The sequence below is a fragment of the Notamacropus eugenii genome, chromosome 4 (assembly GCF_028372415.1).
Source record: "Notamacropus eugenii isolate mMacEug1 chromosome 4, mMacEug1.pri_v2, whole genome shotgun sequence".
Lineage (NCBI taxonomy): Eukaryota > Metazoa > Chordata > Mammalia > Diprotodontia > Macropodidae > Notamacropus > Notamacropus eugenii.
Window position 1 is genome coordinate 186179334 of NC_092875.1, and position 72089 is coordinate 186251422.

General features: G+C 39.2%; 1 protein-coding gene across 1 annotated transcript; it reads left to right on the forward strand.

Annotated features, from left to right (window-relative positions):
• Positions 1–14066: 14066 nt before the first annotated feature.
• CD83 (CD83 molecule) lies at positions 14067–41958 on the forward strand. Its single transcript, XM_072603888.1, has 5 exons — positions 14067–14342; positions 14533–14651; positions 36747–36978; positions 38747–38853; positions 40438–41958. The coding sequence occupies exons 1-5, from the start codon at positions 14309–14311 to the stop codon at positions 40576–40578; spliced, it is 633 nt and encodes a 210-aa protein (XP_072459989.1). The 5' UTR covers positions 14067–14308; the 3' UTR covers positions 40579–41958.
• The last annotated feature ends 30131 nt before the right edge of the window (positions 41959–72089 follow it).

Consider the following 72089-nt stretch of genomic DNA (forward strand, 5'->3'; position numbering starts at 1 on the left):
AATTTCCTAGGAAAAAATCTCCAGGGCCAGATGAATTTGCAAGTGAATTCTATCAAACATTTAAAGAATAGCTAATTCCTATACTATATACACTATTTCAGAAAATTGGGTAAGAAGGAGTCCTACCAAATTCTTTTTATGATAGAAATATGTTTCTGATACCTAAACCAGGAAAAACTAAAAGAGAGAAAGAAAATTATGGACTAATTTCTCTAATGAATATAGATGCAAAAATTTTAAATAAGATATTAGCAAGAAGAATACAGCAGGGGGCAGGGCCAAGATGGCAGACTAGAAAGACATACTTACACAGGGTCCTCCCCACAACCCATAAAATACCTGCAGAGAGGGCCTCTCAACAAATTTTGGAGCAGCAGAAGTGGAGAACAACAGAGTGGAAGAGATTTCCAGCCTGCAGTGACCTGAAAGGCCCACAGAAACATCGGTTGTGCTGGACACAGAGCCAAGCTGGGAGCCCAGCCCAGCCTTGGCCAAGAGGAGCAGCCCGACAAGACTCTGGGAGGAGGACACTTCAGGGTGGAATCTCTAGTCTCAGTAGCGGGTCCTCAGATCCCTCAGTGCACAAGCACCAAAGGTCAGTGACAGGGTTTTATCAGTAGGCCAGGAAGGGAGAAGTGCCTTCCCATAGCTCTGGCAGCAGGCAGCAGCCACAGAGCCTCCACAGCAGCCCATACAGAAGCTTCGTTGTTGCAGCGTAAAAACCCCTAGGGGCATTGAAGAGCTGAGTCTTTCCTCAGCCCTGCGCAGAGGCCCTGCCTGAGCTGGTCTTTGTCTCAAACTGAATGGTGGCCCTGACCATCCAGCTTATGTGAAAATCAGCCCCCAGTGATGTCTTGGGAACTGGGGGCCAAGTGGCTGTGGAGAGGTATCTGCTAAGATTCTGGGCACAAAAATCCCTCTCTGCATCCAGACCAGTACATGCTTGACTGTGCCACCTTGGAGGAACTGAGATCTCATAGATTCTCAGAGTATACCCTACTCTTGATAAAGGACCCAAAAGTCAAGTAACTGGTTGGGAAAATGCCCAAAAAAGGGGAAAAAAAATAAGACTATAGAAGGTTACTTTTTTGGGGAACAGATATCTCCTCCCATCCTTTCAGAGCAGGAAGAACAATGCTTACCATCAGGGAAAGACATAGAAGTCAAGGCTTCTGTATTCCAAACATCCAAAATAAATATTCAATGGGCTCAGGCCATAGAAGAGCTCAAAAAGGATTTTGAAAATCAAGTTAGAGAGGTAGAGGAAAAAACTGGGAAGAGAAATGAGAGAGATGCAAGAAAAGCATGAAAAGCAGGTCAACACCTTGCTAAAGGAGACCCAAAAAAATGCTGAAGAAAATAACACCTTGAAAAATAGGCTAACTCAATTGGCAAAAGAGGGTCAAAAAGCCAATGAGGAGAAGAATGCTTTCAAAAGCAGAATTAGCTAAATGGAAAAGGAGGTCCTAAAGCTCACTGAAGAAAACAGTTCTTTCAAAATTAGAATGGAACAGATGGAGACTAATGACTTTATGAGAAACCAAGAAATCACAAAACAAAACCAAAAGAATGAAAAAATTGAAGATGATGTGAAATATCTCATTGGAAAAACAACTGATCTGGAAAATAAATCCAGGAGAGACAATTTAAAAATTATGGGACTACCTGAAAGCCATGATCAAAAAAAGAGCCTAGACATCATCTTTCATGAAATTATCAAGGAAAACTGCCCTGATATTCTAGAACCAGAGGGCAAAATAAATATTGAAAGAATCAACAGTTCACCTCCTGAAAGAGATCCAAAAAAAGAAACTCCTGGAAACATTGTGGCTAAATTCCAGATTTCCCAGATCAAGGAGAAAATATTGCAAGCAGCTAGAAAGAAACAATTCAAGTATTGTGGAAATACAATCAGGATAACACAAGATCTAGCAGCTTCCACATTAAGGGATAGAAAGGCTTGGAATATGATATTCCAGAAGTCAAAGGAACTAGGACTAAAACCAAGCATCACTTACCCAGCAAAACTGAGTATGATACTTCAAGGAAAAAATGGTCTTTCAATGAATAGAGGACTTTCAAGCATTCTTGATGAAAAGACCAGAGTTGAAAAGAAAATTTGACTTTCAAACACAAGAATGAAGAGAAGCATGAAAAGGTAAACAACAAAGAGAAATCATAAGGGACTTACTAAAGTTGAACTGTTTACATTCCTACATGGAAAGGCAATATTTGTAACTCTTGAAACTTTTCAGTATCTGGGTAGTTGGTGGGATTACACACACATACACACACACACACACACACACAGAGCACAGAGTGAGTCGAATAGGATGGGATCATATCTTTAAAAAAATGAAATTAAGCAGTGAGAAAGAAATACATTGGGAGGAGAGAGGGAGAAATGGAATGGGGCAAATTATGCCTCATAAAAGAGGCAAGCAAAAGACTTTTTAGTGGAAGGAAAAAGAGGGGAGGTAAGAGAAAAACATGAAGTTTACTCTCATCACATTCGACTAAAGGAAGGAATAAGATGCACACTCATTTTGGTATGAAAACCTATCTTACAATACAGGAAAGTGGGGGAGAAGGGGATAAGCGGGGTGGGGGGATGATGGAGGGAAGGGCAATGGGAGGAGGGAGCAATTTGAAGTCAACACTCTTGGGGAGGGACAGGATCAAAAAGAGAGAATAGAAGCAATGGGGGGCAGGATAGGATGCAGGGAAATATAGTTAGTCTTACACAACACAACTATTATGGAAGTCATTTGCAAAACTACACAGATATGGCCTATATTGAATTGCTTCCTTCCCAAAAGGAATGGGTGGGGAAGAAGGGATGAAGAGAAGTTGGAACTCAAAGTTTTAGGAACAACTGTCGAGTATTGTTCTTACTAGTAGGAAATAAGAAATACAGGTAATAGGGTATAGAAAGTTATCTGGCCCTACAGGACAAAAGGGAATGGGGACAAGGGAAGGGAGGGATGGTAGAAAAGAGGGCTGATTGGTGATAGGGGCTATTAGAATGCTTGGCATTTTGGGGTGGGGGGAGGGGAGAAATGGGGGGAAAATTTGGAACGCAAAATTTTGTGAAAATGAATGTTAAAAGTTAAATAAATTAATTTAAAAAATAAAATAAAAAAATAAAAATAGAAGAGAAAAAGGAACATCTTTGCAAAGAAAACAACAACCCTCCAATAAAAGTCTCATTTCCAGGATAAATAAAGTACTGATTAAAATGTAAAAAAAAAAAAAAAAAAAAGAAGAATACAGCAACTTATCACAAGAATAACACATTATGATCAGATAGGATTTATACCAGGAATGCAGGACTGGTTCAATATTAGGAAAACTATCAGCATTATTGATCATATCAACAACAAAACTAACAGAAACCACATGATTATCTTAATAGATGCAGAAAAAGCTTTTGACAAAATACAACACCCATTCCTATTGAAAACACTGGAGAGCATAGGAATAAATGGAACCTTCCATAAAATAACAAGCAGTATCTACCTATGCATTTCCAATAAGATCAGGGGTGAAACAAGGATATCCATTATCATCACTGTTATTCAATACAATATTAGAAATGCTAGTTGTTGCAATAAGAGAAGAAAAAAAATTGAAGGAATTAGAATAGGCAAAGAAGAAACTAAGTTATCACTCTTTGCAGATGATATGATGATATACTTAGAGAATTCCAGAGAATCAAGTAAAAAACTGCTTGAAATAAACAACTTTGGCAAATTTGCGGGTTACAAAATAAACCCACATAAGTCATCTCAACTTCTATATATTACTAACAAAGCCCAACAGCAAAGAGAAATCCCATTTAAAGCTATGGTAGACACTATAAAAAATCTGGGAGTCTACCTGCCAAAACAAACCGAGGGACTATATGAACACAATTGCAAATCACTTTTCACAGAAATAAAGTCAGATCTAAGTAACTGGAAAAACATCAGTTACTCGTGGTTAGGCTGAGCTAATATAATAAAAATGACAATCCTACCTAAATGAATTTCCTTATTCAGTGCCATATCAATCAAACTACCAGACAATTATTTTCTTGAGCTAGAAAAAATAATATCAAAATTCATGTGGAAGAACAAAATGTCCAGAATATCAAGGGAACTAATGAAAAGAAATGGTAGGGAAAGTGGCCTAGCCCTACCAGATCTCAAATTGTATTATAAACAACAATCATCAAAACCACTTGGTACTGGTCAAGGAACAGAGGGGTAGACCAGTGCAATAGGTTAGGGACTCAAGATACAGTAGTCAATGAATATAGCAGTCTACTATTTGTTAAACCCAAGGACCCCAGCTTGTGGGATAAGAACTCACAGCTTGACAAAAATTGCTGGGAAACTGGATAACCTTGTGGTAGAAACTGGGCAAAGACCAATGCCTGACACCATACACAAGAATAAAGTCCAAATGGAAACATGATCTAGATATAAAGATTGATACTACAAAGAAATTTGGGGAGCAAAGAATAGTGTATTTGTCAGATTTATGGAGAATGGAGACATTTTTGACCAAACAACAGGTAGAGAACATTATGAAGTGCAAAACGGATAATTTTGATTACATTAAGTTGAAAAGTTTTTGCACAAACAAACCCAATGCAAGCAAGATTAGGAGGGAAACAGAAAAACTTGGAAATAATTTTTGCAACTAATGTCTGTGATAAAGGTCTCATTTGTAAACTACACTCTTTATGGTAGCCAAAAACTGGAAATCAAGGGGACGTCCATCAATTGGGGAATGGTTAAACAAATTGTGGTATATGAATGTAAAAAAATACTATTGTGCTATAAGAAATGATGAACAGGAAGACTTTAAAGAGGCCTGGAAAGACTTATGTGAACTGATGCTGTGTAAAAGGAGCAGAACCAGTAGAACTTTGTACAGAGCAACAACCACAGTGAGGATTATTTCTAGTAGACTTAGAACTTCATTGCAATGTAAGGACCTAAAAAATTCCCAATGAACTCTTAAGGCAAAACATCTTCCACATCCACAGAAAGAACTATGAAATTGGATTGCAGAATGAAGCAGACCATTTTCTTTTGTATTATGTTTTGTTTTGTTTTATGGTTTCTCCCATTCATTTTAATTCTTTTATGCAACAATGACTAAGGTGAAAATGTATTTAATAGGAATCTATATGTAGAACCTATATAAGATTGTACGCCATCTCAGGGAGGGAGTGGGGAGGGATGGGAGAAGAAGGGGGAGGGAAGGGGAAAAATCTAAATATATGGAAGTGATTGTAGAACACCAAACAGAAATAAAACAATTTGATAAAAAACAATATGAAACATGTACAAAAATAGAAATTAAAAAGGATGAGAAATATGAAATAAATTATTGATAATATTTTTATTGTTACCAAAGAAACATTATGTTCCTTTACAAAAAGGCATATTTATCTCATCCTATTTAGTCTTGATCTTCTTGCCAGCCACATAAAGCTTTGATTTTAGCCCTTCAGCTGCAAAATCTTTCTGGCTAAGGGCAACCAGTACTTGACTTGTGAACTCAGACTCTTGAACTCATGAGGTTTTCTGTCAAGACTAGAAATAGTCATTTTTCAGGATTGCTGTTCAGTGACTTGTGCTCAGGGAAACAAACATAAGGCAGAAGAGGCAACCTATGCCTTGGGGTCCCAATCTTAGGGTCATCTAGACAAATATGCAGTCTGCTATGAGCTTTTTTAGCCATGATAGTTACTGTGAGGAGGGGAAGGGACAGGAATCCCCTCCGCTGGATAGGATAGTCTGGCACCACAAAGGAAAGCTGATATGCTCAAAAGAAGAAAAGTGACAGCCTTTTGTTCTTTCTTTTTAAACTGAGTGGGAAGCTGTTCCTAGCTCAGACAACAATCATCTTTAATGCAGCCTCAAAGTCCTGGGCACCAGTAGGGGATTGTTATGTCATCTCAGAGCACAAGTGGCTGAGTCAGATCATGAATCTCTACCCACTGAGTCAAAGTGAGCATGCTCAGCTGTATGGAAGGCTCCCCTTATCACCCCTCTTATGTATATCTAGCACTTCATGTACATTATCTCATTTGGCTCCCACAATAACTCTGTGAGATTGGCACTGCAGGTATTATCAATTGTATAAAGGCAGGATAACATAATATAATAGTCTTCTAACTTTTTAGTTGCATATCTCTATTGATAAGACATTTTTGAGTATGAAAATTCCTGATATGTAAATTTATAAATTATCTACATATACTACTGTATTAATATATTGTATACATTAGAAAACGTAAAACTAGAAATTAAAAAGGATGAGATAAAGATGAACTATGTGGGCAGCTAGATAGCACAGTGGATAGAGTTCATCAGGAAAACTCATATCGAGTTCAAATCTTGCCTCGGACACTTACTAGCTGTGTGACTCTGGACAAGTCACTTAACTCAGTTTGCCTCAATTTCCTCATCTGTAAAATGAACTGGAGAAGGAAATGGTAAATCGCTCTAGTATCTTTGCCAAGAAAACCGAAAATGGGATCACGAAATGTCAGACACAAATAAAAAATGACTGAACAAAAGATGAAATATATTGTTACTAAATAATTTTATTATCTAATGCTACAAAAATCTTTTGCCATTATTAATAAAAATGATATTTTAGTGAGATCAATGTGAATTGTGGTTCATTATTTTTAAAAATCTAGGCTTAACAGTTAGCAATACAACAATTCAAAAGCCTGGTTTTAAGTTCAGTTTACTTTGATACCTCTTTTTGCTGTCAGATCAAAAAGCTACCTTGAAGAGATTTGGTTAGGTCGAAATGGAATGTGGCCATCAATGGCTATCTCACCAAACCATGATATTCACTTTTTCATCTCATTCTCCTCATGTAAGGTCCTTGAGGGGAAGGAGTATTGGGTTGGTTTTTGCTGTTGTGCATTTTTTATACCCTTAGTGCTTAGCACAGTGCCTGACTTGCAGCAACCACTCAATAAATTCTTGATGATAACTGACAACTAAGCAAAGATTTTTCTTGAAACTTCGGCTATGAAATTTCCAGCTTCCCTGATATCAATCACTTGTTCTTACCAATAGGAAGGTGTTGCAGTTTTAACTTTTCAGTAACTGGATTCAAAATCCCCTGAAGATCTTCATTTAGAGGATTTTAAAAACAAGAATATTTAAAAACAATTCTGAAAGTTCTATTTGCAAATGTATAAGGTATGCAGATATGAGAGATTATATAGGTGACACGCTTAACATAGCTTTTGGCAATGCAACTTATTTTTAAGTGTTTTGTTAAGTTTTGATCGCTTCATGCTATTTTTAGCTAATTTGTTGTTCAGTCATGACCAACTCTTTTGACTCCATTTGGGGTTTTCTTGGCAAAGACACGGGAGTGTTTTGCTATTTCCTTCTCCAGTTAATTTTACAGATAAGGAAATTAAGGCAAACAGGGGTAAGTGACTTGCCCAAGGTCACACAACTAGTCAGTGTCTGAGGCTAGTCGGGAAGATTATACATATACACACATATACATGTATATGTATGTATACAAATGTATATGTTTATGTATGTATATGTACACACACATACTATATACATAGCATATATGCACCATATATTATATCTATGTATACATCTGTGTGTGTGTGTGTGTGTGTGTGTGTATATTTAGCTAATAGATACTGCATATGTAAAGAACAGGGCTTACTGCTAATGATAGTGAATATAAATCCATATTTCAAATAATGTTCTAGATGATTTACAATTTGTTGCCTAAACTTGTCAGATTTGATTAGGTTGTCATTGTTTATAACCTTGAAATGTGGCTGATGAAGAGCTTATGCTGGGAGTAGGAAAAGAGTCGGCTCAGCTATTTTTGCTGTTATTTATTTGCTTGTGTTTTTGTATTGATCTTATTTTCAGCCCACAGTTTCTCTTAGGTCTCTTGTCTCTTTTGTGAGGTTACTCTAGTTAGAATTAGAATCCACTTAGCTAGGCATATATGAACTTCAGTATGTCACAACACACTGAGTAAATAAACAAGTTGTTCTTTTTTGGGTTGGAGCTTCCTTTCTTCTCTCAGGACACACTCCTTACCCTTGATGACATGTGACTCTCTAACACACAGATCAAGTGAGGGCATCAGTGTCATCTCATACATTAAATGTTCCTAAAGCTTAAATTCTTTCTTTTTTGGATGTTCAATGTGTGTAGAAATTCTAATATTGTCTTTCAATACCCCAATGGATCTTGTACAGCCTGCTTTAGAGACCCAGGCATAAGGAAAAGCCCTATCCTTGAATTTTGTGTTCAAATTTCAGCTCTTACTATATACAGAGTACATGACCCTGGGCAAGTAACTTGACCTTTCAGTGTTCTAGATGTTGCTATAAGACTATCAGTTGCAGATTGTCCAAAGTTCTTTCTACTATTTTAGGCTGTTTTCATTTTCATATTTACATGTAAAAAGGTGATTCTAATAGGCATAATGCTTTAATCCAAAGGAATAGATTTTTACAGAGGAATCCTATTCCTTTGGCAATTTCAGACAGTCTGGCAGACCAGCGGGGAAAAGATTGGGGTAGGTTAGGTGTCAGGGAAGAGTTAACTTCTTATCTGATTACTGGGTTACTGTCTGCCTCTACTATCTACTGTGTACTTAATAAACTCTATACCACTCTCTCTCTCTCCCTCCTTCTCCTTCCCTCCTTTTTCTCCCTCCCTCTCTCTTTCTCTCATTTTTTTCTCCATGCATAAAACAAGGATAGCCTGGCTTAGCAAATAAAAGGCTGTTTCTAGAGGTGAAAAGACCTGGGTTCTAAGCCATGTTACATTCTAACTGCGTACCTCTAGGTAAGTCACCCAACTTCTCAAGGCCTCAGATTAAAAGTTATAGACTTATACTCTGAGGACTGATCTTCACTGATGGAGGAAGTTTCCATATTGGGAATTCTCTCCAGGGCTAGAATAACAGGTTCATGCCCTCACCTTCATCCCAAATGGGGACAATTACACTTACCTCTTTCTTTTTTTCACGTGTGAATAGGAACAATGTAAGATACTTTGATTTTTCTCAGAAGAGAAACAAATAGCACATGATATACAGGAATTTGTTTTTGTTACGATGGTTTATTAAGTTTATATAGTTGGAAAGTACAGGGTGACTCAGAGATGGGACAAAGGGAAAAACCAAACAGGGAAGTTTTTTACCAACAAATGTAGTTTACACACTCTCAATACGAAAAGTTCTAGCTTCCTTTTCTGAATCTTGTGGTTTTCAAAATGTCATGGGTGAGTGCCCAGAAAGCTGATGACCTTACTGTTTGACCTGTAGGGGGTTGGTTAATGGTGGAGTCCTTGTGTGGGGAGACGTGTTGGAAATAGGGTAACAACAGAAGCCACACTGATAAATCAAAATGAGCTTAACATGAAGAGTTTTGTAGGAACGGCCCTTCTGGATGACTGAAAGTAGAGAGGGAAACTTTGGAAAGTGTTTATTTACTTCTTGCTCAAGAATCCAAAGCAGCTAAGTGACACAGTGGATAGAGCACTGGTCCTGGAGTTGGCAGTTTAAATCCAGCCTAAAACAGTTACTAAGCTGTGTGACCCTGGGCAAGTCACAGCTCCAATTGCCTTCCCTCCTCCAAAAAAAAAAATTAGAACAGCCAAGGTGCTGGCCCTCAGGGCAATGGTGCCAGAACCTTTGAAAACTGAGGTCCAGAAGGTCATTCCTTTGCCCTAGATGAACCCAGTTGGACAAGGGAATCATAGATTTAAAGCTGCAAGGAACCAACTAAACTTAGTGTACAGATGAGGAAATGTAGCATCAGAAAAATTAAATGTATTATCTAAAGTCACAGAGATAGTGAGGGGCAGGACAAGGATTTAAGCCCAGACCCTCTCCTCTGACTTCCAATCCAAGCTTATTTCCAATGTACCATCCTACAGTAGAGAGTCTGGGCATCAAGATAAGCAGTTTTGGCAAAGTACCTTTGCTGCTGCTGGTTCCCCTTTTACAAGGCTCTCACCACGCTTCAGTTCACAGAGTCATTGACCAACCTGAGAAATGGTGGGTGGGGGAAGGCAGGGGTAGTATCCCTGGGTTCTATACTAGTCATCTCAGAAACAATAATAATAAAAAAGCTTGAGTTGTCATGATTTATGACTTACAAAGTTCATAACAATCCTTTGAAGTCAGTAACTGTTATCCCCATTTTACAGATGAAGAAACTGAGCCTCTAACAGGTTAAGTGACTTGCCCAGGGTCATACAAGGAGAGAGCATACAAGACAGGTGTCATAGTGGATAATGTGATGGGCCTGGAGTCAGGAAGACTCATCTTCCTGAGTTCAAATCTGGTGTGAGACACTAGCTGTGTGAACCTGGGCAAGTCACTTAATCCTATTTGCCTCAGTTTCCTCATTTGTAAAATGAATTGGAGCAGGAAATGGCAAACCACTCTATTATCTTTGCCAAGAAAACCCCCAAAAGTCAGACATGACAATGACAAAAATATGAAGTAGGGTTCCTTCCAAACAGGCTCTTGACACCAAATCAAGCACTTTATATTCTCAACTCACATGAGTAGTGTCCAGATGAGTTGTCATCATTTAATTCAAAAGTTTGTGTGGAATATCTAGCACTTCTTAGATATTATAAAATATGTTTTAATCTGAGCACAAAAGTTCCTAAGAGAATTTTACCGCAGCGTAATCCATTGCTGAACAATTCCTTCATCATTTCCCATGCTAGAGGCTGAGGGTTTAAAGATGAAACAAAAATGAAGCAATCCCTGCCCTCAGGGATATGATAACACATAAATAAATAAATGAAGGAATGAAGGAGTGAACAAAATAATGGCATGGTAAATGGGGGGGAGGGAGGAGGTAACTAACTAACTGTATATAAAATGAATGCAAGTTTAATTTTTGGCGGGGAGGGGAAACATGAAATTGTGGAGATCAGGAAAAGCTTTGTAACGTAGGTTTCATTTCAGTACTATTTTGAAGGAAACAATGAATTCCAAGAGGCAGAAAGGGAAGAGAACAAGCTTTTATTAAGCACTTACTATGTTCCAGGCAGTGCTTTAGCTGCCAGGAACTTTATAAGTCCTATTTCATTATATATTATATTCATTTCACAACAACCCTGGGAAGTAGACTCTATCATAATCACCATTTCACATGTGAGTAATCAGAAATTAAGTGACTAGTCCAGGGTCAAAGAGCTAGTAAGTAGGCCAGACCAGACTGGAACTCAGGTCTTCCTAACTCTAGGCCTAGCACTTTGTCTTATATATCACCTAACTGACTCTAGTGCATGAGAGCAAGACAGTGCAAATGCACACAAGCTGAAGGCAGAGTGTGGTGCATCAGGAACAAGCTAGGTAGTCATTGGAGCTTATTGAAGTGATACGTTTCCACTTATGCTTCAAGAGAATCCCTTTGGTAGTTGTATGAAGGATTGATTACAGAAGGGAAAGATTTGGGGAAACAAACATTGCTTTCCAATGTTCCTTTATTCCTTTGTTCCAAAATTCCTGTAAAGCTTATGACCAGGCTTTAAAATGTTCAATTTTGCCAATACATCAGTAGTCTCTACTTGCATGTTGAATGAACATTCATTTTATTTGCATTTTATATATATATGTTTAGTTAGTTATCTCCCCCCCACAATTTGCCATGTCATTATTTCGTTTATTTATTTACTCATTCATTCATTTATGTTATCATTCTATAAGGTCCTTGAGGGCAGAAATTGTTTCATTTTTGTTTCATCTTTAAACCCTCAGCCTCTAGCACAGTGCCTGGCACATTGGAAAGCTCTAATACTGAGGAGAGGGCACAGTGTTTTGCCTTGTAAGAGAAGCAAACCTTAACACAAATACCTGGCACAGAAACCTCCAAAAAATAGATATCATCCCAATGACTTGTGATTATATACCATCACAAGTATATCCTTAGATAAAGAAGGAGCAGGAAAACAGAGGTGACAGCTTGTGGCTTCAGAGAGACAAATAAACATAACTTTCCTTTATAATCATTTCCCTCCTTTTTCTTTCTGGAGAAAATAAGATAAATCCATCTAAATTCATCCTCATGAGTTCACTGGTAAATGCCAGAGGGCTTTTTCTCAATCAGGGCTTCCCCAAATTCAATCAGCCTTAGTAACATTACACTCAATCAACCTTAGTAACATTATACTTAAAAAAATTCAGACTGACATTCACATTTTTGTCCTTCAGTTGTTTTTGCAGTCATGTCTGACTTTTCATGACACCATTTGGGGTTTTCTTGGCAAAATACTGGAGTGGTTTGCCATTCCCTTCTCCAGTTCATTTTAGAGATGAGGAAACTGATGCAGAGTTAAGTGACTTGCCCAGGGTCACACAGCTAGTAAGTGCTGAGGCTAGATTTGAATTCAGGAAGATGACTCCAGGTCCAGCCCTTTATGCACTGCACCACCTAGCTGCCCCCAACATTTATGTAGGATGTGACTTTAAATATATCTTTTAACCCCACCTCCACTCAAGTTCTACTCCTTTGCTCCATTGTGGGATATTGGTGATTTGTGAGTTCTTAGAGGCTACGCTGAGGTGCAAAGGCTGTAGCCAAAGTGGAAAGGTTTTGACTATGGACCTGATAATGAGCTGCATGGATGTTGTCAGAAGACCAGTAAGGCTAAGTTCAGAGGGACCCATCACCAGCCTGGCCACAGAGTGATGAATTGGGGAACAACCGTAACTCCACTGTGTCCCTGATGTACACTACCAGGGGGAATCAGTGTGGATTCATCCAGAACACATGCTGATAAAATCACTGATCCTGTGGACCAAAATACACCTAACAATGGACCAGATCTATAGTTTCATTTGCTGTTGGGGATTCTAGGTGAAAAGCTCTTATCAATGCAGATCAGCAACTGTTCAGCAATTTAGAGACTTCAGAAAGTTGCCAGAGTCAGTGAGAGGTTAAGTGACTTGCCCAGGGTCACAGTCAGCCTAAGTCAGAAGTATGACTTTCTATACTTCCTCCAGATTCTGAGTACAGATCTCTACCTACCATGACTTGCTACCTTTCACCTATTCACATGATGTGCCATTTAAAAATGAAGTATGTATATCTGTGGTTCCTATGCTCAAGAATTATAGCAGATAGCAGCAAGGGGCAGTTGTTTGAGGACTCTTGAAAGCTTAGTTACAGAAGGCATACATAGACATAGTTAACGTATGCCGAAGGTATACTCTTTTTTACTAGATAAAGGAAGCAGGGTAGGTGAGGAACGGGAGAAAACGGATTTCTTTTGGTGGCATTAAGGACTCAGATCAGGATATCTGGAAAATTAAAATGTTCCTTAAAGTAAGGATTAAAGACTCCCACGGGCTAAGGAGGAGTCGGTAAAAAAAGGATCCCAGATGCATCATTGCGGCATAGGGGCTGTGACCCTAGGTTCTAGAAGTCAAGCCACCTGAAGGCAAGCATATTGCCAGGTCCTGTCAAGCTGGAAAGGCTGGACAAGTCCTTGATGAACTGACTCAGTCTATCGCCTCGGAATCAGCCCAAGTTCATTAGGCATCATCCCTAAAGGCTGGTCACCTAGTGATGATTCCTTCCTCCTAGCCAATGCATGTCGTGAAGGGGAGAAGCGGTTACGATGGGCTCCTCTTGAAGTAGTCTCCACCCTGCTGAAATCCTGGATCCTTTGAGCAGAAAAATGAAAAAGGAGTTTTTCCCCCTGGAGTAGTTCAGGTGGCAGTGCTAATGGTTGGTGGATTCTTCAGGAAATCAGAGAAGGAAGGGGTTCCTGCCCTTACTTTCCGAAGCTCCCCTCCACCCCAATGCGCCTTGGTCTCTAGAGCCCAGGCGGCAGGCAGAGAACCCGGCAGGAAAGGGGTGCCTTGAGGCTCACAGAACAAATAGATGGTACTGCTTCTAGACAGGGAAGCAACCTAGTCGAAAGGGAAGAGAAAGTGAAAGGCGGGGGAGAGGGAAAGGACAGCTGGGGGTGGAGCTGTCCACGCAGTTGAGGAGAGGGCGGAGGTGGGGGATGCCCCGGAGTGGCGCAATATCTTGGGGGAGGGGAGAGACTAATCCCCTTCATTTCTATGCAGGGGAGATTCCCTAAAGCTCAGGGGGACGAGAGCGTGACGACAGAGCGGGGAAGCCCCAGCGCTGGCTAGAGAAGGCTGAGGCCGCGGGCGCAGCAGCCAGATTGTGAGATTTGGCGTCCTGGGAGGCAGAGCTTCGAACACACACTCCACCGCGTCTCTGCGCTCAGCCCTGGCCAGCCCCACTCCCCAAGCCATGTGCGTCCTCCAGCTCCTCATCCTGAGCAGCGGTAAGTGCATGAAGCCGACCCCGAGCTCCTGTCCCTAGGGTTCTTGGGGGTGAGAGTGGGGAAGGGGTGGGGAGGGGCGCCACCACATGTAATCCTCCTCTCTCCACCTTTCCTCACTGCTCCCCATCCATCTTTCCTTCATCCATCTACGCTGGCTCACCACGCATTCGTGTCGGGCTCTCTCCTGCAGCCTGGTGTTTGGCGTCGGCCACTCAGGTGGTGGAGGTGATTAGTTCAGAGGATGCTCTCCTGACCTGTACAGCCCCCTGGAGCCCTCAGACCCCATACACGATGATCTTCTGGGATAAGGTAAGGAAAACTGGAGAAGGGGCAATACCTCCCGTTTGGCGGCGTTGGGTCAATGGGCGGGGACAGGGAGAACTTAGCTTCTGAGGTGTTTCATGCCTTTTAGAGAGCGATCTAGTGAGAGCAAAGGGGACAGAGGTAATCCTGTAGCTTCTCGCTAGCTCATCGAACACACCCCTCAATCTCCAAGGCTCACGGTCAATCCTCCAGGCTCAGATAAAAGGAGAGGGACCCTTCCACACACCACCCGAGGATTGACTCTTCAGTACTGTTGTCCCCAAACTGTAAAAGCCCATGGTTGAGCGCTAATCTGCAATCAGAATCCTTTCTTTCTCTTCTTTCCCCCTACTTCTAACCTGGATTAACTTGAGAAGTATTTATGACTCTTCTCAAAACCAAAAGGTCCCTAAGGTCAGAAACAATGGTCCATTTAGAACTTGAAAATATGGAATAATTTCATATTCCTATAATATTATGCCCCGGACATATGTATGTATATATGTACACATGGGTGTGTGTATACATATGCACATACATATAAGTATGTATATGTGTGTATGTGAAAAATGAACAGAAACGAACTTGAAAACTGTTTTTCAATTCACTCAAACTCAACTTTCAGTTATTCACTTTATGGATTACCCATTTTCTCCAGCCATTCTCCATCAAGGCTGACAACCAGACCGAAACAGTTAAATTGAATCTTTGAGCATATGTCCTCTATCTATGGGTGTACAGGTGTATTTGAAAAAGCCCAATTTTCCCTATCTGAAAAAGGAGGAGTTTGATTAGATGTTCCTCCAGGTCTGACCCAACTCTAACATTTTCTAAGAGGCTGTCTGATTATATTCCCCAAATGAAATACAAATTAATTTTTGGCATTAGGTATCAGCAGCAGTTCAATTCTAAAAGAAACATTATGCCCGAGTCTCTCTTTTTATGACCGTCACTGCTGTGGGAACTTAAGAGGAATTAGTCATCTGCAAAACTGCAAAATGTTTGCCACCCACATTACAGTGATTGCTATAAGAGAACTTAGTGTCTGTGCCTTTTATTCATCACTTATTATAAACAAATATACATACATATATGTATATATATACACATACATAGATTTATATTATATATACACACATACATATATATCCGTATATTGCTAGTTCTCTATTTAAAGCATTTTATAATTTTTGATGCCTTCAATTTAAAATCATGTTAATTTCTGAGTATATCCTTTCCTCCCCCCATTAAGCCATCCCTTGTGATAAAGATTTCAAAGAGAAAGAAACTAGATAGCACATCTTCCGTTCTGGTGGTGTATACAATATTATACATCCATAGAGGGGTCCCCATTTCTGCAATGAAAGGAGGAAGGTGCTAACTCTCTTTTTATGTGTATAAGACTTGTTTCCCTAACTAAACTGCGTTTCCTAAGGGCAGGGGACTGTATCTGATATTTCTTTAGCATCCTCCAATTGAAGGGGTGGTGTATGTCTTCTGCCAATGTCTGGTTTTTAATTGATGTAAGCATAAAGTGGAGAGGGTGCTAGACCGTCAAATAAAGTTCTAGATAAGATTGACAGAAGGGAGGCCTTAAATCACCTGCTTCAGCTACACCTAAAAAACAAACTCCTGTTTGTGACAGCCAAGAGATACCCAAGATGAAGTCATCTAGATTTTTCCAAAGACTTCTGAAGGTCACGATGAACTTACTACTTTATGAGGCATTTCAGTCCATTTTTGGACAACTCTAATAGAGAGGAGTGGGGTGAAGGTACATAATGCCTTCTATGTGCCATGCACTGAGCTAAGCACTTTACAAATGTTATCTCATTTGATCCTCACAACAACTATGGGAGGTAGATGCTGTTTTTATCCCTATTTTATGATTGAGGAAACTGAGGCAGAGATTAAGTGATTCGTCAAGGTCACATGACTAAGTGTCTGAGGCAAGATTTGAACTCAAATCTTCCTGATTCCAGGCCCAGAGCTCTTATCCACTGCTTACCAGCCTCAACCTTATATTCAATTCAGTGGAATTCAACAACCATTCATTAGGTGCCTGCTCGGTACCAGTCCCTTGGAGATACAATGACCAAAATGAAAACAATCCCTGCCCTCAATGCACTTAAGTTTTATTGAAAGGAAACACAAATAAGTAAATATAAGATAAAGTCCAAAAAAATGGGGGGTGAGAAAGGGCAGGAATAGAGAATCTAATTGACAATTTGGAGGATCAATCAAATTAATCTTCCTGTAACTTCCACCCATAGTTTCAAGTTTTGTCCATCAGATGTTTCTCAAGTCTTTTTTATGTGCTATCCTTTCACATGTTTGAAGACAGCTACCAAATGTAATAGAAAGGGCATTGCACTAGGAGTGACAGGGCCCAGATTAAAATCTCAACTTTTTCATTTACCCATTTGCACAGGTGATATTTCCAATGCCCACACTGCACTCCCTCCATATGTTACCTGCTGAAACATTTTCTTTTTTTGACCTAGATCAGGTATCACTCCCTTCATGAAGACTTCCCCCATTCCCTCCATTAGAAAGTGGTCTCTGTCCTCTCAGATTTATTTTAGAAATGGAACAAGCATTTATTAAACGCCTACTATGTGCCAGGAACTGTGCTAAGTACGTTACAAATATCTCATTTTATCTTCACAACAGCTCTGGGAGGTAGGTGCCCCATTATCCATTAACCTCATTTTCCATCTGAGGAAACTGAAGCAGACAGAGAGAGGTTAAGTGATTTAATCAGGGTCACACAATTAGTAAGTATCTGAGACTGGATTTGAACTCTAGGTCCATTGCTGTACCCACCGTGCCACCTCACTAACCCTTTTTCCTGGATCTTGATTTGTCCTTAAGACATTCTTTCTTCCTTTGTAATTATTTATGCATATTACTTACCCCTGTCCCCAAATTAGATTATAAACCTCATAAACCCATGGGCAATGTTGCTTTTCATTTTCCAATCTCAGGTTATTTACATATATATATATGTATGTATGTATATAAGTAAATACACACACACACACACACACACACACACACACACACACACACATTGAATTGAGTGTTTCCGAGGCTAAACATTCTGAGTTCTCTCAGCCAGTATTCAAATGGCAAGGCTGTATATCCCTTCACAATTCTAGCTCTCTACTTCTGGCTGTGTTCCAGATTGACCAGTATCAGTCCAGCCTCCATTCAGTCACTAATCTAATTTTCCTTAAGTTTAGTTCTGCTCTTGTCATTCCTCTGTTCAGTAACCCCCAGATGTTCCCTGTGCCCTTTAAAATTCTCTGGCATTCAAAGCCCTATTACCTTTCCAGTCTTCTTACACCTTACTCCCTCCCTTAACATGTTCTCTTCAATCCAATGACAGTAGCCTCCTGGGTGTGCCCAAACAAGGCACTCCATCTCTCAGCTCTGGACATTTTCTCTGGCTGTCCCTTGCCTTGAATGTTCTCCCTCCTCTGCTTTGACTATGGACCTCCCTGGCTTCCATGAGTCCCAACTAAAATTCCATCTTTTACAGGAAGCTTTGCCCAAACCCTCTTAGTTCTAGGGCTTTCCTTCTGTTATTTCCTATTAATCCTGTATATGGCTTACCTTGTATATATTTGGTTCTGTATCATCACCCCCATTAAATTATGAGCTTCCTGGGGCAGGGAGTCTCTTTTTTCCTTTTTGTATCGCTAGTAGCGATTTAGCATTTAGCATGGTGCCTGACACATCAAAAGTATTTAATAAATGTGGTGCCTAGGACTGAGTACAGTATTCCAAATTTTGTCTAATAATAAATTTCACTTATATAGTGCTTTCAGGTTTGCAAAAAATGTTACGTATGGTATCTTATGTGTTCTTCACAGTACTCCAGGAGGTAGATACGATACTATCTATCATCCCCATTTTGTCAGATGAAGAGATTAAATGAGTCAATATATATACACATACATGTATATACATACATATATACACACACAATATATACATATGTGTGTGTGTATATATATATATACACATATATATATATATATAGCTGGTATCTGAGGAAGGATTAAAATTCAGATCATCTTGACTTCAAATCCTTAACTCTGTCCACTAAACTTCTTAGCTGCCATGACTAGGGAAAAGCATCGCAGTAAGGTCACCTCTCATTATAAAAATAGAAGTAGTTATTTCTCATTTAGTCATTAGTCATAGAAAGTATGGCAAATATGGTTTTTATTTTCCATGATCCCTCAGTTAGCTTTATTCTTGATACCTCTGTATTTTTGCCTTAATTACTTAAGGGAGGAACACCCCCCACGCCCTCACTCCGTGGAAATAAAACAGCAACAGCCTAATAGCTCTGAGGTAGACAGACATGGAATTAAACAGTCATTAAAAGAGGGGTAGATGTGAAGAGAACCTACCACCCCCTCCAAAGGGTAATCAACAAGCAATAGACAAATCCCCAAGGGTGTAATTAAAAAATACTTCATGAACTAAGTGGATGAATTTTTAGACTGTAGAGTTCCAGCTGCTGTTAAGTCCAATCTTTCTGTGTTAGGTCCTTTGGAATGATGTGGTAAACCTTAGTCATTAACCTTTGCCTCTTATGGGCCTTTAACTGATGCTCTAACCGTACAGCTGTGGATGGTTGTATTTATAGACATATTCCTTGCATTATTTACTCTGCAGGAAATCTTAGGACTTCCATCTTTCCCCATTTTCAACCACCACTGAACATTCTACTCTTTCTCTGTTGTTTGTGGAACCAGCCATTTAAAATCAGACTTGAGTTTTATTAAAACAACAACAACCTATTGGGTGTTGGGATGCAAAGGAGTTATCACTATGGCAATAAACCAATCAGAGATAGCTAAAGTGATATTTATTAGACTTGTCAATACTTCTAACAGGTTTGGGCACATCCTGCAGATGTTTGTGATTTTCCAGCCCAATAATTATATGTTTGTATTGATTGTATTTGTGCTACAGAGAAGAAAGCAGTATTTGGGGAGAGGAGGAGGGAGAAGGAAGGAGGGAAGGCCTGTGGTGAAATATGTTACTTTATAGAAGATTAAAACACCTTGTAATTTTTTCCACCACTTTCTTGTAAATTGTACAAATAAAGCAGAAAGAAAGACACAAAAAGAAGAATTTTAAGAAGGTATCTGTTTCAGTTTAGTTATCCCAGTTTATTTTATCTTTCAAAGCATGCTTTTAAAAAAAATCATTTTTTTCTTTCTATGGCACTGAGGTGGGTTCTGGAGCAAGTGGGTTAGGCAGATGCCATCTCTGAAGCTGGTTTCCATTGTTAAGCATACTGGGCAAATTCCTGTAGAAGCTCTCTGTATCATTATTACCACTCTAATTACTCATAATTACAAATTCCATCGAGCTGGGTTTTGTGCAACACACAATCCCTGTCCAAATGGCATTGATTTTACCTGGGATAAAAATCAAGCCTGTACAAGTTATGCTTTTATCAAATAATTTTGCCAAAGAGCTTAAAATTCTCTGTAGACCATGCCCAGTTAGTTTTTACAGAATCCATGTGAGTCTAGGAGGGATGCCATTTTATTCTATTGATGGGAGATACACATATATTATTGGAGATATAAAAAAGTGAAGTTTCAACATATTTCCAATGTAATGAGTCAGTAGTGAAATTGCTCTCAGGCTGACAAGCTCTGACTCCATTGTTTCTCCCACTGGACTAGGTTTCTCCCAGATGAGAATCAGCCAAGGTCTCTTGTATTTCCTTCTGTCTCCTCAATTCTTCTCAGGCTTTATGTGCCTCTGCTACTATCCTCTGTTCCTTCTCAGCATTAATAAGAATGAATGAGCAAAATGAAAGAGATAAGAGAAAAACTCAGAAGTGCCTGTCCTCATATAGTGGTCAGTAGTCAGTAGAACTCACTGTGCTGAGTATTGGGGATACAAAGAAAGGCAAAAGATTGTCCATGCCCTCAAGGAGTTCACAATCTAACAGCAAGACAACACAAAACATTTTAACTCAAAAATTGACAGAGAATAAGCAGTAGTTGTCAACATAGGCATACATATCATTTACAAATAGACTTCTGACTCCTCACCAACTGGAGTCCCATCTCACTTAGTTGGATTGGGTTACCAGAGCTCTAGGGCAGGTAGGTGACACAGTGGAGAGAGCACCAGTCCTGGAGTCAGGAAGACTCATTTTCATGAGTTCAATTCTAGCCTCAGACATTTACTAGCTATGTGACTCTGGGCAAGTCACTTAACCTTGTTTTCCTCAGTTTCCTTATCTGTAAAATGAGCTGGAGAAGGAAATGGCAAACCAGTCCAGTGTTTTTGCCAATAAAACCCCAAAGGTGGTCACGAAGAGTTGGATGTGACTGATAAACTAGTGAACAACAACAAACCTGACAAAAGGGAACAGAAAGGAAGAAAAATTTTTGTAGCATTATTATAGAAATATCTCATTTGATCCTTACAACAACACTGCAAGGTAGGTGCTATTATTATCCCCATTTTATAATTGGGGAAACTGAGGCTAAAAATGATTAAGTGATTCCCTCAGGGGAGTAGATGTCTGAATGAGGTCTTCCTGACTCCAGGCCCAGCCCTCTATCCATTGAGTTACCAGCCAACTAGATTTAAGATGGAAGGGGGGAGGGCATGACAACAATATTTAAACATTTGAGAAGTTGTCAAATAGAAGAGAAATGGAGGCTCTGGAGTGCAGAATTAGGAACAATGGATGAAAGATTAAGAGAAGCTTGGTATAAGGAAGGAAATAAAATTCCTAACAATTACAGCTGTTTACAATTAGGATGGAAGTAAAGGGTTGAGTGACTCCTCTAAGAGTAAGTAGTCTATGGAGGGTATCCTTGTCCAGGTTTAGGTTGGATTAAGTGGGTTCTAAAGTCCCTCCTAATCCTGAGATCCTGCAAGTTAAAAGACCTTTGCCTCTGTAAGAGGAGCCCTCATGTCGGTGACCTTGGGCAAGTCTATGGATCTCAACCTCCTAGGCTGGAAAAACAAGATAAGAGTTACAGGTTAGTTGTAATAATCAAATGAGACAATATGTGTAGAGCACAGACATTGCCATTTAGTGTCGGCTTTTCTTATTATAGGAATAGCTATAATTGATGTTAGCCACAAATAGCAAAGTAATCTGTTAAAGTAAGCAGCTGGTGCTGCAGTGATTGAGAGCTAAGAAATCTGTCTTGTCTACTGAGAAGCTGTCAGGATGAGGTAAAATGAAAGAGGATCTAGGAACACTCTTTTGGTCAGGGACAGAGTTGAGTAGGGATGCGTCACAGAAAAAGTGACCTTTTTTGGATGAATTATAAGAGAAGAGAAAAAGGGGAAACAATTAGGCATGCAAAATCAGACTTGACATTTTTATTACTGCAGTAGCAAACTGGGTCAGCCCAATGGTCCATCCAATCTAGCGTTCTGTCCCTGACAGTTGCATCAAAGAATATTTTGTGTGTGAAATTCTGATCACTACCAATATCAAATGCCTACTATTTGCCAAGGGGCAAAGACAGATTTGAACCTCCTTAGTCTGTTATGGACCTCTCAGTCATGAAATGATCTAAACATTTCTGGATCCTAGTCATATTTTCTGGCTATGTTATCTCTTGAAGTGACAAGCCATAGAAGTTAGAAGAGGCAGAGGAGGGCAGCATGCACTGAGAGAGATGAGAGGTTGGGCAGATGTGATCTGCAGATCCACCAAGAGGTGCATTTAGCCTAGAGCCAGCAGCTGATACCTGTTAGGCCTTGCTAGAATCTGGGTAGCTAGAACCACTTGGGCCAAATTGTGAGGTTGGAAAAATTATTCTTTAGGTTCTTCCCACATTATCTCATTAATTACTCTTTCCTACCACCACCAGGTACTCAGTCTCCCCTACACCTTGTCCCCTCAAGTCAAAACTTGTCTTTATTAAATGCCTACCATGTGTCAGGCACTGTTTGAATGATTGGGGATACAAAGAAAAGCAAACCAGACCCCTGTCTCAAGGAACTCAGAGTCTAGGGGAGACGACATGTAAGCAACTATATCTGAATAAGAGATATGTGGGACAAATTGAAATAATAGCAAAAGAAGGTACTAAGATTAAGAAGAACTGGAAAAGGCTTTGGAAGAAAGTAGGACTTTCAATGACACTTGAAAGAAGCCAGGAGGTAGAGGATGAGGAGAGAGACTTCTGGGCATGGGAGGTAGTCAGGAAAAATGCTTGGAGTCAAGAAATGGAGGGTCTTTGTCTAGTTACAGTGAGGAGATCAGTGTCACTGGATTGAAAACTATGTGGATAGGAGTAAGGTGTACTGGAAAGGTAGGGAGAATTCACATCATAAAAGGCTTTAAAAGACAATCTATCAAAAAAAACCCTTCAAACAAATAAGCAAACAAAGCATTTAAAGCACTTTGCCATGACAACCTTGTAAGGCTAGTAGTACAAATATATTATACTCATTTTATAGATGAAGAAACTGGGGTTCAGAAGTGTTAAGGGTCCTAGTATTCAGCTTGTTAAGGGTCAGAGACCTGTCTGATGTCAAAACTAGTGCTATTTCTGCTATGCCATGTTGCTCCTTGGAGGGAGGGAGGAGTGAAGGGTCCTAGCTTTAAGACCATTTATCAACTTTTATTTGCCCGTTGGTACTCTTAGCACTGTTCATACATAGGCAGCTAAGTGGTGTTCTAAGCTTGGAGTCAAGCAATCAATCAATAAACAGGGAAGTACCTACTATGTGCCAAGCACTGTGTTAAATGCTGGGAGTTGAGTTTAAATCCAGTCTCAGGTATTTAATTAGCTGTGTGACCTTGGGCTAACCTCTGTTTGCCTTAGTTTTTTCATCTGAAAAAATGAGGAGAATGATAGTACCTACCTTTCAGAGTTGTTGTAAGGAACAGTGAATTAATATTTGTAGAGTATGTAGTACAGTGCCTGGCACATAACAGGTGCTATATAAATTCTAACTATCATCATCATCGTCATCATTACTCTAAGTATGAGATCCTTGTCATACTTGATCAGCAAGTGGACATTTCCTGGAGAAGTCAAATCTTAGCAATAACTGTTAAATAGTCTGAGTGTTCCACTCATCTTCTTCTGGTGTCAGGGGAGAGCAAGGAAGGCTCCCAGCCTAATGGGGAGACTCCCTGTGATAAGCTTATGGCAATCCTGAATAGGGCAGCCAGGTGGAGCAGTGCTACTAGACTCAGGTAGACCTGAATTCAAATCTGACCTCAGACACTTACAAGCTGTGTGACCCTGGGCAAGTCATTTAATCTGTTTGCCTCAGTTTCCTCATCTGTAAAATGAGCTGGAGAAGGAAATGGCAAACCATTTCAATATCTTTGCCAAGAAAACCCTAAATGAGGTCATGAAGAGTCAGACACAAATGAAATGACTGAACAGCAAGGATAAGAGTCGCCCAGGATGGGCGGCATAAGACAGATCGTAATCCACATTGTTGGAGAGAAGAGCAAGACTGAGGAGCTCAAAAATCTATTATTTGGATGTTATTACATAGGAAATAATATAGAGAGAAATATTAGACTATAAGGCTGAAATACCCTTAGAGAACATCTATGTCTAACTTCTCCCTTCATTTGGAAAATTATGCTGAGAATATTGAAGTAACTTGCCCAAGGTCACATAGCTAGTAATTAGTGGAACCGAGATTCATATCCTGACCTTCTGACTCTTGTGTCACTATCTTACACTGGGACCATATCATGAAAGACGTTGAGTTCCAGCTTAGGAAGTTTGGTCTTTATTCTCTAAGAAATGAGAAATTATTGAATAATTCTGAGTAGGCAATCAAGGTTAAATGACTCGCCCAGGGTCACACAGCTGGTAAGTATCTGAGACTGTATTTGAACTCAGGTCTTTCTGATTTCAGGGCCTAGTGCTCTATCCGCTGTGCCACCTAGCTGTCCCTACCATTCTTGGTTGGTTGTAGACTTTCCCTTTGAGGTCCTCCAGTGACATTACCCAGTGGATGGGTCCCTTCATTGGGAAAGGACTCACAGGATGGAGACCACATTGTTAGAAATAGAAGTGACACCTCTGAACGTCATTGTTGTTACTGTTTGTAGCAGTCCATGCCTCTTAAGGAGTAGGAGGAAGGAAGAAAACAGTTGACAGTTATAGAACAGAAACAGTTTTTTCCATGACAAAAGAGGGAAGCACAGCGGTGTCAGATCTGCCTGGCCTGGGTTGAGGACCTGGATGAAAAGCTATAAAAAGACAAGAGGTTTCAGAGGCTCCTCTTGGTGACGAAAAACCAGTTTCCCACATTTGCCTCAGCCTGTCCTCTGTAGGAAGGGCAGGATTCCAGGCAGTTCTAGGGAGCAGAGCCATAGCCCTCATATGGCTCCTTTAGCTGAAAGGATATCCCAGTGACCCTTTGGTGAGGTCCTTGAGGGCAGGGACCATCTTTTGCCTTTCTCTGGATCCCCAGGGCTTAGCACATTACCTGGCACATGCTGCTGTTCAGTTGTTTTTCAGTCACATCTGACTTCATGATCCCATTTGGGGTTTTCTTGACAAAGATACTGGAGTGGTTTGCTGTTTCCTTCTCCAGCTCATTTTACAGATGAGGAAACTGGCCATACAGGGTTAAGTGACTTGACCAGGGTCATACATACAACTAGCAAGTGTCTGAGGTCAAATCTGAACTCAGGAAGATGAGTTTTCCTGACTCCAGGCCTGGTACTGTATCTACTGGACCACCTAGCCCACCCCCATCCCCAGAACATAGTAGGAGCTTAATCAATACTTATTGACTGACTGATTTTTTTAAGCATTCTGCCAACTCTTCTCAAACTGAACTTGGTCTAAAAATACATTCTTAAGGGCATGGTAGCATAGTGGGTAGCATGATCACTTTGGCATCAGGAAGATCTAGGTTTGAATCCTGTCTTAGACACTAAATAGCTGTGGGACCTTGGGAAAATAATTTCATCCCTCTTAGCCTCAGTTTATTCATCTGTAAAATGGGTGTGATGATAGCAACACCTACCTCATGGGGATGTTGTGAAAAATCAAATAAGGTGATTTATGTGTAATGTCTGGAAAACCTTGAGTGATACATAAGTGGGAGCTAGGGTTTTAGATTTAGTAGAGGAAAGGACCTTAGAGGAGACCCAGAGATGTGCAGTGAGGTCTGTGTGAGGCAGGATGCAAACCCAGATTTTCTTGGCCCCAAGTCCAGTGCCCCATCCACTACGCTACGTTGCTTCTCTTATTTTTTGATACTAGCAGTGCTTGAAGAGAAGCTTGGGCATGGTGGTGATAACACTGTGGTGCAGGTTATAGCACAGGATGGATGGGTAGAGGACCTGGAACATGGTGGCCTTTGTAGACCACAGATGTCTTTCCCAAATATTCTATGACATGATAATTCTTCAGATATCTTCAGATATCCCTGCCCTTCTCCTTCATAAACCAGGTGAGTTATGGGATGGCTAAGATTGGAAAGTTCTAACAAATGTAGGTGCAGACTGGGAAAATGTGGTGGGTTCAAAGGGAACAGGAAAGGCAAAGGCATTTCATAATGATTTGGAACTGGTCCTGGTAGTGGCAGATGCCACTCGCATGGGCACTATTGGGATAGATTATTTGCTGGCTGGAAGCTGGAAGTCCTGAATCAAAACAAAGACTGACAAAGAAGACAGCCAGATTTGATTTAGGTCAGTATGTGAAGGCGATATAAACTAATTGGTGACCACCAAGTTATTTTGTCAGCCACCAGGGACTAAGAACATTTCCATTGTTTGGATATCTGAAAATTCACTTGAGAATAAAGGGTCAATGTGGAATAGTGGAACTAGAAGTAGCCTGGGAGTCCAGAGTAGCCAAGGTTCAAATTCTGCCTCTGATCCACCATACTGGCGATGTGACTCTGGGAAGGTCATTTTACCTCCTACTGTTCTACTAAACTTTTATAAATTTCCCAGAAAGGGTCACTCTGCTTTGATAGAGGGAGTTTCCTTGGCCAGGACTGCCATCTATTAGTGGAATCTTCAATTTATATACTGTTTCCAGCTAAAATTCATCTCATTTTCAGTTTTTTCATTGATACATTCATCCAAGTCCCATCTAGCTTGTCGCTGTCACAAGCTCCTGCTGTTTTCCCTTTCTTTTCATTTCTTTTGCAATCTTTCCAATCTTAGATATGCATCTTCTCTCACCTGGAATAATGGCCTCCTAATGACCCTCCCTCCTTCTATTTGCTATACGGGGTTGATAAAGCAATCATCCTAATGCACAGGTTCAGTCAGGTCATTCCCATCCTTGAAATATCTAGGGGTTTCCCTATTACCTACTGAAAAAAGAAAAAGAAAATGCCTCGGCTTAATATTCCACATCTGAAATCTACCTTAAACTTGTCTCTTTCCTTGTTTCATACTATAAATTTTCATATGGGCAGCTAAGTGGCACAGTGGATAGAATGCTAGCCCTGGAGTCAGGAAGACTCATCTTCCTGTGTTCAAATAGGTCCTCAGACATTTACAAACTGTTTGACCCTGGGCAAGTCACTTAACCCTGTTTGCCTTAGTTTCCTTATCTGTAAAATGAGCTGGAGAAGGAAATGGCAAACCACTCTAGGATCTTTGCCAAGAAAACCCCAAATCGGTTCATGAAGAGTCTGACACAATTTAAAAATGACTGAACAAAACCCTTTCATATAAATTTTCTTCTCATTAAGCTGAACCGTTCACCATGCTATTCTCTACCTCCCTGCATTTGTCCATACTTTTTGACCTAACATGGACTCCCTCCCTGTGTCTGCTTATTAAACACTGGTTTTCTTGCAATGCTCATTTTGGGTGCTGGCTCATTCAAGGATCCTTCCCTATCCACTTTCTGCCCCCAGATAGAAGTGTTCCTTCCCTCCTTAAAACTTCCATGGCAGCCTCTTTGATCTCTCTTTGGCAGTTAAGCAGGCAGCAGTGGGTAGGGTGCTGGACCTGGAGTCAGGAAGATCCAAGTTCAAATCCTGTCTCAGACACAGATTAGCTGTGTGACCCTAGGCAAGTTACTTAACCCTATTTGCCTCAGTTTCCTCATCAGTAAAATGAACTGGAGAAAGAAATGGCAAACCACTGCAGTATATTTGCTAAGAAAACCTTAAATGGGGTCACAAAGAGTGAGACACAAGTGAAAAACAACTGAACCAGAAATGAAGTTAACCATCTCCCACTTTATAGTAGTCATCAGGGTACACATCTCATCCTCCTGTTCATCTTTGTATCCACAATGCTTAGTGCAGTACTTTGTGCATGGCAATCTAGTTTATCAGGAAGACATTATATGCACCAGAAAAGTCTCAAGGATGAAAATGCTGATTCGTGCTTGCTGAATAAGATTTAAAGATTTAATTTAATTTAAGATTTACTAACACCTACTATGTGTAAGGCCCCGTGGAAAGGCCCAGCTTAATTTCTTGGTCATTTAAAACCTATTAAGATGAGTCATTCTGGTAACACTTGTAAATCTAACCTTGTCAATTAGACCTAGTATATTTCAAGGAAAAAAACCATTTTTCTAATAAAACTATCCTCTGGAAGAAAAAAAAAGAAGAAACTCATGTTAATGCTAATACATTCTACTCTCATTATGACATCAGCCTGGGAGCCAAACCATTTTGCATGTAATAAAGAGTTGTTTTTATGATGAATGGGGATTATATTGGCAGTTTAATTGAGTTAGAAGCCAAGGTACATGAGGGTTCGTGCACAAAGCATCCAATAAAAGAAAGCTATTTGATAAGACTGGAAAGCACTAGGTTAATTTAATACCAATTCCATGCGTTTAAATATATTTTACCAAATTATTAGATGAAATATAGGGGAAACACATACACACACACATACATTCTGTCCTGATCTGTGATCTCACAGGCTTAGCTTTACAAGTGTACCACAGCCTAGGAGCTTACCTTTTGTTGTTCAGTCATTTCAGTCGTGTCCAACTCTTCATGACCCCATTTGGGGTTTTCTTGGCAAAGATAATGCAGTGGTTGGCCATTTCCTTCTCCAGCTCATTTCACGGATGAGGAACAGAGGCAAGCAGGGTTAAGTGACTTGCTTAGGGTCACACAGTTAGTAAGTGTCTGAGATCAGATATGAACTCAGGAAGATGAGTCTTCCTGACTCCAGGCCCAGCACTCTATCCACTGTGCTACCTAAGATCTTAGCACTGAGAGATTAACTGACTTGTCCAGAGACACATAGCAAGTGTGTGTAGAAGCAATACTTGAACCCAAGCCTTTCTGACTACAAGGCTGGTTGTCTATCACTATGCCATACTGTGTTTTACATCCATATTCATATATACTCCTGTTCTTTGAAGAAATAGAAAGGGAAAAAACTGCTCCCAGTGAGGGACTAGAATGAGATGAAATGTTGGTGTGGTTGGGATTTGGTGCTAAAAGTTTTCCAATATTCATGAAATAGATGTTTCTAATGAGTTTTTCTTTTATTTGAAAATTCTTTTGTGTGGTTTACAATTCAATTAAAAAGAAAGAGGAATACATCTGTGGACTCTGGTTTGGCATGCAGTGTGGATTATTCAAGTCGTTGGTTCATGCTCTGGTTTAGTTCAAATGCCTGCCCTAAAAGAAGATGCCTGCCCTGCTAGTCAAATTAGTGGCCTCAGAAGCAGTCAAAAGAGAAGTCATTCATGTCTCATCTCTTTGATCTATTGTAGTTCAGTTGAGGAGTGAAACTGCTGACTGAAAGCTACTATGGAGAGGACATAGCATAAGTAAATAATATCAAGAAGAATTGGACTGTTTTGAGTGATTGGTGTCCAAGTTGTGGTCTAGCTTTTAAAAAATTAGCTGCTTGAAATGTGCTTCGAAGCTTTTCTCATCAACAGCTTTTCTTTTGCTGTGAATGCATCAATGAGTTTTTGCTTTTGTTAGATACATACATATGTTGATACGTGCATAAAAGCCATTTGATCTTGTCCATAGTTGATCTGTTTGTCCAGTTTCCAGGTTAATAAGAAATTCACAAAATGGAGATTTCTTCTCTCTCATTTTGTTTTTTCCCCCAACTGTTCTTGAAATCCTTGAATTGTCAATCAGCTTAGGTGAACAGTGCTTATAGTAGTACTTAGCATACCACCTCTTAAGTCCCTGTTCAAAATTCTTCCCTATGAAATTTCCCATGTGTGCCACACAACCATTAATATAAAAAATACAACCATCTTTATGGGTTTTTTTTCCCCAGAGGGAGTTAGCCACAAGAAGAGAACAGTTGTGATGGCTAAAAGAAGAATCTGCTTAGGAGCATAAATTGAAATGTTGAAGATCCTGAAAACATAAATTTAGTGCTGGAAGATACCTCAAAGGTGTCAAACTAATAGCCAAATCCACACAACTCTCCAGTGTATCCACCCACCACAAACCAGATTAAAATATAAGGGGGAAAAGTTTGACAAAATAATTACTTTCCACCCCAACTCTCTATGTCTGTAATTTGACTGACATAGCAGGCAAAATAGGAGAGAGAGGGTGCAACTTTAAGAGGGCATTTCCACTGGAAAAGCAGTTCCTTCCACTGACCTCTGTACTCTGAGCATGATATTTAAATGTCATGCCATTTGGTGTCCCTCAAACAACTAGGGCAAGCTGTTTCATTGCCAACTTAGCCCTACTTGATTCTGATTTCAACTCCCTGGAATATCAAGGACCAGGGGCCCCAAACTCTGGAAACATGGAACTATCCACAAATAATAACTGGTGGTCTGTTCAAATCTATTGTTTGACTAGACTTATGATACTATTCTTTGTTGGCACCAAATTAGGATTCTTCCAGTTGTAGGGCTTTGGGTTGAAGAGAGGAAGAGGTAAGGGAAACATGGGATTTTGAAATAAAAGGGACCTAAGACACCATGTGGTCCAACAGCCTCATTATGCAGATGAGATAAGTGAGGCCAAGTTGACCCAGGTCAGTAAATGCCAAGGCCAAGGATTTGAATTCCAGTCCTCTAACTTAAATGCAGAGCTCCTTCCACTTCTCTAGGCCCTTCTGTTTGATACTTCCCTTTCTCCTGGGCAGGACCTTTGTACATAGTAGGCAGCTATTAAACTGTTGTTGCTTTGAATTGATTGTATTGCTTTGAATTCCCTTCCTTTCCTTTCATCCTTTCCATCTGTCATTAAAAATGGCCAGTGGCATTGGGAAGACTTTGCCAATGGTCCACGGAAATTTGACCATAAAAACAAACCAACTTTCGTTGATGTTGCTGAATTTTAAAAAATGAGTTATCTCGTGAAGCTAGGCAGAAGGACACAGCCCGCAGGTCCCAGATCATGGGCAAGATTCTGGCTTCAGTAATTCCCAGCAGCCAGCATGATAATGAAGCCATTTTTATGTAAATGGACTCAGTAGTTTATATTTTTGCCGCCTCCAGTGGGATGTTCTTCTGAATTCCAGATGAACAGTTGGGAATTAGAGAGATAGGTGGACAGGAGCCATCCACTCCCACCCTGAACACCCCTCCCCGCCCCTCAGCAGAAAACCAGGTGTAGATAACCTGGAAGTTCCTGTCATTCATCCAAGTTTTTGTCATTTCAAATGCAGCAGTTTCTGTCGAAATATAGTCCCATTGAAAGTCAGTGGAAACAAATCTAGGCTGAACACATTTTAAGGTTAATTAAGAGAGGAGAAGCAGGATGTTGCCCCAGTGTGGGGACTGTAGCTGCCCATTGTCTCTTGCACTAATACCTGCAGTGCCTGGGCAGAATTAATTAGTTAAACTGGCAGCAGCTGAACAGTTGTAGCATCACCTGGAGGAGACTTGGCATGAATTAGCACTGGATTATCCCTGGAGTCTGACCTGTTAAATGCCCTGTCTAGCAAGTGTAAGCATGTGTCTGCCAAGATGCTGGGGGGGCAGGGTGGAAGAGGGAGGGTTGGAGGAGGCAGGGCCGGGGCACATGATGAGGCAGCATTTTGTGTTTTAATTAGATTTGAAAAGCTCGAGTTTGTGCTAAACCAGATAGGTGTTTAAGAAGCTGACTTCTGTCTTTGCTTTAATCTGCATGCTTAATTGACCTTCCTCCCCTTCCTAATATCTGTTAGACCACATGTGCTTTACCTTTCTCCAGCAGGGCTCTCATAATTATTTAGGAAGGAATCCTTCAACACTTAAAAGATGGCCAAGAAAATGAATTCCTTCTCATAGACTAGTTCTAGGAAAGACTTTTGTGGAGGATAGGGCTCCAATTGAATCTTTAGGAAGGCATGCTCAGGCTGCCACCAGAGGTCACTCTAGTCTCATGGAGAATGACTACCAAACAGAACTGAATGGGATGGAGGGATGGAAACTCGGTCTTTCCACTGATCTGGTAAACTCCCAGATTAATAAAGGAGTAATAGTAATGGAAAGAAACTGTGTTTTCTTCTCCAGGGGAGGTATCATGAGGACCTCACAAGTTGTTCCCTCAATTTCCTGTCTGTGTGCCTCAGTATTTATTATTTTTCTTAAAAGCAAAGGGGTGGGAGAGAGTTCTCTTTATAGACTAGACTTCTCTATAAAGTAAAAAGACTGAACTTGGATTTTAGAACAAAGAGGGTAGCAGCAAAATCATTTCATTGATCATGTCTGCATTCATGAAAAGCTTTTTGGCTGCAGGCACAAACTGAGTATAATTTGCCATAAATGTCAGCACTTCCTACTTGGTCACTGCTGCATCCCCAGCAGTCCAAGCATTGCCCTGTTGGAGGGTCTGTCTACAACTGTTAATTTGCCTTACCATTTGCAGAATTCACATTTAGAAAGCTTAAAAATTATGTGAAATCAATGGAGGATCAGGTGGTGACAACTTTTTCAAATAAAAAAAATCCACACTGGTGATAGGGTTAGGGGTGAAATGGTGAATGGTGTATCCTAACCTCTTATTGTAAAGGAAGATGAAAACTAGAAACTGTAACAGTTGGAAAGGAGCCCTCCAGTTTAGTTAAAAACTGACCAGTCAAGTCAGCGAAGGAAAAATCTATCACAGAAAAGTTATGTTTTAGTAATTGAAATACCACTGGCCTTGGAGTCAGAAGATGAAGATTCAAATCCTGCTTCTGATACTTAAGCTAGTTGACTATAGTCATTTCAGTTCTGAGAGCCTCAGTTTACTGGTTTGTAAAATGGAGGCACTGGAATCAACCAGAGCACTTAAGCTAAAGCATATGCAGCCAGGCTCCTACCAGAGAGATGATGCAGAATGTGACTTACATTTTTGGTCATGGCCAATGTGGGAATTTGTTTTGCTAAACTATGCATATCTGTAATAAGGGCTGTTTTTCTTTTTATAGGTCATTTGTGGAAAGTGGGGAAGTGGAATAGAGAGATAATTAAAGCTTGTAAAAAGAAAATAAGATGAAAGGCTTGGACTAAATGACCTTCAAGATCCCCCTCCAGCCCAACATTTTGTGATTGAGTTGTTTGCCTAAATTCAGTCCAGACCTTTGATCTGATCTGTCATTGGTACTGTGTTTTGGGAGGATAACTCTCTTTATACTTGTATAGTGGGACATAAAAAATGAGGGAATTGACTGATAACAGACCTAAAAAGAAGGTTCCATTCTTATTTTTCTTCTCCCTCTGGCAGAGTTCATGACACACTTTATGACTTTATGGATAGTTGTGAAAAGAGACCCTTTAGGACCTTTATGAGCTGGCTCTTATATTCATTCTCTAGTGATGACCTGTGTGTTTAATTGGCTCATTTGGTGTGGATCTACCATTTTCCAAAAGACATTTTCCCTAAGCACTCTATATGAATCTCTAATGTCTTATTGGAGGTCTCTTCTATGCACTAAAATTCTGTGATTCTATGAATAATAAATGAGTACCTGATGAATGGATGGATAGCTATCTGAAAGGAAACATTACATTTTATTCAGAGAAAATAAGTATCATCTATGTAAGGAGAAAAGAGTGAATCCATGCTAACATCATTATTGCCAGTAGCAAACATTTATTAAAAAACCTATTTTGTATAGGGCACTGTGTTACTTGCTCAACTTGCAAAGACATATGTCATCTCTTTCTTCAATACTGAATTAGTTTTATTCTTATCAATCATCTAATTGGAGAGCTAGGATTTATTATTGTTGTTGACCTTCCATCCATTCTCAAAGATCTAGCTCAAAGGTCATCTCTTTCATGAAAGCTTTCCCAATACTTTTGGGTGAAAAGAATGTCTTTCTCCTCTGATCTCATGGGACTCTAGTTAGGTGTCGCAGTGGGTAGAGTGCTGGACCTGGAGTTAGGAAGACCTGAGTTCAAATGTGGCCTCAGACACTTACTAGCTGTGTGACTCTGGGCAAGTCACTTAACCCTGTTGGCCTCAGTTTCCTCATCTGTAAAATGAGCTGGAGACAGAAATGGAAAACCCCTCCAGTATCTTTGCCAAGAAAATAAATCCCATTTGGGGTCACAAAGAACTAGATATGAGTGAACAAAAAGTATTATATCCATCTATCTATCTATCTATCCATCTATCTATCTATCTATCTATCTATCTATCTATCTATCTATCTATCCATCCATCCATCCATCCATCCATCCATCCATCCATCCATCTATCTATCTATCTATCTATCTATCTATCTATCTATCTATCTATCTATCTATCTATCTATATCTTAATGTCTCACTAGATTTTAAGCTCCATGAAGGTGGGGGCTATATCTTAGTTACTTTATACCTGCCTCAGTGTCTAAAATAAATTGCTGTGTATAGGTACTTAATGTCTGTTGAGTGAGTAAAGGAAGAAAGAACATATCTATTAAAAAGTAAAGATAGATGGTGGCATATGGTAAGTGCCAAACGAGTAGAAGAAATATGGTGGAGCATAGGACCTAGAATAAGAAGACCTGTGTTCTAGTCCTACCTCTGTAGCTTTCAGCAAATAGTTTCATTCCTCTGGGAATCAGTTTCCTCCTCTGTAAGATTAGAAATTGCAACAAGATCATCTCTGAAATCCCTTCTAGCTCTAGCACTCCGGGGTCCTTTGTGCTAGGCTGTCATCATCACGGTTGTCTCTGTTGTCACCATTCGTCCTTCTTTTTTGGAAAAGGACCAATGACATCATGGAGGTAATGCCTTGACTCCTGTGTGAATGGATTTAAGTGAGGCAGTGCTAGGCAAAGAGAACTCAAAAGAGGGATATATCCCTGGGGTCAAGGGACTCAGGAAAGTCAGGGAAGACCACAAAGGAGTTGGGTTCAAACTGGACCTTGAAGGCTGGCTGGGACTTGGGGCATTTTAGGTGGGTGGAACCATACCAACAGAGACCAAGATTTAAGACTGCTCATGGGGTCCATGGGGAGAGGACAAATACATCAGTTAGATAGTTCATCTCTAGGGGCAGTGGAAGATAGATTAAAAAATACCATGGAGGGCCTGGAAAGCCACATCAAGGACGTTGTGCTTTTAGTCTATTGGCAATAAGAAATTCTTGAAAGTGTTTGATCAGGGAGTGATATATACAGAGTGATATTTTAGGAAGAATAAAATATATTTAAATTATACTCCTGAAATACAGTGAATGTGATCGATCTGATACCTATACAGGTGGAGTAGGCTGCCACCTAGTGATGGAACCTAGTGATTTCCCTCCTTGCAAATCACTAATGCCTGAAATTCTACCATTAGAGATTCATTCTTTTGGGGATGAATATGCAATAGGATTGTCCCTTGTCAAAATGAGAATACCCTTAAAAGGGGTAACATGTTAAGTCTTTCAATAAGTCATTTACAATTTACACCTTTATGTAAATTTAGTTTTGAGCATCTTTCTGATACCTAGCTGAGCTAGATTTAACAGGGCTGAGAGACTGTGGGGTGGGCAGGAGGGAAAACCCTGAAGATTGGGAGTAAAAGCAGCTCCTCAGGGAAAAAGAAGGGAGATGAGGAAGTAACGAAAGCCCTTCACTTCTTTGTAAATTTGTCTGATAGTAGAACAAGTCTATAGTGGCATCCTTCAACCTAGTATTTAAGCTTTAGTGCTTGGGATTATGTGTCTCTTTTCTGTACCTTTTAGAAACCTGCACATAGAGGTTTGGGACTGACTGAATTACAAGTACATGTACTATGTTTTTTGTTTATTTAATTTTCAGTTGTGTCTGACTCTTTGGTATCTAGTACTGGGGTGGGGAACCTGCAAATGGCCTCCAGGCTGTGGGTTCCCCACCCCTGACACATAAGGAGGTAATGTGTTTTAGTGTGAATAATGTGTTGGATACACAGTCAGGAGACCCGGGCTTGAATGTGGCCTCAAACTAGCTGTATGATCATGGTCAAAGCATCAGTTTCAAATGGAATGAATAATACTCTTCTATTTAAAAGGAGGAGTTGCAAGGAAGATGCTTTGCATACTTTCATAAGCTATAGAAAGATGAGCTAATATTGCATTAACCTTATCCAAGAGGCCTCTAAATTGAAGGGTCCTCCAGGAAAGGAAGGGAGCTTCTCTCTGAAGAGCTTTTTATTTTTTGGTAAGCAATGGGCCTAGGGCCCTTTATGATACTTTTGCTGATGGGCCCAGATTTTCAGTTCATAGCAGTATAAGGACCACCCGTAAGAAATCAAGAACCTGGAAAAGTCTTTTATTTTACAATTGAATTGGCAGTTTTTCTCATCATCTTGAATTTGTGCACTGTTGTGGTAAATCAAGAAATTATGTGTCATGCATTACAAACATTGAATGTCAGCAACCCAAATTTGTCCAGGCCTCAGCAATTTTCTTGTCCCAACGTAGATATTTTATCCTTCTTAGATCCACTGTTTTCTTTAAAACAGGATTAATATTGCTTCTTCGAACAGTTTATACATACAACTTTGATATCTGGGTTCAGGGTTTGCAGCTCTTGGTCTATAAAATGCAGTGCTATTATAAGGTAGAAGATAGAGCACTGATATTTGGCCTGGACAAAACCCTGACCAGGCTGAATCATTGGCCAGATGCAAATCACCTCCCTCCTGTAATATTCCTCATTTATTAAATGAGGGGGGTAAACTAAATGAATCCTAAGGTCATATCCAGATCTGAAATTCAGTGAGTCTGTGATTCTTTTTACAGATTAATGAACAAAGTGGAGAGCTGACCAAGATGCTGGGGATGAACCTAAGCCTTAGTGAACAAGTTCCTGACCAGAAAGAGACAAATAGCTCATCAGAAGTCTGTCCTTCTGAGAAGTGTTCCTTAATGATCAAGAACATTACCTGCCAGCATGTTGGGACTTACAGATGTACCTTATGGGCAGCAGGAGAAGAAAACAGCCCAAGTGCCACAGTTGAACTGAAAGTGGCAGGTATGTGACATTGCAAATTGTTATATTTGCCATAATCAACACTTACTGTGAAACCGCGGCAAGAGCAACATTCTACTTTGTACTAACTAGGCTATAGTAGCTGAATCCAAAGAAAAGACATAGTTATGGTCCAAGGATAAGGTATCAAGGAATTTTCCCTTCACAAGATATACTGATTTTAGTCAGATTAAGTAAAGGAAATGTTTGGAGATGATTTTCCTAACTTAAAATGAGCTTATCAAATCATATAAATTTAGAGCTAGACGAGACTTCTATAATCATCTAATCTCCCAAGACCCTTTCCAGCTTTAAATCTATATTCTTATGTGCCCAAGGTCCCATGTGTACTAAGTAACAGTATTTGAACGCTTTTCATCTGACTTAAGTGTTCTTCCCATTATACTGTATTGCTTTATTGGGTATGACGATGGCAACTCCCCAGCTTTATTCATGGGAAATCCCCAACTAAGCACTTAATTCTCCCAACAATAAATCATTAATTTTTTTTAAACCAAAACTGTTATTTCATTGTATTGGCAGGTTCTGGTGAGGAAATCTCTTTACCAATAACAAAGAGCATCTTCTTGGATATATAATCTTTAAGAGTTGCCTAGAGCAGCGAGGTCACACAACCAACGTGTATCTGAGATTGGAATTTCAATTAACTAAATTAAATTCAAGTGATTATAGTTTACCAGTTAGTATGAGGATGATTCAGTCAGAGTGGATATAGAATAAAAATATCCATGTGAGAAAAAATAAAAGGAAACACTGGTCTGGGAGTTAAGACATATTTTCTAGTCCAGTTCTGCTCCTTGTTGATCTTCATTCTAACCAAGTTAATGTTTTCCTGGGCCAATTTATTCCACCATCTCTAACCCATAAAGGGAATGATATTTTTTCCCCTGCTCCCTTCCCTCAACATGCAGCCCAGGATTTTAGCTGAGAGCTCTAGAAACAAGTTTAAGGTCACTCTTGATGATCTAGAAAGCTTCCTCATTAGATAACAAGCTCTTAGTGCTTTAATTGCAGAGCAGCTAGAGGCTCAATGGATAGAGCAGAGGGTTTAGAGTTAGGAGGACATGGCCTCAGATACCAGCTATGTCACCCTGAGCAAGTCACTTAACCCTGTTTGCCTGAGTTTCCTCATCTGTAAAATGGGCTGGAGAAGGAAATGGCAAAGCACTCCAACATACCTGCCAAGTAAACCCCAAATGAGGTCACAAAGAGTCAGACAGGACTGAACAGCAACAATGCTTTAACTATTCCTTGCTCATTTAACTATCCAACTAATCAACTGTCAGATATCAGGTTCCTCCCCAATGGGATGAGTGAATATAACAATGTTAATGCTGGAAGGGACTTGGAGGTCATTTAGTCTAACCATGATACCAAAAACCCAGAGATGACTCAATCCTTGCCTATAGCTAGAAATAGCAGACTTGGTATTTGAACAAAGGGTACAACTTTACAAAGGCAGAAACAGTATATCATCCCAAAGGCAGAAAGTAGCAGATCCAGGATATAAACCCAGGTTCTATAGCGCTTTTTAGAACACACTGCCCATCTTCTCTATAGCCATTAGTCTCTTCTTTATTTCTACATGTGTAGTCAAAGATCATGGTGCCAACGTAAAGGCAGGAACAGAAATGGGAGAGAAGTAAATTCCTTTTTAGATTGGGAACACTGTATTTGAGATAGTAATAGCCCACTTACTGAATGTAAAAAAACAAAATCCTGAACAGACACTTTATACTTTTCATTTTAGGCTGTACCATGGAGCCCAACCGTGACAAGTTACAGAAATACCAAACTGAAATTCTCCTCCTGTTGTTTCTGGCAATGTTTTACGTATTTCTCATCGTTTTCACTTGTGTAAGTGTCTTCTTTAACAAGTTCAATTCCTTTCAGCAAACATTTATTAAGTGCTGATGAAAATCAAGTCACTGACTTGACTGACTTTAAGAAAAAAAATTTTGAAACCCCAAAAAGTAATTTGGGAGATATTCATTTAACTCTGGCTTAACAGCATGGGCAAAAAAGTTGTTGGGGGAACGTGTTAAATTGAGCTGATTGTCTGTCCCTGGACCTGTGATTGCACTGATGTAGAGAATTCCAGGTGTGAAAACCCTTTTCACCAATGAAGAAAGAAGATTCATTCCTAATATCCCTAGTGAACTGCCTGGAGCACTGAGGGACCACCCAGTCAGTACCCATCAAAGGCAGGACTTTACCCCAAGTCTTCCTGACACCAAAGCTGGCCCCCTATACCCCACACTGTGCTGCATCTCTCTTCTCTAAGAAGCACTAGAAATGGTGTGTTGCTATTTCCACTCTGAATACAGTACACTTTGAAGTACATGGAGTTTGAAAATAATTTCAGGAACATCTTAGCTCAGATATTATTGTGATGATAAAATGAAATTGTGCGTTTGATTATGCTTTAAAACAAAGCCAAAGATTATTGAATAAATTCAGAATACTTTGTAATTCCATTAGTAATTACTAATCCTGGGTAATCACAGTCACAAAGCTCTAGGAAAGTCTGTCTTATTCAAAGGACCAAACATTTGTTGGATGCCTACTATTTTCCAACCATTGTTGGGGAGAAAAAGCAGCATGTGAGATGCAGTCAGTCTTTCTGAACCCCCAGGAGCCTGAAATCTAGCAAGGGGGAAACAATGCAAAAACACACAAAAAGATAAATCCTTCTACAAGAAAGGCGGCACATGAGAAGAGAGCAGTGTCTTCACTATTTTGCATGTGGCATGCATGTGTGTATATGTGTATGTGTGTGTATTCCCTTCTATGACTATTATTCAGAAAATGAATTTTAAGAGGGACATAATCTAAAAAAGCTCATGATGCCAGTTTTGACCGTTCAAAAGGAGGACAGCAGTGGGGAGAAGGACCAGGTCTTAATGAGCTTTATATAACTGAGAGATTACACAACAGTTGTCTTGCTCCCTAAAGACCACATGTGTAAACTCATGGATTTGGCATTTTGGGGGACTGATAAAGCCCTTTACTGCTTCTGGCAGGTTTTATGTCACTCAGCACTGAAAGATTTGAGCTTTAAAATGATGAAACAATTCCCCTACTGGCCATGGGCATTGGGTTTTCCTGCTTGGTGGCCAGTAGGGGACTTTGTCATTCTCAAAGTGCCCAACAGCTGAGCTAGCACACATAGTCCACTGGAAGCATGAAGGAAAGGCCTCTATAACCCCTTCATCCCCCAATCACATATTTGCCACAGGCTCAGTGCATGTCTGTTGAAACTATTAATTGAATACATAAGTCTTTTCCTCTTGGATCACATGGTGATTTTCCTTCCCAGGAAGGAGTTATCTAGCCACCATCATGAATGAACATTTTAATTCTATTGCTAACTATACTATTTTCATTTCTGATTTCGATTACTCTTTTTATTTATTCTCTCTCCTTTTTTTTTTTTTAAAGAAATTTGCAAGACTACAGAACATATTTCCAGATATCAACAAACAAGGCAAGGAACAAACTTTTCTCTACATCCCCTTCCAAAATAAGAAAAGCGTTCACCAGATGGGTCCAACAATAGTTCAGAAGATAGACTTGGTCTGAGCTTTCCTTCCATGGGCTGTTTTTAGAACACCAAGAATTCACAACTGTTCATGGTTCCTTGGTCAGCCAAAAGAACAAAGACGCTCTGTGCCCCTGTGAAGGGGGTGGCATCACTAGGATCACCATTCTTGAGATGACTGAAAATGGGTCCACAATGCCCATCTAGAACATGCCTTAGAATGGACCAACCCATTGTTCATATAATTTTGAGCCTCTGATGCAGAGCTTTGGAAATATGGAAGCATCATCTCTCAGGATGATCCCTGCTACCAGTATCTCCTTAAGGATTCCCATTCAGCTGTGTACTCTGCTCATTGGTCAACCATGTGAAAATGCCTTTTGGAGAAGGTGTATACTGGCCTAAAGAATTCTCTCAGTCACATGGCAGCTACTTTCAATATTGGTGAAAAACGCTTTCATGAAAAATGAATGTATGAGATTCGCTCTTGCTTGGGATTCAGAGACTTGATTCCCTAGGGGCAGACAGCTACCTTCCCATATTTCAGAGGGATCTCTTGGAAGCTGCTTGAATTCTGCTACACCAGCACAGATGTTTCCTGTATTGGGGAAGACTGACAGGTCCTGCTATGAGATGGTGGGAAATAGCTAGCAAATAACACCGTGACTTGAAGGCCCTGCCATTATTTGTGCTATGTGTACATTGAAGTAACAGGTCAATGAACTAGTTCTCAGCAATGCCTTTTCATCAAGGAAAGGCATTTGCAAGGAAAATGTGAAGAAAGATGCCATGTTAAAAGAACACATGTCCTATAGGGAATACATACAGACACACAGAGACGCACACAGAGACACACACACCTCTTGGTAGCTGACTTAAGAGAATTTCCAGGCTAGAATCACAAATCTCCCATGGAGCCTGTGCCAATTACTGTGTCTTGTGCCAAAACTTGGCTCTCTTCTCTGCTGTTTTACCTGAGGTCATGAAGAAATTCTTCAGAGCTAAAAACACTACCTATGCCAATGTACAAGAGTGATAAGGATGCCAAGTTGGGGTAGTTTTACTTCCTAGTTTCCTGATGCGACATTTATGTTATTAAGTGTGAGGGCTCTGCATCAGAAGACTCTCCTGAAAAGAATTGGGGAAAAGGGGAGAAAGAGGGAGGGGAGATGGAGAGAGACAGAGAGGGAAAGAGAGAATGGGGGGGAGGGAGGGAGGGGGAGAGAGAGAGAGAGATGGAAAATGGCTCAGTGCTATATATGTTACTTAATATATTCATATTATCTTTGTACCTGTATCCCCCCCCCCGCCCCGTCCCCCTTCCACTTCCTCCTTCCCGGTTTGTCTTTGTATCCCTAGGACTTAGCACAGTGCCTGGAATATAGTAGGATTTTAATAAAATTTATTTTAATCGAATGGAACATATGGTGTTGTTCAAAGGAAAATGCTGATTCTTAGGGGTAGAAGCCCTTTGGCTGTCAGAAGATGAGCAAACAGAATTACAGACACAGCAAAAACTAATGGCTTGACTGTCACTGTTATGGGATGGAGGGGACTGAGTGAAGGGGATCCCCTTCTCTTCCTGGCACTCACAGAAACCTGAGGCATTCAAATTAGCTTCAATTTTCTGGGATTTCAGACTCAACATATTTTTGTTTTTAAGAAAACTCCGAAAGTGGGGGATAAGGGGACAAGCAGGGTGGGGGGGGATGATAGAAGGGAGGGCATGGGGAGGAGAGTGCAATTCAAGGTCGACACTCATGGGGAGGGATAGGATCAAAAGAGAATAGAAGTAATGGGGGACAGGATAGGATGGAAGGAAATATAGTTAGTCCTATACAACACAACTATTATGGAAGTCATTTGCAAAACTACACAGATTTGGCCTATATTGAATTGCTTGCCTTTCAAAGGGAAGGGGTGGAGAGGGAGGGAGGTAAAGAAGTTGGAACTCAAAGTGTTAGGATCAACTGTAATGTTCTTGCCACTAGGAAATAAGAAATACAGGTAAAGGGGTATAGAAAGCTATCTGGCCCTACAGGACAAAAGAGAAGACGGAGACAAGGGCAGAGAGGGATGATAGAAGAGAGAGCAGATTGGTCATAGGGGCAATTAGAATGCTTGGTGTTGGGGGGGGGAGGGGATAAAAGGGGAGAAAATTTGTAACCCAAAATTTTGTGAAAATGAATGTTAAAAGTTAAATAAATAAATTAAAGAAAAAAGAAAACTCCCCCCTTTTTTCCTTTTTAGCACTCCCCCTCCCCCTCAAAAAAATCCCTAACCCTGCAGAACCAGCAAACATTACTTATTTATTTTTAATCACTAAAACTTTGGTCTCAGGACTTAACAAATTGAATTGATTGGGTGTTTTGTTTTGTTTTGGGATTGCTTGCCTGGAACCTTTCAGGTATTTCACAGGAAGAACATCGTGGATTCACACTTATCATGTTTCATTCATCCAGGAAAGCAATGTTTTTATGGTTCTTCTTTGGTTATCAATTGACCTACAGAGCTTAATCTGCAGCTACTCTGTAATATTTGTTGGGGCAGGGAATGCAGTAGTAGATATAGTAGTAACATCAGCTCCACATCCTTTTAAAGAGTTTCCCCCCATCCAACTTGATTTGATAGTATTCATACTCTATGGCAATTTTCATACTCTATGGAATAAAATTAAGGCTGCTCTCCTCTTGGGTGCTGGGGTGAGAGGACAGACCATTAGTTCTGTGTTTACCTGGAAAAAGTGAAGTGGAGACCTGAGCCCCGTTAATTCAGTCAAAATAAAAAAGCTTACCAGGATCATTTAATCTAAAGTATGTGCTTTTTCTTTTTCTATTCTTTTTTAAACTTACCCCATCTTTAGGGTATATTTTTTTTGCATAAAACAATTAAAAGTTGTGCTACCTATTTGTTTGTTCTCGATGGTTCGGTTTCCTAACTAGAAATCTTAGAGTCCAAAGTGATTCACTTTCTTTTCACTTAACAATCCTGTTTCTTCACAAAATTAAATGTATGACTCTCCTTCCTTCCCACTGCCAATGAGGCAGGTTTGAAATCACTATAGACTGGTGAGGATAGAAGCTTTAAAAAAACAACAACCGTCTACAGAGAAGGAAATCTTATAACTTTTTTTCAGAAACCTTTTCCCATGTTTAACAATCCTCACTCTTGTATAGGGAAATTTCCCATTATATTTAATTATAATGACTTACATTTATAAAGCACTTTAAGGCTTACAAAATGATTTTGTAAATTATCCATGATACAATTTCGCCTTTTCATCTTTGAAGCCAGGTGTCAATCTGCCCTCACTCTTCTCCAAACCAAATAATCTTCATTCCTTTCTCCTCGTTAAATATTTGACAATATTTGTTTAGCAGCTTACTTTGTACAGGGGTACTTTTCTAGATGTTGAAGGGGATTCAAAGGTTAATTAATAAGAGGCAATTTCTGCCCCACAAAGAATTTAGACTCTAATAGAAGAGTTAAGATGTATTTAAAATAACTATAATAGGGATTGGGACTGAACCAGTGAATGTATTGATATAAGGGCCTTCTGTTTGAGGAGACTGTCTGTACTAATGCAGGCTGGCACTTTTCTGCATCTTAGGAATCTTAGAGAACTGCTGGGCTGGGAGACGTGACTTGCCCACTGTTACAGGGCTAGTACATATGAGATCAATTCTCTCTTTACTGTCATACAGCCTTGCCGTAATTTATTTAGACATTTAACTTTTTTCTATTTTGTGTTGCAGTGTATTATTAATTATATCATATACAAATAACTAATACAAAATAGAGAAAAGTATTAAATAAACACATGAGACACAAAGTTCTTTTTAAGGTCTGAGGAAGAAAAGATTTGTTAACCAGGGTAGGGAAGATCAGGAAAAGCCTCGTGGGAGGGGTAGGTTTGAAGAATGGCTAAGAATGCAACATGGACACAGGGGAATGAAGTCATCCCAGGTGTGGGGGCCTTTGATGCGAGAAATCTTAGATGAGGGAAAGGAAGGAGACATTCAAGAGATTTCAGTTGCCCACTTTAGCTGGAGTGCAGAGTGCATGCTAGGGGATCGTTCAGGATTCGGCTGGCTTGATTAATTGTAGTGAGACTCTAAGTCAGGCTAGGAGTTTGGACTTCATTCAATGAGCAACAGGGAACTATTGAGTGTGTTTGCATAGGGGAATAATGTGATCAGAATTGTGCCTTAGAAGATTAATGTCACAGCAGTGTGCAGCAAGATTAGAATGGGGAGAACCCAAGGGAGAAGGGGGGAACCCATCCATGGTGACAGAACTCAGTGGTGTCACCCCCACAATAAATGAAAGAACATTGGAATGTCTTGTAATAGCTAATTTGGTTTGGTTTACAGCTTGCATGCAATCAAATTGTTGGTATTTGACATATAACTGGATTGGGACCTTCATGCTTTTTTGCACCTGATTAAGCAACAATTGCTTCTTAGTACTTTCTATTTTTTTATAAAGTTACATCTCATACCTGTGGTTTGACTGAAAGCTCCTACTTCCAAAGCAGTTTGGAGAAATAAATATGTGTTGAGAGCAATATAAGTAGGTTGTAGGAGGGTAATGTTCAAAGAGAATGAGCATATCTTAAAAAAGAGGAAAATTCTCCCATGTCATATTATTATTAAGGGCAGCAAGGTGGTGCAATGGATAGAGTGTTAGATCTGGATCTGTTCTGAAATTATGAGGTATTGTTTCCCAAGCAGCTGAGACTCTTTTCCCCTTTTCCATTTCCATTTGAACCTGAGTTCAAATCTGGCCTCAAACACTTACTAGTTGTGTGACCCTAGACAAGTCACTTAATCCTGTTTGCCTCAGTTACCTCATCTGTAAAATGAGCTAGAGAAGGAAATAGCAAAGCACTCCAGTATCTTTGCCAAGAAAACCCCAAATGGGCTCACAGAGAATTGAATATGAATGAAAGACAACTGAACGGTAACAAAAACCTATTGTTATTACTTTGAGTTGGATAAAATCCCACACAGGCCTTGATCTGTTTGGAAGTTATGGGGTGTTGTTTCCCAAGCAGCTGAGTCTCTTTTCCCTCTTTTCCATTTCTTTGTTTCATCTCAAAGCAGCGTATAGTCAGCTAACAAAGGACTATGCCATCTAGGGAGGTATATTTGTCTCCATGATTCCCAGGGAAGTTAGGGTGAAGGGAGGAGGCAAAACTTGGGGACTGAAAATAAATGTCTTACTCCTTTTCCTCCCTCTAATGCACAAATATGCATCACATCCCTTTGTGTAAAGAACAGATCTGACCTAGTATTTCCATTAGATTCTGCATGAGAATCTTGTATTCTGCACCATTAGAAAGAGTTTCTTCCAATTGGACTTTTTCCTCTCTCCTTTCCAAAGTAGCCTGTTTGCAGCTATCTACTCTCTTGTAGCTTAAGGTATATAGCAGGGATAAGTGGGAAGGAATTCAGACATTGATGAGCTTGGAGGGACCCCACAGAGTTAGAATGCTTTTTTAAAAAATCCTCCAATGTGTATGTTTGTTTCCCCGTGCACCTGAAAGGCCCAGTTGGACAGCCCAAAAAGGCTGCTATCCAGAAACAACAAAAGCTGAAGTCAGAAGTCAGGGGACCCAAGACTGAGAACTAATAATAATTTTGCACTTACACAGCAGTTTTCATCGGAGGACCTTGGCGTGCTTTATAAACACTAATTAAATTGTCCAACATCCCCATGAGATTGCTCTGCATTACTCTTTTCAATTTACACTGGGTGGGGAGTAAGATAAATTTATGCATGGGGTGAAGCTGGAACTAGGCCATCCTACAGTGAAAGTTGTTTTGCAGACTCAGAGAAGGCAACAGGACTCAGGGTATCAAACTTCTTTCCCCCATGTACACAAAGCCATTGCAGTTCTCCATCCTGACACTGCAGACGTTGCTACAGAGCAGGCATATTTGTCTAGAGAGTTCCCCAGTCCCTGCCCCTCTCCCCCTTCTTGCCCCCTATCCCCATCTAGAGCTGATCTTATGTGTGGACAGAATAAGCAGGTGTCTAGATGCTACAGTTTGAAGGGTACCAAGAAGGCCCTGTGTCCCCAAACATCTGTCCCTCAAGCCTATCAAGGAGTCTGAAATTCATCATTAGATTTCTTTCTTTTGAATCTCATGCCTTCCCTTTTTTAAGTGTTATTGTTTAAAATGCAAAACATCTATAGTAGTGATTTATATTTTGGTCTCAATTAGTGTATCCTTTCATAAAACTGAACGTTTTTGTAATGCTTCCTCTGAACAAAAGGCTCAGTATTTACAAGTAAGCCTTCCTTCATATTAAAAGCTCAGCACTGAGGGAGATTTGACTGGGGTTTATGATGAGTAGGAAAATAATTTTGAACATGGGGCATTGACCAAAGAACATAGACTTTGATGTGATGTTGTAACAAAGGAACTGCATAGCACAGGAGCCCTGAGGCCCTAGCCAGGGGTGGGGAACCTGTGGTCTTGAGGACAAAGGCTGCAGGCTCCCCACCTTGGGCCCTAGGTTAACAGGACTTGTTTCTGAAACAGAAGAAATTAATATAAAAAAGGGAGGTAGGGAGGAACTAGCACTCCTCCTTCCCCTAAGCCAAATTTTGCCCACTTCTCTGTTTTCACCAGGCCAGCCTTGCTCTCAGGATCCTGCTTCCTTCATTGTTTCTGGGAGAGATAATCAGGGAGAGATAACCTGAGGCTGCTGAGACCAGAAGTAGGATAACAGAAGATGCAGAGAAGGCATCAGTTAGTACAGAAGACCAGTGGGAATGTCCCCTACCACTACCTGGCTTCCTGACTGTGCTTCCATTGTGGTGGCTGGTCTCTAAGGGAATGGTGACAGGAAAGACCAGGCTGTCTTCATTATATCCCCACAGCAACTAGCCCAAGTCCTCAGCAAACCATGTGCAAAAGAGATGAGTCAGAAATACATGTAGAACCTAGAATACATGTAGAATAAAGGAAAAATTGCATTTATTATACTGAACTGGGAATCAGCCTAAAATAACTTAGAGGAAGTGAAAGCCAATGAGTCCAGCTTCCTTTACAAAATGGCCCTCCTACCCAGGCAAATACATAAGCCCATTAAGATTGAATAAAAACCCCTTCCAAATGGTCTGACATCCAGATGATTTTCACAGCTTTTAAAAAGTTTTAAAACTTATACTCCTTGTCCTCTCCTTTAGCTCTACTCTGTTCCTCTCCATTCTCCTCTCCCCTGTGGTGCTGGCAATTTTGTCAGAACTATAATGCCTTTACCTGTGGCTCACTAGCCAGTCCCATTTCATTAAATTCCACCTTCTACAGAAAGACTTTCCTAATTTCCTTTAATTCTAGTGCCTTCTTTCTGATGATTATTTCCAATTTATCCTGCATATAGCTTGTTTGTACATAGCTATTTGTGTTGTCAACTATAAACTCCTTGAGCGGAGGGACTGGGTTTTATATTTTTGTATCACCAGGGCTTAGCACAGTGCCTACCTGACACATAGTAGGCATTGAATAAATTCATATTGACTGACTGAAGGATTAATGCTAACCTTACTGGTGTTAGATTGAGGCAGAAAGATCCAGCCATGGAAAAAGTGCAGCTCTTAGAGTCAGAAGAGATCTGGGTTTGAATTCCACCTTTTCTACTTGCCTAATTTATTGATCATGGGCAAGTCAAAACTTTTCTAAAGCTCAGTTTCACTCTCCTTAAATTGGGCATAATAATACCTGTACTATTAGCTCACAGAGCTGTTGTGAGGCTCAGATGAGATGAGTGTGAAGAGCTTTGCACGCCTTACAGTTTCTAGAAATGTCAGTTTTAGTCTTCCTGAACCTTGACTTCAGGCCTCAGTCAAATCCTACGTAGGCTTCTTAATATTTATGGGCCTCAAAAAGGGTATGGGGGGAATTTTTCTCCTCTTCCTCCTTCTCCTAGAATTTAAATGTCAAAGCTTTTAAAAACAAATATTCTATTCTCATGTCTCTTCTGGCCCCAGGTTGAGGGGCTGCCTGTCTTCCCTCTAACCAGGGAACAATCTCTTTACTCACCACCTGAATTACATAAATAGGGAATTCTTTGATCATCATTGTGATCATTATTACAGGATCTACAAGAAGACCAGGAGGATGGATTGTGCCAGTGCTATAACTTGTTGCCCAGCAGAGTATTCACAGTTACATTCTCCCTGAGTTAAAATCAAATAGGGTCAGTAGGCAATCAGTAAATGACTTTCTGAAAGGACCAGAGGTACCATTTCCTAGGTCACCAGTCCCACTAGTAGTACTAGAATTGGTCCAGCCCAACAAACCCTGTAGAAGCAGATGATCTCCATCAAACGTCCTTAGTAAGGAAGGGGATGTTGAAAATGGTGGCCAAAGATGGAAGTTTCCCTGAGACAGAGAGCAGTGAGTTATAGCTCACTGATAAACCTGATTTGTGCTGGGAGCCCTAAGGGAGCAAATAACCCAGCCTGACAAGTGACCTTGACAGAATGTCCTATTTTCAGTTGATTGAGTCAGTTTTGACCAATTTCTCTGGAGCTTTAGGCGCAAATACACAAGTCCTCTCCCAGGCATTGCACACACATGTGTTTGCCTTTCCCCCTTTGCTGTTTAAAATGTTTACTCTGTAGATTGTATAAGAGACATCTTCCTCTTCACTGGTGAGAGAAAGTTTCCTTATTTCTCTAATTTCCTTCTACCCCTCGACTCAAAGAGCAGTGATGCAGTACGGATAGACGGGGCTCTTATTCCAAGCCTACATAGCAAGTGCTAGCATTTAGTGACCTTCTGCACCAGTAATTCTGTCCTTTGGGGATTGAAATTGATTTTTTACCTCTTTGTCTGTGAGCACAACATGAGTACATCTGTTACTGATGCCGATCTCAGGTGCATGTTTAAAGGTGAACTGCAGGGCTTTTAAAAAGATAAATAGAAAAAGTTGTTTTAAGAGGACTCTTACGACCTCTACAAATACACAGTATGCATGTTTAAATTTAAAGGGCAGTATTTTTTAGAGTAGCTTTTAATTTCTCTGTCATCTGGGAGAATTGGTATCTATGACCCTGAGAAATTCGTTGTAGAAATTGCCCAATTCCTTCTCTGATCCAAATCACAGCTAAAATTGTTCATGAAACTGGCTGAAGGCCCTGTCCAATTCTGAGGCATTTGTTTCCAGGCTCCATATTCTGAATAAATGATAATTATAATGGTTCTGCCATTGCTTAACTGCTTTAAGTTAGATTCACATTTAGATTTTTAAAAATTCCTCTTGCCATCGCTGATGCCACACTATGTGCCAAGCGGAAGGAGTACTGCATCATCCTTCTTTTGGAGGTGGTATAGGTCAGAGGTGTCCGCTATGGACATGCAGCCCAAACCAGATTAAAATATAATTGGAAAATATTGAACAAAATAAATAAAAGTACAATAAAAGTTAGACATTGTTACTATGTGGCTTTCTAAGTCAATATGTACCCTCTGGAATCCTTCTGTATAATTTAGTGACTCTTGTTTCGATTTGAGTTTGATACCACTGGTAGAGGTAACCAATGGCCAAGGGCTGCAATGAGGTTCGTGATGAATCCACATGTGTAACTTGGACACACGGTCTTTGGTTATTTTTAAAGGGTCTCAACTTTCTCTCCAAAATTGCCTCAGTTCATTTTCAAGGCTTTGTTGTGCATGGAGATCATCTTGCACTGTATAGATCATCACTACTGATGTGTTCAAAGATATCAGCACCATGAAGGTATCATTTCAGAAGCTAGTCTTTAAAGACACAGCTTGCTGGCTTATGGGGTTTTCTAACTCATAATTCAACCCCACTAAATATACAGAGCATTGTGATGGTCACTGGTGGTAGTGGTGGCAGTGATGATATTGGGAAGGAGACAAGGATAAATAGGATTATACACTCTGAACTTGAGGAGTATACAATAAATTAGAGAGATGTGTAGTGTGTACTTAAATAATTTTAATACAAAATGGAGCATAATTGGTGAGCAAGAGAAGTGTAATCCCAAAGTAAGAGTCAGGAAAGATCATTTCTGATTATTTTTAGAAGGTGGGTCTGGGAGAAAAGTAGGATGACTAGTAGATTTCATGAACTAGATGTGTAAAAGGGTATATAGAATCAATAAGTAATAAAAATGAAGGAAGGTCATTCCAGGTACAGGGAATAATGTTAGCAAAACCAAGGAGGTGGGAAAGAAAAGGATGTATTCAGAGAATGACTAATAGTCCAGTTTGTTTAAAGAATTGAGAATATAGATATGAGTAATACAAGATAAAGCTAGAGACATAGGGTGGTATCAGAATGTAAAGCAGAGGAATTTGAAATATATTTGGAAGGGAGGCATTGAAGGCTTTAGAGCAAGCATGATCATATATAAGATAAATATAGAAGTTTAATTACATATGGATGATGGGGACAGGGAGTGGAGGCAAGAATACTATTGAAAGGACTATTGTATAGAAAAAAGCAAGGAAGGGCCTATGCTATGATGACAGCAGAATGTGAGAGATGTTCCATACAGAATCTTCAGGCCTTAGCAATTCATCAGATATGGAAAAAGTGGGTGATCAAAGATAACGTGGATAACTGGATAAACGGTGATGCCACTGACAGAGTCAAGTCAAAAGGAGGGACAAATCTTTTGGAAAAGATAGTGAATTCAGTTTTGCACATAAGGAGTTTATAGTGTTGGTGGGACAACTAGATGGAGATATGCAGGAGCCAGTTGGAAATATGGAACCCAAGCTCAGGAGACAAGTATAATTTGGGAGTAATCAGTAAGAAGGTGATAATTGAAGCCTTCAGAATGAGTGAGATTGCCATCTCACTGTGAGCATGGCTTGTTTTTTGGAAAAAAATGTTATTGAACTATGTTGTTCAATTTCTGTCACTGGTCTTCAGGAAATGAAGGGAAAGGTCATATAGAATTGTTACTTGGGGAACCATGTGAAACAATTGCTAGCAATAACCATATGCTGCTACAGTGCTTTCAGAGCTAATGTACACCAAAAGTTTAGAGGTGCTGCTATTTTGGCGAGGAAAAGAAACAGATGCCCTTCCTAACCATTGCTGTGCCTTACCTAGGGACATATTTGCACATACCGTGGTTCTCTGATATACAAAACAATATAGTCTCTTTCAGTTAATTAGTTATTACTGTACATTGCTGTGTGAGATCTCTGGGAGAAACTGCCAAATTTCCTCTCTGCTCACTTGGACAAGAAATGGGAAACCTTTTTGCTCAAATAGAAAATAAAGTTTAATTTGGCATCCCACTTGAACATCAGCCTGAAAACACACATTTAGTCTTCTTGGCAGGGTAGAAAGGAAGGAATAGTAAGGATTCAGGGTCCTTGTACTAGGTTATGCTTCTGGTTATGACTTCTTTCTCATTGACCTCCATAGAGGTCTAATGTTGATAAAATCTCTACTGCAGATGCAGGACCTCCTTTCCTCTTCTCTCCCAACAAAGGGAGGAGGATGATCAATGTGACCATGAAAATAATGTGACTGTTTGTATACGTTCTTTGGAGTGCAGTTTGAAATTCCTTATCTGTATGTATATATGCATATATGCATGTACACATTTGTATAAATGTTTGTATGTGTGCATATGTGTGTGAACATATATGCATACAAATCCATATACATACATGTTAATATACATGTGTATATTTGGTACATATTTAATATAGAATACAAACTCCTTGTTTTTGTATCCCCAGCACCTAGTACAGTGTCTGACACATAATTAGTAATTAATGTTTTTGAACTGTGTTGGCCTTATTCCATCTTATCTACTTCCTTTTTTAAGAAATAAACTGCTCTGTCTGTGTCTGTGCAGCTTCTCTGTTTCTTGGTCTCCCCACATTTAAACCTGGATATCCCACCAAAACTATAAACTCCATGTGTCTAAAACCTCGTTCATTATCATATTAACCCTCACCCACGTGATATCTGATTCTCCTGACTTGCATTTTGTTCTTCTGTCGATGACACACCACCATTAAACCAGTCCCTCATGTTGGAAGCTCTGAAGCTTTCCTCAGTCTCCTTCTCCACATCCAATCAAGCCCTAAGAGTCTACATCTGGTGTATCTCTCATATTTTCCTCATAACCTTGTAGTCAGAGCTGTTATCCTATAGTGTCCCATCCAGACTACTCAAGTGACCTCTTTTTATGTTTAGTTCTTTTTTTTTACATTTTAATTTGAAGTTTTGAATTTCAAATTCTATCCCTTTCTTCTTTCTTCCTCTTCCAGCCTCCTTTGAGACGTAAAGCAATCAGATGCAGGATATACATGTGCAATCATGCAAAACATTTGCATATTAGTCATTTTGTACAGAAAGAAAATTTAAAAAAAACAGCCTATTTCAGTCTTATTCAGTCAATATCAATTCCTTCTGTGGATGCATACTATACTTCATTGTTAGTCCTTTGGGATTGTCTTGGATCATTGTACTGCTAAGAGTAGCTAAGTCATTCACAATTCTTCATCGAACAATATTGCTGTTCCTGTGCACAATATTTTCTTGGTTCTTGTCACTTCACTATGTATCAGTTCATGTAAGTCTTTTCAGGTTTTTCTGAAATTATGCTGCTTGCTATTCCTTGTAACACAATAATATTCCATTACAGTCATATGGCATAATTTTTTTATCCATTCTCCAATTGGTGGACATTCCTTTGATTTCCAATTCTTAGCTATCACAAAAAGAACCGCTATAAATATTTTTATATAAATAAGTCCTTTTCCCTTTTTTTGAATATCAATGGGATAGAGATCCAGCAGTGATATTTAAAAATTTTTTTAATTATTATTTTTTATTTTTAGTTTTAAACATTCATTTTCACAAGATTTTGAGTTCCCAATTTTTCCCCATCTCTCCCCTCCCACCACTCCAAGACACCATGCACTCTGATTACCCATTCCATCAATCTGCCCTCCCTTTTATCACACCCCTCCCCTCCCTTATCCCCATCTTCTCTCTTTTCTTGTAGGGCAAGATAGATTTCTATACCCCATTACCTGTATTTCTTATTTCCCAGTTGCTTGCCAAAACAATTCTCAACATTTGTTCCTAAAACTTTGAGTTCCAACTTCTCTCCCTTCCTCCCTCCCCACCCATCCCCACTTAGAAGGCAGGCAATTCAATATAGGCTGTATAAGTGTAGTTTTGCTAAAGACTTCCATAATAGTCATGTTGTGGAAGACTAACTATATTTCCCTCCATCCTATCCTGCCCCCCATTTATTCCATTCTCTCTTTTGACCTTGTCCCTCCCCCAAAGTGTTTACTTCTAATTATTCCCTCCTCCCATTTACCCTCCATTCTATTATCCTCTCACACCCCACTTATCCCCTTCTCCCCTACTTTCTTTAGTGTAAGGTAGATTTTCATACCAAATTGAGTGTGCCTGTTATTCCCTCCTTAAGCCAAATGTGATGAGAGTAAGCTTCACTTTTTCCCTCTCACCTCCTGCCATTTCCCCTCTATTGAAAGACCTTTATCTTGCCTTGTTTATGAGAGATAATTTGCCCCATTCCATTTCTCCCCTTCTCCTCCCAATATATTTCTCTCTCATCCCTTAATTTTATTTTTTAGATATCATCCCTTCCTATTCAACTCACACTGTGCCCTCTGTCTATACGTATATAATTCCTCCAACTACCCAAATACTGAGAAAAGTCTCAAGAGCTACAAATATTATTTTTCCATGTAGGAATGTAGACAGTTCAACTTTAGTAAGTCCCTTATGATTTCCCTTTCCTATTTACCTTTCCATGCTTCTCTTGTTTCTTGTGTTTGAAAGTCAAATTTTCTATTCAGCTCTGATCTTTTCATCAAGAATGATTCAAAGTCCTCTATTTCATTGAATGACCATTTTTTCCCCCTGAAGTATTATACTCAGTTTTTCTGGGTAGGTGATTTTTGGTTTTAATTCTAGTTCCTTTGACTTCTGGAATATCATATTCCAAGCCCTTTGATCCCTTAATGTAGAAGCTATTAGATCTTGTGTTATCCTGATTGTATTTCCACAATACTTGAATTGTTTCTTTCTAGTTGCTTGCAATATTTTTTCCTTGACCTGGGAACTCTGCAATTTGGATGCAACTTTCCCAGAAGTTTTTCCTTTTGGATCTCTTTCAGGAGGTGATTGGTGGATTCCTTCAATATTTATTTTACCCTCTTGTTCTAGACTATCAGGGCAGTTTTCTTGGATAATTTCATGAAAGATGATGTTTAGGCTCTTTTTTTTGGTCATGGCTTTCAGGTAGTCCCATAATTTTAAAATTGTCTCTCCTGGATCTATTTTCCAGGTCAGTTGTCTTTCCAATGAAATATTTCACATTGTCTTTTGTTTTTTGGATTCTTTTGGTTTTGTTTTGTAATTTCTTGGTGTCTCATAAAGTCATTAGCTTCCTTCTGCTCTATTCTAATTTTTAAAGAACTATTTTCTTCAGTGAGCTTTTGAATCTCCTTTTTCATTTGGCTAATTCTGCTTTTTAAAGCATTCTTCTCTTCATTAACTTTTTGGACCTCTTTTGCATTTGAATTAGTCTATTTTTAAAGGCGTTATTTTCTTTAGCATTTTTGTTTGGACTCCTTTAGCAAATTGTTGACTCATTTTTCATGATTTTTCTTGCAGTGCTGTCATTTCTCTTCCCAATTTTTTCTCCACCTCTCTTACTTGATTTCAAAATCCTTTTTGACCTCTTCTATGGCCTGAGGACCATTGCACATTTTTTTTGGAGGATTTGGATACAGAAACCTTGATTTTTATGTTTTCCTCTGATGGTATGCTTCGTTCTTCCTCATTGGAAAGGATGAAAGAAAATGCCTTTTTGCCAAGAAAGTAGCCTTCTATAGTCTTTTTTTCCCTCTTTTTTGGGCATTTTCCCAGTCAGGTATTTGACTTTTGAGTCCTTTGTCAAGTGGAGGGTATAATCTAGGGACCTGTAAGTTCTCAGTTCCTCCAAGGTGGCACAATCAAACTGCCCTCCCTTCTAGCATCTCTCCCCTCCCCTTCTCTTATCCCCTTCCTTTCCTGCTTTTCTGTATGGTAAAATAGATTTCTATACCTGAGTGTTTATATTATTCCCTCTTTGACCCAATTCCAATGAGAATAAGGTTCACTATGTTCCCCTCCCTGCTTGCCCCATTTTCTCCTCCACTGTAAAATCTCTTTCTGGCCTGTTTTATGTCAGATAATTTATCCCATTCTACCTCTCCTTTTCCCCTTCTCCCATTCTTCTTTCTCACCCTTCAATTTTATTTCTTCAGATAATCATAAAATCACATTCAGCTCACACCTTCACTTTCTTCATATATATATATATATATATACATACATATACCTTCTAGCTGTCCTAATAATGAGTTTTTAAGAATTACTAATATCATTTTCTCATCTAGGAACATAAACAGTGTAACCTTATTGAATCCTTATGGTTTCTCTTTCATGTTTACTTTTTTATGCCTCTTTTGTATCTTGTATTTGAAAGTCACATTTTCTGTTCAGTTAGGATCTTTTCATGAGGAATGCTTGCAAGTCTTCTATTTCATTGAATATCCATTGCCCCCTCACCAAGGATTATACTTAGTTTTTCTGGGTAGGTGATTCTTGGTTGCATTCCTACCTCTTTTGCCCTTTGGAATATCGTATTCTAAGCCGTCTGATCTTTTCATGCAGAAGCTGCTAAATCTTGTGTTGTCCTCACTGTGGTTCCATGGCTATTTGAATTGTTTCTTTTTGGCTGCTTGAAGCATTTTCTCCTTGATGTGGGAGCTCTGCAATCTGGCTATAATATTTTGGAGAGTTTGTCATTTTGGTATCTCTTTCAGGGGTGATTGGTAGATTCTTTCCATTTCTATTTTACTCTCTGGTTCTAGAATATCAGGATAGGTTTCCTTGATAATTTCTTGAAAGAGTATGTCTAGCCTTTTTTTTTTATAATCATGACTTTCAGATAATTCATGAATTATTTCTCCTGAATATATTTTCCAGCCTTTTTTTTTAATCATGACTTTCAGATAATTCATGAATTATCTCTCCTGAATATATTTTCCAGTTGTTTTTCTAATGAGACATTTCACATTTTCTTCCAATTTTGCATTCTTTTGATTTTGTTGGATTCTTTCTTCTTGTCTCATAAAATTGTTAGCTTCCACTTGTCCAATTCTAACTTTTAAGGAATTATTTTCTTCAGTGAGCTTTTCCATTTGGCTAATTCTCCTTTTTAAGGAGTTCTTTGCGTCAGTGAATTTTTCTATATCTTTTTTCCATTTGGCCAATTAGGCTTTTTAAAGCATTCTTCATTAGATTTTTGTGCCTCTTTTACCATTTGGTTTATTTTATTTTTAAAGTATTATTTCCTTCACTATTTTTTTGGTGCCTCCTTTATCAAGCTATTGACTTTTTTTTCATTGTTTTATTACTCTCATTTTTCTACCCAATTTTTCCCCTACCTCACTTATTTGATTTTTAACATTCTTTTTGAGCTCTTCCGTTGGCCTGAGACCAATTAATATTTTTATTTGAGGATTTGGGTGTAGGAATTTTGTCTTTGTTATCTTTTTCTGAGTATGTGTTTTGATCTTCCTTGTCACCATAGTAATTTTCTATGGTCAGAATTTTTTTCTGTTGTTTGCTCATTTTCCAACCTATTTCTTGACTTTTAGCTGTATGCTAAAATGGGGCTCTGCTTCCCAAGTGGAGAAGGGCCCTCTCCCAAGCTTCAGGTTTTTTGTGCAACTATTTTCAGAGGTAATTCTGGGGACCTGTAAGTTTTGGGCTCTTTGAAGGTGGGATGATGTAGGGAGAGGTATATTTCCTATTCTCTTATATTGTGCACTGTTTTTACCCCTAGAACTGTGACCAGGGTCCCTGCTTCCTTGCTGCCACAAGTTCTGCTGTACTAGTGCTCCTTTTTACACTGGGGCTAAGACCCAGGACTGCAACCCACATCCAGGTATAGGTAATGCAACAGTGTCTTGCCCCTGGTGTCAGCAAAAGGACCCCTGCAAATCTCCTCCTTACCTGTCATCTGATCCCCTTATCATCTGTGGGCTGAGCGATCTGGAAACCACCATTGCTGACACTGACTCAGTTGCCCTAAGCCATGTTCCTGGTTTGCTGAGGCCTGGTCTATGCTGGATTGCACTCTTCTCTCACTCTAGCACAACAGACCTTTCCTATCAACCTTCTAAGTTGTCTTGGGCTGAAAAATTGTCTAATTCTGTCTTTTTGTGGGTTCTCCCACACTAAAATTTGTTTAGAGTCATTACTTAAGGGTATCTGGAGGGGTTTGGGTGAGAGCCTGCATCAGTAAGCACCCCAACATACAAAGGGGGCCTCCTACCACAGGTTCTTAAATCTGCATTCATAAAAGGGAAGACAACTTTTGAGGAGTTAACAATCACTTTAATCAAGCACGTATATCTTTCACCTAGTTCAGCAGAGTCAACACCCTGAACTTCAAAGAAAATATTGAGAAATTAAAAGTCAACAGACCTGCTTCCAAAATGTCTGACCATTAACATACATACATCTTTACCAGAGAGGGAATATTTGGGTTTCTCAAAGCTGGGGGGTTCCTTAGAGGCTACCCAGAGTTCTTTTCTGGCCAGACAAACACTTCTAGTCAGTGAATCCCAAAATAAAACCTCACCCTCAGAGTATTCATACACTTTTTAGAGCAAGAAGGCATAATCCTCTGACCCAGTATCTCAATAAAAAAAAACAAAAAAGTACTTGGGACCCTCCTACAAAACAATTCCCCTAATCAAGCTTTCCACTATGGGCAGGCCCATCAGTGGGTGGGAAAGATCCTCCTCAGTCACATTTAAATAGAGGCATTATACTTCTTGATTATATTAAAACAAAAACAGCAAGAGATCCTATCTGCCATCTCAGCTCTGACTGATTTGCAATGGCCTCTTAAATGGTTTTCTTGCCTTCTATCTACTGATATAATTCAAAATTGAAACACTGACTTGAGTTCTTTCCATGTATTGGCTTCTTGATCCCCAGAGGTCTTCTTGTGGGGCACCCACACAAATTCCCAGGGCAGATGAATCACATCATGTGGTGGAATGATCTCATTTTTTGATATACATAGCTGGGTTTATAGGCACACTGACATCACTGATGAGGCGTGGATTACTCAGGCTTATGTTTCAAGCATGCTTGGTAAGCCACGCCACAGAGTAACAAAACCTGTGCTTTCCAAGCGAGGAACACAACATATCTGTATACTAAAGTAATCACTGAAAAAAAAAAAGTTGAAATTCAAAAAAAATTTCATGTCTCCCCCATCCAAATACCCAAATACAACTAATAAAAATTGTCACAAGATGGTTATACTGCAATACACTGCTCTCACTAATGTGGGTACTACCTTCAACAATGCTTGTTACAACTCTCCATTTGTCTTATTCTGTAAGATTCTAATCCATTTTTTCCTGTAAGTTAGGCTCAAAGCTTTGCAAGTATATATACATAGCATGCACATATGTGTAATAAATATACACATGTATCTAAATATAGATAGTATAGACAATAAACATGTACACACAGGTGTATGATGCATACATACATGTAAGTACAAATACATATATACATGCATACATGTATGTATATATGCATGTATATATGTGTATATATATATATATATACACATATATACATATTAAAGGCCAGGAATGTGGATAGGCAGAAGGTGACAATGACCTTGACCGTTGGGTTTGGTTTTGTTCTGGTGCCATCTACTTTCCACTTATTTATATGTGAGAGCAGAAGAGTTTTGTAATTAAGGAAATGGAGACCCCAAAATCTAAATAACTCTTGGCAGTTAGATGTAGGGTAGGCTCCAAAATTTGCCTTGATAGAGAGTTTAGTGTGCAGAAATTAAGCAGCAGATTACTTTGATTTTCTGAACTTATACTAGAGAGAAGTCTAAAAGAAATTCAGGCCTTAATGAACAGGAAAAAAGGAAAAAAAAAATAACAGAATTAAGCCTAAGGGGAATAATTAGACCAAGTGGCTCTGTCTCTATTTTTCAAAGAGTTTGGATTGTGGCAAAGACTTTCCTTTTGAAGAGGAAAGCCCATTCTAGCCAAGGCTCTGAAAAATATACAGATAACTTCTTATGGAAAAAAAGCCAGGAAAGGCATTTCTTCCAAGAAGATATTTTTTCTTCTGTCTAGTTCAAAGACCATATTTGCTAGGGATTCAACTTTCAAAAAGAGTTATAGCAGAACAAGCCTTGGAGCTTTAAACTAACGGATCAATGGCAGAACCTGCTTCTCTTATGAACAAGGGATAGTTCTGAAGTCAGAAACTGGAAGCAGAGAGGAGCCATGTGCCCAATGAAGCTATAACTGATAGTAACAAGCAGTGACCATAGAACTAGTGGAACAATAACGAGAAGAAACGTCATCAGGAAGCAATGCCTTGCATACACTTAAACACCTAGTAGGAACATTTCCAGAAAAGTCTACATGTCTGATAGAGACAAAATACCTGATAGAGACTGCAGGTCCTCACCAAAAGACATAGGCACTTCTTTAGTGCGAGAATCATGAGTTACCTCCTCTAATCACATATGTTCCTTACATTTATGCCCTCCACTCATGCCTCATGCATACATATTTTTCCTACATATGCTTCCTCACAGTTTTCTACTTCTCCAACTGAGGATATGTATATTTCTGACAATGTCTGCTCCATGTTTATGAAGGAAATACTTTATGGCTCCTTTTCTTAATAAGCTGTTTCAAAATGTTTTTGGTTTGAATCAAATCCTTTGATTGACTATTTATATATTTATAATTCTTCTTGGTAGAAATGTCCTTTTTTTTCCCATAAGGAGTGGTCTGTATGTTTCTCAGAACCTTGGCTAGCATAGGCTTTCCTCTTTAAAAGGAAAGTCTTTGCCACAAGCATATGTAGGCACTTATGTTCTATGACTTTAAGAAAAAATGAATCCACAGAATACCTTAAACCTGAAGTTGTTGGTGTTGTTGTGTTCATCCTTCATTTTTTGAAGAAAACCATGACATCAGAGAAATGATGACATGATTAGCTCTGGACTTTGTTTTGAGTGAGGGAGGGCTGGAACCTAAAGTAACCTTGTTTGAGGGATGTAAGGGAACCCATGTGTGACCCAGGTGTTGTTAAATTTCTACAAAACCTCTATAGGGATTTATGTAACCTTAATCTTTTCATATAAGATGGATAGCCATGGAACTCATGGTCTGTCCACTAACTATCCCTTCTACACTATTTCCTGAAGTCTGTTCAAGCTCATGTCTGTTGCTTCCATGCCCCTATCTATCTCATTCTCTGTTGTCCCTTTCTCCTTTTGCCTTCAATCTTTACCAACATCAGGGTCTTTTTCAAAAAGTCTTATCTTCTCATTTTGTGGTCAAAGTATTTAAGATTCTGGTTCAGTATTTGTTGATCCAATGAATAGTCTGAACTCTCAGAAGTCTTCAATTCTGCAGCACTCATCTTTTCTTCTATCGTGTGTGTATGTGTGTGTGTGTGGGGGGGGATGTGGGTGTGGGTGTGGGTGTGGGTAGATGCAGACAGATCAATACACACACACACACACACACACACACACACACACACACACACATACACATCCATGATGACATCCTTTACACTGCTTCTCCTGCACAATTCCTTGTTTTTTGTTTTAGCCTACTCAAACCTACCATGCACCACTCCATTACCTTTTGGATGATCTTCAATTACAATTCATTTGAGATAAGGATATTTATGTGTAACATTCTGCCTCTTTAAAGTACTGACCTTTCATGTGGAGGTTTAGTGTTGCAAGAGGCAGAAAAGTATTTTTGCATAAAGAAAAAGAAATTAAATCAATCTGTAGAGGATGTAAGGTATTGTCTCATGGAGGAACAGCTTGGCAATTGAAAAGAACAGGGAAAAAAATTTTAGTTTAATAATAATTGCTAAAAATCTGTGTAAAAACAGTTTTCAGTAAGCTATGAAAAGTTTGGTTACAAAGGAGAGAAAATGAACTTTGGAAAAATACAAATGCTTAAATCATCTGGTAAAGGATGTAGGTCAAGGAGTTTTAACCTGAGGTCAATCAACTTTTTAAAAAATATAGCTTGATAACTGTATTCTAATATTACTGGATTATTTGTAATCCTATGCATTTTTATGCATTTGAAAAAAAACATTTCTCTTCAGACTATAAAAGGGGTCCATGGCACACAGAAAAAATTAAGAATACTTGAATTAGGGTGATGCTTCTTTGGTTATAAACAGTCTGATGATTTAAAGAGACAGAGAAGGAACTTTTATTTATTAATACCTGCAAAAATTTAAGTATAAAGAAATGTCAGAGAAACAGAAGGCTAAATGCGGACTTCTTTGAAGGTTATGAAATGATTGAAGCTGTAGGGCATTGTGTTCCCTTGACTCACTTGCATGTAACTGTTTTAAGTTTTAAGAAACTAACCCTCACAAAATAAGAAATCACGTAACTGTTTAGAGAACAAGAAGTTGATTAAATAAAGACTGTTGATTTCACAACGGAGTCTGGTGAAATTTTTAACTTGTAAGAGAAAGGTGAGTACCAGGAGGCTGATGTAAACTAATGAAAAGAAAGAGGAATGAAGAATAGCAAAGAGCCTGGCAAGAGATTTCTGATTGGTTGGAAAGAGGGTCTATCAGAAGAACAAGTTACTTCCTGCTAAAATTTCTTGTTTTAGAGGGTAAGGAAGGAATGATAAGCTGTTTTGCTGTGAGCTCTTTGGTGTTTCATGCTGACTGGTCAATGCAGTACCCCGGTGAATGAATAGTTGATGGGGTTTGTCTGCATTGCCTAGGATAAAACAATCTAATGAAATTGGCATTCCCTGCCTTAATAGGAACTTCTATTCAAACTAGTAGCATACCACTTCTTTAACACCCCTTTAAGGAGTGTCATAAGCTGTAAGAGCTGTTAAATGTTTGTTGCTTTGAGAGTAGAAAAAGATTTGTCCAGAAGGAGAGCAGTAAGGATCAGAGAACAGTTAACAAAGAAGCAGCTTCATATAAAGTAGATGTTCTTGATTAACCCAATGACATCAAGACTTGGTGTTCTGAATTTTTAATTACCCAGAGCAAATGGATTTTCCTTACTCATTTGTTTCTTTTCCAGGTTTCTTTAAGTGTGTGTTCACTCTCCCCAACATATCCTAAGTGCAATGGTGGGAGAGGAGGACTCAATTTTATTAGTAGATTGTGATTTCTTTATTATTCGTGCCTTTGCTTTAATATTTTTATTACTTATTTTGTTAGTATTTCTTCTGTTTTACTACTGCTAAACAAAAGTTATGTTTGAAATCTAAATATGTCATCATTTTGAATGACTAGATTAATGTTAAGAAGAAGTACACTGATGAGAGCTATAGCTATATTCTCCTACAATAGGCTTACCATTAAGACCTTCTGAGAATTTGAGTATAATTGCATGGTGGTAGTTCTTTGGGATTTTAGACCAGTCAATATCAAAACAGGTTGCAGAGAGTGAACCAGCCCAGAGTGTGATAACAGGGGTCCACATTCCCAGAGTGAGAGTTGTGAGATGCTGTCAACATGGGTAGAGACACTTCATGTATAAATTAGACAGGAAGAAGACTTTGCCTGGGGAAAATGACAGAAAGGAAGAATTCCAAGGGAACAAAATCACCTAACAAATAATTGGTAACATTAATTTAGTAGAAACAGGTTTTAGGCATGAGATTAGGATTAGGAGTCTGAACTACAATACTATTAATAACTCCTTTTGGAATATATGTAGTTTCCCACAACTTGAGCTACTTGAGGGTACAGATTATTTTGTTTTTTTATCTCTGTAATTCCAGTTCCTAGCACAGTGCCTAAGACATAGTTGGAAATTAATAAATATTCTGTTATTTTCCAGTGGCTACATAGTGAGAAGAGTGATTCAATGGGCAATACTGAGAGGGATATTAAGTTAATACTCATAAGTATTCAAAGTAAACAAAATCTGTTAATGGAATATATAAGCCCATTATACCCATTGTTCCTAGTTCTGCCTACTAGATCTGGAAAGAATAAGTGTAATTCCTCCTTTTCATGACAGTTCTTTGTATATTTCAACACAAATATCATATTCCTCTGTTTTTATATTTTTTTCCAGGTTAAACACATCCCCAGTTTTTTCAGCTGTTTTTCAAATGGCATAGTTTCCAAGGCCCATCACTATTTTGGTTATCCTCCTTTGGACACACTCCAGTTTGTTAATATCCTTCTTAAAATGTGGTGCCCAGAACTGAACCCAGATGTGCTCTAAACCACCCCAAAGTACAGTGGGAATATCACCTCCCTTGGTATGTACATTATATTTCTTTTGATGTAGCTTAAGATGGCATTAGCCTTAGTAGCAGTTGCGTCACACTGTTGACTCATGTTAGGTTTGCGGTCAACACAACCCCCCAGGTTTTTTTCCACTAAACATGTCTTCTTCATATTGCATTCGTATAATTAATTTTTCAAAAAACACTTAAATGCGGGTTTTAAATTTTTCCCTGGTAAAGTTAGTTTTATTTGTTTCAGTCCATCATTTCAGTCCATCAAAATCTTCTGAGTTTTGTTTTGTCAACCAATGTCTCCCATCTGTGTCCAAAGTCATGATACTCAATTGAAAGATGAATGGAAAATACTACCAGTGTCCCTAAGTACTTCAGTTCATGAATATTAGAAAAAAATAGGTAGAGGTTGGTGGGATTAATCAGTTTCAGAAAACTCTCCATTATGTCGCAAATATATGCTTCAGGAAGACAATATACATCATATTATTTCTACATATGATTGCCTCTATAAGCTTCCATAGGATTCAATAACTATCAGTAGACAACAACATCTTTTTGAACTTGAACAACCAGCATGCTGTGATCTCTGATGCAGGTACATTCCAAGGGTCAGGGAAAGTGATGTCCCAACCATCGACTATGGTCAGGTCTTCTCCTAGGTATAAACATATTATCTTTCAGGCAGTAAACAGCAAAGGCACAGGAGCATGTCATCCTGAGTCACAAACACCATAACTTTCTCTACTCTGATCTCATCCTCCTTTCTATTATACCATACTGTTATTCAATTTGAAAAGGCTACAAGCCAAGACCAAGTGGAGGGAGTGTTGGTGCATGATTTTCTGTTTGCAGATGATTGTTCACTCAATGCAGCCTCTGAAGCTGAGACGCAACAAAGCATGGATCAATTTTCTGCTGCCTGTGCTAATTTTGGCCTTATAATTAACACCAAAAAAACACAGGTGTTCCATCAGCCACCACCACACCACCCATATGTAGAACCATTGATTACAACAAATGGAGAAATTTTGAATGCTGTGGATAAATTCACTTACCTTAGTGTACTTTCCAGGGATGTACACATTGACAATGAGGTTGATGCACACATTGTCAGAGTTAGCTCAGTGTTTGGGAGGCTCCGAAGAAAGATTTGGGAGAGAAGAGCTATTAGACTGACTACCAAACTGAAGGTCTACAGAGCCATTGGGCTGACCTGATTGTTGTATGCCTGTGAAACATGGACAGTCTACCAGCGCCATGCCAGGAAACTGAATAGCTTCCATTTGAACTGTCTTAGGAAGATTCTGAAGATCACCTGGCAGGATAAAGTTACCAGACACTGAAGTCCTTGCCTGAGTTGAACTGCCAAGCATTCAAACTATGCTTCAGAGCACAACTCTGATGGGTTGGTCATGTTGCTCAAATGCAAAATATATAGCCCAAAAGACTATTTTATGGAGAACTCACAGGGGCAGGTGATCACAAGGTGGTAAGAAGAAGCAATACAAGGACAGTCTCAAGGTCTTCTCAAGAACTTTGGATTTGACTGTGCAACATGGGAGACACTGGCACAGGACTACTCAGCATGGCATGCCCACATCAGAAAAGGTGCTGTGCTCTATGAGCAAAGCAGAATCAAGACAGCACAAAGTAAACATAGGATGAGCAAATTTGGAGTATCCACCCCAAATATTCACATGAACTACCTATGCCCAACCTGTGGTAGAGCATTCTGGGCTCCTATTGGTCTGATCAGCCACGGTTGGACATACTGAACTTCACTTTATCGTAGTGATGTCATTTTGGTCCTCTTCGAAAATGAAGGACAACAACCAACCAACCAACTGTCTCTCTAGTAAAATTAGTAAGATTAGTAAAATTAGTACAATTAAGGTTAGGATTCTATACTATTCTTAAGAAAAAAAGGAAGATACAAGCCAGAGTACTATTTCTACTAAACCTCCATATATTTTGCTGGGGTAGGGCTAGGGGTGATCTTATGGTAGCCCAAGGCCATCCTCCTCCAAAAAAAAAGACAGCAGGAAGAACACATAAACATAGACATGAGGGATATACTTAAGGATTCCTCTTTTGTGTCTGTGCTGCTCAGTCATAATCCAGAATTTCACCAAGTGACCCTATGGTGCTATACTGATGCAAAAAAAATATGCATCCTACTGAATATCACCTGTGTTTTTCCAAAGATGACCAACAGTGTTCTCACTATCTGCTTCCTTTAAGGACCTTGACTATCCCAGATTTGGCTGGAAAATGCTGGAAACAATTGTCTCTTTGTGGTAGTTGGTTTCAGTAGTCATGGAAGAGTGAACTCACCTCCCAGTGCAATCTCCTTTGTGTTGTGCCTACCCCACCTGTGCTACCTTTTGCCCCCATGTACTGTTATCCTTCTCTAACCCTAGTATGTTGACATGAGCCATTCCTTCTTTTAAAAAAAGTGCTTTTTACCACCTAATCTAATTTGCCCTCCTCTCCAAAAGAACCCTCCTTTCTAACAAAGAAGTACAATTAATCAAAACAACTAACATATAGACCATGTTTCTGGCAGCATATGATGCATCCTATACCATCACCTCTAATCCATCACCTTTCACTCTTGGTCCTCTGGAGCCATGCTTGGTCATTGTCTGATACCTTTTAATGCTCTTCCTATACAGTCTTGTGATCATGGTATATCTTATTCTTTGGTTCTCTTTACTTTGCATCATTTCATGTAAGTTTTCCAGAGTTTCTCTGTGTATCAATAAGCACCCAAACATACACAGGGGGGCCTACTACAACAGGTTCTTAGATCTGCATTCATAAGAGGAAAACAACTTTCAAGGGGTTAACAATCATGTTAATAAAGCATAGGTATCAGAGAAAATCAAAATCAAAATTTCAGAGAAATCAAAAATAAATCAACAGACAGTGCTTCCAAACTGCCTGACCATTACATACATGCACATGTCTGACAATTACATATGTACACAGTATCGACCTGAAAGTTTGGTTAAGAAAAAGGCAACACGCTAAATGTATACATTTTTATTGCCTTAAAATTAACAATTATGTGGACTCATGGAGCCAGAATTAAATCTGGCTGTTTGGTACAAGAATGATCAGGCTTAAATACATTTTACTGTGAGATAGGAACTTCCTTAGCTGAACAAGTTATAAATTTAGTGAGACAAGACAATTAACAAAGTAGTATCAATTAGAATTTATGATTCCAGAATGTGTGAATTTCCTCTATGAAGCATATGTCTCTGTGACACACGATAAGAAGAAAATTCTACCACTCTGGTTGTAGGCATCCTGTCATAAACAGGTCTTTGAAATTGCTGACACAGGAAAGGGCATTTTTAACAGAGTTGACAAAGTTTCAATTGAAATTACGACCCAGGGTATCTGTGTTTTCTTTACCATTAACATGCCACAAGACATGGAAAAGGTCCCACTATTCAAGATAGTGTCTTGGGTTAAGGGTCTCATAAGGAATGCAAAGTCAGCCCCATCTGGCTTTGTTGACATAGGAAGAGGTATTTTCTGAGTTTACTTCAGAGAACAAAGAGACTGTTAGGTCCATGCTCTTCTTAATTCAAGCTCTGGCCCTTATTAAAGTCAAAAATGATATTAAATATTATCAACAGTTACCAGAGAGGGAAGCATCAACTCCTTAATGGCTGCCCAGAGTATCACTGGCCAAAGAAACACTTCCAGCCAGTAAACCCCAAAGTAAAGCCTCACCCTCAGAGTACTGATATGCTTTTTAGAGCCAGAGGGAATAATCCTCTGACCGAGTGCCTCAATAGAAAAAAACAAAAGGTACTTAGAACCCTCCTGCAAAACAACTTCCCTAATCAAATTTCCCACAATGGACAGGCCCATTAATGGGTGGGAAAGATCCTCCACAATCACATTATTCAATAAGAGGCACTTTAATAAAACAAAAACAGCAAAAGATCTTAATTTGATTGCCATTACACTCTGGATTCTTGATATCCAATTTTTTCTTATGACAGAAAAGTATTCTATTAATTCATAGACAACAATATGTTCAACCATTCTTTAATCTATGTAGATCCATTCTATTCCCATTTTTTTTTTTGCTGGTTTATAAAACTGCTGCTAAAGATATTTTGATATATGAGAGACCCTTTCTTCTGTCTATGACCTTCTTGGGGTATGAGCCTGATAGCAGCATTGCTTGATTAAAGGGTATAAATAGTTTATTCCCTTTTCTATTATAGTTCCAAATTGTTTTCAGAAAGCTTTAACCAATACATGATTCCATCAATCATGTATTAGTATATTTGTCTTCCCATGATTCTCTAACATAACATCTTTTATCTTTTATCATCTTGGACAATTAGTTGGGTTTCAAATCTAAAAGTTCTTGTGACTTACATTTCTCTTATTAATAGTGATCTGGAGAAATTTTTCATACACTGATACAGTAGAATGCAGTTGTTTGGAAGATTGTTAGGTCCTATTCTTTGACCCTTTGTCTATGAGAGAATAGCTCTTACTCTTATATATTTGTACCAATTCCATATATATCTATATATAGATATATACACATATATGTGATATATATACACTAAATATAAGCATAGATACCTATATCTTTGGCATATAGATATGTATATCACATATATTACATAATATCTGAGCTATATATTGCATATATGTATATTTGATCTCTGAGATTGATATGTAACTATGTGGTTATGTAGACATACACATATACATATTATAAATCTATCTCATCATTTTTTCTTTCATAATCAAAGAGGACCAAAATGACATCACAATCTCAGGGTCAATGTACAGTGTGTCCAACTGTGGCTAACCAAACCAATAAAAGCTTGGAAGCCTCTACTACAGGTTGGACACAAATAACCCATATAAACATTTGGAGTAGAAATGTCTCTAAATTTGTGATCATCACATTTGCTACTGCAATTATGCTTTGCTCATGGGCACAGCCCTTCTTAGATATGGGAACACCATACTAGATGGTCCTATGCCCAAGTTTCTTATGTCTCATGGTTGATACAAAAGTTCTGGAGAGAGATCTTGAGAATGTCCTTATATTGCTGAACTATTTACTATAAAGTATGCATATCACACTTAGTAGCTACAAAACAACCTTTCCAAAATGGGGGTAGGGGTCACACCCTCCCCCTACAAATATGCATGTTTCCTGGGGGTGCGGCCTCAAACATTAAGTACAAAGTACTTTAGTACTGAGGTAGAGGCACATGTGTAGGGAATATGTGAGACAAAAGACTCCTGGCATTGAGAGTTCTTTTCTCCTTTTGTGGAATTCTCACCAAGTTCATTATGGAGGCATGGATGAAAGACAAATCAATTATCTTGTTCAGCTGGTATAATTTCTTGAAGAGTATAGCATCTTGGTTGATGGTTGAATCCAACACTGTGCTGGGCTTGTTTGGCTACCATGCTAACTTCTCATCAGACATGGCTATTGCTACTATGAGCTCCAGTTTCTGGTTGAACTTCTAATGACTTTGATGCAGTTCTTAGTGTTACTGGTCATCTGGGTATTCCCTTTCCATAATCCTTATTTATCTAAGATCAAAAAAGATTAAACACAACAGAAATAGAGGTACCATGTATTCTTGAACACTTTGCAGCTAGATGGGAGAAAGAATAGCTACTACCTCTCCCCTTCCCCTACATGGCAATTCACGGCAGTCCTTAATTCACTGGTCACCAGGAAGGAAAAGCACTACAGGGCAAAGGGAGGGGATGTATATATCATTCTTTTTGTATATAAGCTGAGTTTCATTTCAGTGTTTCATGAATCATTAGTTCTTCCAGCTCTAAGTAGCCTGCCAAAAAACTCCTTTTTACTACAAAGTACCACTCTCTTCATCCCTTAACCTCAGTTTCCTTATCTGTTAAATGAGAGATTTCTAATTTCCTTTCCAGCTCTAAATCCTATTATCTTATGTACATTTTTAAAAACTAAAAGCCTTGATTATCCAGTCATTCATGCCTTCTCTCACTAGACTCTGAATTTTGCTCCAGGAAATCACATTTGATGCTCTTAAAAAGTTTCTGAGCTTGAGGCTATAAACCAACTTCACTTGTCCTTCTAGACAATATATTTTATTTAATTATATACAAGGAAATGCAAAGTCTTTGCATCCAAGGTCACATAATATGTAAGCATTAGGGTCCACAGAAACCCTGGAGTTTAGGAGCCCTGGTAATCAAGTGGTTCGAAAATTGAATCCAAAGGTACCCAGATATTCCTTGGGTTTCTTTGTGAAAACTCTAACCTGTCTTCTTTTTGGTAATGCAATTACAAAAGCATTATCCAAGGTTTAACTTGCTTCAATGACATCTTCTCTTTGAGTTAATATAACTGAGCTGTGCTCTGGGATCAAAGAATTCTACTTTCTTCAAAGAGAATGTTCAGCAGCTACTTTCTGTTTTGAACACATCCCAGAACTAAACCAAAAAAAAAGGATGTTGTTGTTTCTTATATCCTTACTCAAGTTTCTTGGGGATCCAAAGCATCTACTCACAGAAAGAAACGACTGCCTAAAGACAATTTTAAAATTTTCCCCAGTGTCTCTATACAAATATCACATTTCCCAATTTTAGTCCTATTTCCTGAATAGATCATTGTTAGCAATGATCTAATAAATTAGTCCATTCCTGCCCATTCTCACTCCCAATCCCCTAATGTAGGCCTCCAGGATCTTCTGGAACTGTTGTAATGTCTCTTAACAGGTCACTCACTCTTCGCTCTCCCCTCCATCTTCCATACCACTGCTGGACTAATGTTCCTAGTCTTTTGTTGTTTTTTATTTTACTCTTTGTTGAAAATTTTTTTAGTATCTCTCTATTAACTACTAAGTAAAATCTGAACTCTTTTGCTTGGCATTTATTTAAGGCTTTCTTCAATCTGAACTCATTCTACCACACACCAAATTCCTGCACAACTGTAACAAATTATTGTTTGCTAATCATGCCTTGAAATTTAATGTCATTGTACTTGTCCTCAATTCCAGACCATCTATCCTCCTTTCTTTGCTGTTTAATTCATTCCCATCCTTTGAAGCTTAAGCCAAATACCACCTCTTCAATGAAACTTTCCTTGATCTCCCCAGTTTGGGGATCATTTTTCCTTCTCAGACTTTGTAAAGTACTTTCTTTTGTACCTCTCAAAGATTTTTGTAGGCATCGGATCCTTCAATTAGACTGTTTCTTGAGGGTAGACTGTTTTATTTAAACTTTGTATCTCCCTTAGCACCTTGTCTACTGCTTTGTACACAGTACACATTTAATAAGTGTTGACTGAATTCAAAGAATTTGATGTGGTGGGGAGAATATGTGAACCAGGAGGGAATTTAGAATACTGGAAAGGAGAGATTTCCTGGCTGGAGAGATGGAAAATCTTGGGAGGAGTTGGGGAGAGTGTAGGATGAAGTGTGGCTGGAAAGCTAGAGGAAAGAAATAAGATATTTGTGGAGCCAGGGATAAAAGGGTCCATGGAGGACAGGAGATATTAAGATTGATGAAAGGAATGGGTAACTTTACTATAAGTAACTTTTATAACTTGTTCCTCCGGCCTCGTCTAAACCAATTCCAATCCAGCCAGACCACTATTTTCTTTCTTTCTCCTTTCTCAGACTTTTAAAAATTTTAAATAATTATTTGAATTAGAAGGTAACGTTGACAGGAATTCCATAAAATAGGCGTATACTACCTCAGACCACATTTCACTAGAAAAATGACTATAGTTTAGACTTTCCTAATCTCCCATATAACTCCCCAAATATTCCTCATGCTTTTTAGAAGACTGTGCAATTCTGTCCTCCATCTCCAGAGAGGAATTGTCTCAACTTTCTCCTTTCACCTTTTCAGGATCCCTTATCTGTGAAATGAGGATATTAGACTAGATAACTGCAGCCCTAGGATTCTCTAAGTATCTGTCTATCTAAAAATCTACCGCACTTCGTTTCTGATCACTCCAATTGCTGAACAGGACCTCTGGACACCTGCTGTGCTACTTTCCGATTCCTCCTCCCCGTGCCCTGGAGCTGTGCACAAACAACTCCTCCTTTCTTTCCCTGAACTCAAGTCCTGGGAAATGTTCCAATTCTCATGATACTTTCCTCTGTTATGCTCTG

Coding starts and splice junctions, on each gene's coding strand:
- CD83 (XM_072603888.1), top strand. CDS start 14,309: ATGTGCGTCCTCCAGCTCCTCATCCTGAGCAGCG. Junction 36,979..38,746: donor AGTTGAACTGAAAGTGGCAG/GTATGTGACATT, acceptor TTTTCATTTTAG/GCTGTACCATGGAGCCCAAC. Junction 38,854..40,437: donor TTCTCATCGTTTTCACTTGT/GTAAGTGTCTTC, acceptor TTTTTTTTAAAG/AAATTTGCAAGACTACAGAA.